The sequence below is a fragment of the Acanthochromis polyacanthus genome, chromosome 11 (genome assembly GCF_021347895.1).
Source record: "Acanthochromis polyacanthus isolate Apoly-LR-REF ecotype Palm Island chromosome 11, KAUST_Apoly_ChrSc, whole genome shotgun sequence".
In the NCBI taxonomy this organism is placed as follows: domain Eukaryota; kingdom Metazoa; phylum Chordata; class Actinopteri; family Pomacentridae; genus Acanthochromis; species Acanthochromis polyacanthus.
The window spans coordinates 2468170-2539857 of NC_067123.1; the positions used below are offsets into that span (position 1 = coordinate 2468170).

At 42.9% G+C, this 71688-nt stretch overlaps 1 protein-coding gene across 1 annotated transcript; it reads left to right on the forward strand.

Annotated features, from left to right (window-relative positions):
- The first annotated feature begins 19624 nt into the window (after positions 1-19624).
- Positions 19625-43561, forward strand: tmem170b (transmembrane protein 170B). Its single transcript, XM_022220248.2, has 3 exons — positions 19625-20107; positions 33880-34050; positions 37143-43561. The coding sequence occupies exons 1-3, from the start codon at positions 19939-19941 to the stop codon at positions 37271-37273; spliced, it is 471 nt and encodes a 156-aa protein (XP_022075940.1). The 5' UTR covers positions 19625-19938; the 3' UTR covers positions 37274-43561.
- The last annotated feature ends 28127 nt before the right edge of the window (positions 43562-71688 follow it).

The following is a 71688-nucleotide window of genomic DNA, read 5'->3' on the forward strand; positions in this document are numbered from 1 at the left end:
TATTCAGGGAAAATAACAGAATGATAACGGTAAGATATCAAACTTTTAAAAATTAAATATTAAATATGTAGTTTTCTTTATATTTTAATTTCATTGTTTTTCATATATATAGTTTTTTACATTTATATTTAATTATTATGTTATTCAAATAAATAATATTAATAAATGCATTTAAAATTAATAGAATTGTTTATGAATTAATTAATTTATTAATTTAAAATCATTCAAAAATATATTTAATTCAAAAAGTTTTCAAAAAGTAAATGGAAATGGCAAAATTTTTAAAGTTTTTACCTTCGGTTGATTTTTTTTCCTTTTTAAATCAGAGTTAATGAGCTTAATGGAAAACACAAACATGTTTTCTGAATCATTTCTGTAACAGTCATCTGATCTGCTGGTTCTTTCACTGGAAATATGTCCAGAAAAAATAAAACTAGCAACAAAATAAGGTATTATTTATTCCACAGCATCGTTCCAGCAGCAAAGAGGAAACATTCAAAGAATATTAGTAGAAAAATAAGCTGAAAACATGCATGAACACTACTGCAGGCTGTTATTGTTCATCTTCTGTTAAAATAAAACATCTTCAACACCTTTAAAAACGGAACCAGGATCCAGGATGAAAACGCTTCATTCATAAACTTTCTGTTCTCCTGTCAGTCTTCTTTTATCTGTTTTTAATTTCCAGCTCAAACTTTCTGGTTTTTCACCACAACAATCATCTGCTGCTGTTCTTCATAATACTAATAATAAAAGTCATCACTGTGAGGCGTTGTTAATGAGGACAGGTAGATTACACCTGCAGCAGTTATTTACTGTCATTCTGACCCAAACACAAAGTCTGCAGCCGGAGGGAGAGTTCTTCAACCTGTCCGCCCACGAGTTCAACAAGAAGCAGCTCGTCCTGGTTGACTCATCAGATAAACTCTTCTAGGGAAGTTTCTCTGTTCCTGCAGCACCTGGACCATCCTGGTTTCACACTCAGCTCTTTATTTGATGTAAACCTTCAAAGACACAGAAAGCCTCTAATCATACAGACCTCATAAATATCAGAGCTGCTGCTGTTTCCCAAGATCAGGAGATCAAACTCATCCTAGTCCAGTCAAAGAAAACAAAAACAAGATGAACAATATTACAAAAACAGACACAAAACAACAAAACTGAGAAACAAAATCACAAAAAAATGAGACAAATGACGACAAAAAAGAGAAAAAAATTAGACAAAAAAGTTAAAGCAGCAAAAAAATGGACAAACAAGACAAAAAATGACGAAGCGAGAAGGAAAACTAAAAAAATGACAAAAAACACAAGAAAAACAAAAAGGAAACACAAAACGACAAAAGCATGAGATCAACGACAAAAGTCGGATACAGAAATAAAAAACAAGACAAAATATTAGAAAAGCGAGATAAACGATGCGACGCACAGCAAAAAAATGGACACAAACAAGACAGAAATGACAAAAAATAGTCAAAAAAAAAAACGACACAAACAATACAGAAAACAACGAATAAAGCAAAAGACAAAATGATAAAATAAGACAAAAAACAGAAGCGAGATAAACTAGAAACACAAAATGACATAAACAAGAGAAAAACAACAAAAGTCAGACAACAAAGAAAAAACAACAAAAACAGACAAAATATTACAAAAATGAGACAAAACTACAAAAGAACAAAGAACAATCTGGTATTTTACTTTCTGATCCAAACAACTTGTCATGGTCTAGAAATGATTTTAAATTTATAGTTTTACTAATTTACAATCTGCAGTTAATGTCTTCTCTGGAATTTTTACACTTTGAGGGCCGGATTGGACCCTCTGGAGGACCACTTTTGGCCCACGGGCCTCGTGTTGGACCCTCTGGAGGACCGCTTTTGGCCCACGGGCCTCATGTTGGACCCTCTGGAGGACCGCTTTTGGTCCACGGGCCTCGTGTTGGACCCTCTGGAGGACCGCTTTTGGTCCACGGGCCTCGTGTTGGACCCTCTGGAGGACCGCTTTTGGTCCACGGGCCTCGTGTTGGACCCTCTGGAGGACCGCTTTTGGACCACGGGCCTCGTGTTGGACCCTCTGGAGGACCGCTTTTGGTCCACGGGCCTCGTGTTGGACCCTCTGGAGGACCGCTTTTGGACCACGGGCCTCATGTCGGACCCTCTGGAGGACCGCTTTTGGACCACGGGCCTCATGTCGGACCCTCTGGAGGACCGCTTTTGGACCAAGGGCCTCGTGTTGGACCCTCTGGAGGACCGCTTTTGGTCCACGGGCCTCGTGTTGGACCCTCTGGAGGACCGCTTTTGGACCACGGGCCTCGTGTTGGACCCTCTGGAGGACCGCTTTTGGTCCACGGGCCTCATGTTGGACCCTCTGGAGGACCGCTTTTGGACCACGGGCCTCATGTCGGACCCTCTGGAGGACCGCTTTTGGACCACGGGCCTCATGTCGGACCCTCTGGAGGACCGCTTTTGGACCAAGGGCCTCGTGTTGGACCCTCTGGAGGACCGCTTTTGGACCACGGGCCTCATGTCGGACCCTCTGGAGGACCGCTTTTGGACCACGGGCCTCATGTCGGACCCTCTGGAGGACCGCTTTTGGACCACGGGCCTCATGTCGGACCCTCTGGAGGACCGCTTTTGGACCACGGGCCTCATGTCGGACCCTCTGGAGGACCGCTTTTGGACCACGGGCCTCATGTCGGACCCTCTGGAGGACCGCTTTTGGTCCACGGGCCTCATGTTGGACCCTCTGGAGGACCGCTTTTGGTCCACGGGCCTCATGTTGGACCCTCTGGAGGACCGCTTTTGGTCCACGGGCCTCATGTCGGACCCTCTGGAGGACCGCTTTTGGTCCACGGGCCTCATGTCGGACCATCCGGAGGACCGCTTTTGGTCCACGGGCCTCATGTCGAACCATCCGGAGGACCGCTTTTGGTCCACGGGCCTCATGTTGAACCATCCGGAGGACCGCTTTTGGTCCACGGGCCTCATGTCGGACCCTTGGAGGACCGCTTTTGGTCCACGGGCCTCATGTTGGACCATCCGGAGGACCTCTTTTGGCCCACGGGCCTCATGTTGGACCCTCTGGAGGACCGCTTTTGGTCCACGGGCCTCATGTTGGACCCTCTGATCCAGAAGAACAGGAGCAGCGTCTGCTCTTCATGAGCTTCTACAGACAGGCTGTGGTCATGTGACTCCTCAGGTGTTTTCAGCTTCAGGTGGAGCTGCCTGCTGGCTCTCTGAGGTGCAGATATTTTCATGTGCAGCCAAACGGAGATCAAACCGACAGAAGCACTTCAAACAGAAGAACACCTGCCTCCACAGGTGAGCTCCAGATCAAACCTGTGATCCTCTGCAGCTGCTTGTTCTCACCACAAAGAGAACAAAACCATGACCTCCGTGTGACTCCTCGTCTGTTTACCAGGTTTACAATAGAGGACCGGGTTTGTTCTGCTCTTTAGATCCATCAGACGGGTGGCAGGTCGAGAACATCAACTACAAATAGGTTTCAACAGAACGTAGAGGGTTCAAAACATCTGGAGCTAAACTGTGATTAATGAAAATACAGACCTGCATCTCTGCTTTCTATATAAAATCCGACAGTACTGAACATTTAATCACTCTTATTTCTCCACCAATAATGCTTATAACTCTGTAGCTGTGAATAATTCCTACAGTTCAAAGAAAGTTTTCATAATTTGAAGAAGTTTTTAGTCATTTTTTTAAAACCTTCTCAGCCATCCCAGACATTAACTCATCGTGGACAGGCTTTGAACAGTTCAGGAAGATTTTTTTTGAGTGACTTCTGGTCTTATTTCAGTCATTTCTAGTCACTTTGCATATATTTCGGGTAATTTTTGACAAATTTTGACAACATTTAGGGAACATACTTATGTTATGAGGTTATATTTGAGTCATTCAGGACGTGTTTTTATTGTTTTTAGTCATTTTTGGAACCGTTCTAAGACATCCTACATGTTTAACTCATTTTGGACAGATTTCAAACAGGAAAAGAGGATTTTTTTGAGCAAGTTCTGGACAAATTTCTAATCATATTGGACGAATGTGGAGAGTTGTTAAAGATTTCTGTATCATTACCAGATAGCGGCACGGTGTCACTGTAACCATGACAACCAGTGAACACTACATCAGCTGATTGTGATCCTACTACAAATCCACCTCTGAGGACTTATCAGGACTTATCCATCAGAAATGATCCAAGGAACAGCTGATTAAACTGTGGGGGTGTTTCTGAGTCCCATCAGTTCCTGCTACATATTTAGGTCACGTGATCCGGTATCCGTACATAACGTACACATGCAGAACACACGCCTGAACTCAGAGGAAGGTCATTGTGTTTGTGGGTACATCTATATTAAATGGTGCCGTGATTTCTGATCATCAATAAATTAACTAATAAATAAATGCTGCATTTCTGACATATGGGGGAATGAGCAGCCTTGGAGGAGGACTGATCTCTCTGAGGGCTTTTCTTGTTGTCCATGGTGCTTCAAAAATGATCCAAAATGACTTGAAATTATTTACACATCCAGAAGATTTTCCACAAATGATGTCAAATGATGAAAATTTGCTCAGAATGACATAAAAATATTATAAAATGACTGGAAAATGATCCAAAATCAGTCAGAATTTGTCTCAAAATGACTGAAAATTTGCAGAATGACACTAAATTTGTCAAAGATGCTGTTAAAACCATCCATGAATGATTTGAAAATGATCCAAAATTGCAGAAAATTCGTCCAGAATTACACAAAAGTTGTCAGAGATGACAAAAATCTTCCCAAAATGACTCAAAATTTGACCAAAATGATTTAAATCTGTTCAGAATAAAGTGAAAATTATTTAAAAATGACAGAAAACTGAATGGACACATTCTATACTGCTGTGATTTCGGTAACTAATAAACAAATTTCTGACATATGCGGGAATGAGCAGCCTTGGAGGAGGACTGATCTCTGAGGGCTTTTATTGTTTGTTTAGTTGAACAACAGGAATCAAACCTTTGAAAGAAAACAGAATGAGCTCCGTTAGAATGAGCCTCAGGGTGTGGATTCAGAGCAAACATGAGCTTTACTTTCTGACACGTGTCGTCGGTTTATTTATTATTCACACATTCAGGACTTTAGCGGATGATGAAACCATGGCTGAGCCTCGACTTGTCAGGATTTCTTCTTCAGAATGAGCCTCTGAATGTCACATAATCATCAGCAGCCCATTTACAGGAAATGCAGACACTGAATCTCTACATTTTCATCATATTTCTCACCGCTTTCTAGTAAATGGAGCTGAAATGATAAACCTTCCTGTTCTGGTCATTCTGTTGGTGGTTTTCCTTTAAACCTCGTTGGGAAGCTGCCAGAATCTGCTCAGAGCAGGAAAACCCCGACATCAGGCCTCAGGGATGATTCAGGGATGAGGTTTAGGAGATATCACACTGCAACAATGCTCCTCTCAAAACAAGAAAGAAAACTTAATACAAAGAACTTTTACCTTGAAATAAGTGAAAAAATCTGCCAATAGAACAAGTGGAAACGGCTTCATAAGATTTCTGGAAATAAGATGTGATATTTAGAATATTGAGATCTTAAAAGAAGACTTATTTTCAGCTCTATTTTACCAGGATTGTCAGGCTTAGGTGTTTTAACCCTCCTGTTGTCCTCATTTATGGCACCAAAAAATATTTTGCCTTGTCTGATAAAAATCCAAAAATCCAGCAAAAAAATTCTCCAAATTTATAAAAATTCGCAAAATCTTCAGGAAGAAGATTCCTTAAAAGTTTCCCCTTTATTTAAAAAAAAATCTTGGCAAGAAATAAAAACTTAATAAATACATATAAAAATGCAAATATTTTCAAAAAATAAATAAAAATCTTCAAAAAAAATCCTAAAAAAATCTGAAGTGATTCCACATATCAGTGAAACTTTAATATTTTCTTTAAGAACATTCGCGAAAAAAATCAACCAAAATCCAGCGAAATTCGCTGGATTTTGGTTGATTTTTTTTCATGAATGTTCATACAGAAACATTTTTTTCGTTTCTTTTTTCATCACAAAAAGCTTCAAAAATTTCCCAAAAAATGTAGAAAATTTAAAAGTGTTCACCGTGAAAATATATTTTTTCTCCACATTTTCAAACTTTAAAACGGGTCAATTTGACCTGCAGGACGACACGAGAGTTAAACAAGATAATCTCAAAATAGTTTGACTTAACGAGATATTTCAGATGCGTTGCCTTAAATCAAGTCCCTCCATCTGCTAGAATGTCTCTTGTTAAGAGAATTTATCTTAAGTCCAGCGGGCTGAGACATTTTGACCAAAAATAAGACAAATATACTTGGTAAGATTTGGAGTTTTTGCAGTGCAGAGACTGAGCGCCAGGTTTGTTCTCCTCCTGGAATACTTTCACATCAGAGCTGCTCGTTCAGTGCCTGACTGAGCGTCACAGCAGCAGACCGGTGCTGCTTTAATGTTTGTGAAGTCAGTCTGAAGCTGATGTTACAGCCAGGAGACGGCGGCTTCAGCATGAAGTCTGGAAACAGCAGAAACAGTAAACCTGGATCTGTCCAAGGACGATAAAAAGTGTTCAAAACATGTGAAATTCATCATTTATGCTTTAATGCTCATCACAGTCTGTTGGTCTCCTTATTCGGCTTCCTGGAGTCTCTGCTGGACGAACTTTCTCATTTTTACCTTTACCTTTAAGAAGATGTTTTAATGAGTGAACTTCAGTCACAGAAGCAGGTTGGTTGTTTTCTTTCTTTTTTAGTTAAACTGAACAAACCAGAAACTCTCTGTAAAATATGTTTATAGACTGAATAAATGAATGTCTTTAACTAATGTAATGTGGGTTTATTTATAATATAATATAATGGAAAAATTACCCAAATTAAGGACAAAATTATGGCGTGCAAGTTACTCAATTTTATAGAAAAAATATGTTTATATTATTTTTATTAAATACATAACTTGCCTTACATAAGTTCATGTAAATGATCTTTTATTTTTGTAACTTGTAGTTTGTTTTTTATGACATCTGACCATAAAATGAAGCTGTCTTCGTTATATTTAAATCCACTGAACACGTTTGCTGTTGTTGTTCATCAGGTTTTCAGCCTCGGCATCTTTCCATCTTTATTTTAATTTGTGTTTTTTATTTTTAGATTGTTTAAAGCCTCAGACTCCTCCTGGAGGAGCTCATTAAGTTTTTATTTGACCTGATTTCTGTGGATGTAAAAACACTGAAGCAGAAACAGCTGGAACAGGGCTGAAGACGTTCCACTCATCGCTGTGACTCGGGTCTGATCCGGATCAGGGACTTTTCCTGGTGACTCACCTGAGCCGAGGCCTTCTGCCCCCGGAGGCAACAAATAAAACCCACAGCGGGGCAGAAAAAGCACAGAGGATGAATAGATTCTCAGCTTCCAGTTTGGGTTTCACAGCGGCACAAATCAGAACAATAGACCTAAAACCTGAATAAAGAGTCCAGAACCCTGCAGGTCTCAACAGAACCCCCAGGATCCGGATCAGGTTGCCCCAAAAAACCCCGTTTCAGACAAAAACATCTGTCAGAGAGTCAGAAGGCCTCCATGCTCAGAGAAACTTAAACATTGATCATGAAGCAGCTCCCTTCATGTCCTTCTGACACACTGACCTCCAGAACATGGAGAGAAGCAGCAGCTCCACAAAGTGGAGGAAGGAATCCACCTGCTGGAGAGCGAAGGAACAGCTTCAGACCAGGAGAACGATGAAATACAGACAAGATAAAATGATCTTAGTCCAGTCTGATCGCCAGTAAAACCAGTAAATAATGACCATAAATAACCACAACTCCTAATGGTTCCTTTGTTTTACTGCAGCAATGTTCACATTTAAGGAATTCTCTTTTTACTAAACATCATGAACAACCTGAAATTTATGGAGAAAAATAAATTCAGTTTCATCAACATTCATCCTCAGTTTATCATTTCCACATTACAACTTCCAGATCACAGAGTGTCTACAAAGGAACACAACATTTAGTCACCTGGAGCTGAACCATGGAGGATTTACTGGAGGATCACAACCACAGAAGAAGACAAAGAAAGGACACAAAACAACAAAAACATGACAAAATATGACAAAAATGAGACACAAAACGACAAATAATGAGACAAACGACACGAAACGAAACAGAAAATCAGACAAAAAAGTTAGAAAGTGCCAAAAAATGTACAAAAAATTACACAAATGACACAAACGAGACAAAATATTGCAAAAATGAAACAAAAAATGAGACAAAAAAGTCACAAAGCGGCAAAAAATGGGCAAGTGACACAAATGAGACAAAAATGGCAAAAGTGATAAACAAAATGACAAAAAATAGACAAACAACACAAACGACACAATAAGGAAACACAAAATTACAAAAACATAAACACATGACAGAAAAGACCAAAATAGACAAAACGAGTCAATAAATGACAAAAATGAGACACAAAATGACAAAATATGAGACCACCGACACAAAACAAAACAAAAAAGAGACAACAAATTTACAAAGCAACAAAAAATAGACAAATGGTGCACAAAACAATGAGTAAAGCAGAACACAACATGACAACACATGAGACAAACCACAAAAATCACACAGAAAAAGACTAAAAACAAAACAAAAGTCAGACAAAAAGACAAAAAAGACAACATATTACAAAAATGAGACACAAAACAACAACAGAACAAAGAACAATCTAGTATTTTACTTTCTGATCCAAACAACTTGTCATGGTCTAGAAATGATTTTAAATTCATAGTTTTACTAATTTACAATCTGCAGTTAATGTCTTCTCTGGAATTTTTACACTTTGAGGGCCGGATTGGACCCTCTGGAGGACCACTTTTGGTCCACGGGCCTCATGTTGGACCCTCTGGAGGACCGCTTTTGGTCCACTGGCCTCATGTTGGACCCTCTGGAGGACCACTTTTGGTCCACGGGCCTCATGTTGGACCCTCTGCAGGACCGCTTTTGGTCCACTGGCCTCATGTTGAACCCTCTGGAGGACCGCTTTTGGTCCACGGGCCTCATGTTGGATCCTCTGGAGGACCGCTTTTGGTCCACGGGCCTCATTTTGGACCCTCTGGAGGACCGCTTTTGGTCCACTGGCCTCATGTCGGACCCTCTGGAGGACCGCTTTTGGTCCACGGGCCTCATTTTGGACCCTCTGGAGGACCGCTTTTGGTCCACTGGCCTCATGTCGGACCCTCTGGAGGACCGCTTTTGGTCCACTGGCCTCATGTTGGACCCTCTGGAGGACCGCTTTTGGTCCACTGGCCTCATGTTGGACCCTCTGGAGGACCGCTTTTGGTCCACTGGCCTCATGTTGGACCCTCTGGAGGACCGCTTTTGGTCCACTGGCCTCATGTTGAACCCTCTGGAGGACCGCTTTTGGTCCACGGGCCTCATTTTGGACCTTCTGGAGGACCGCTTTTGGTCCACTGGCCTCATGTTGAACCCTCTGGAGGACCGCTTTTGGTCCACTGGCCTCATGTTGAACCCTCTGGAGGACCGCTTTTGGTCCACGGGCCTCATGTTGGACCCTCTGGAGGACCGCTTTTGGTCCACTGGCCTCATGTTGGACCCTCTGGAGGACCGCTTTTGGTCCACGGGCCTCATTTTGGACCTTCTGGAGGACCGCTTTTGGTCCACGGGCCTCATGTTGGACCCTCTGGAGGACCGCTTTTGGTCCACGGGCCTCATGTTGAACCCTCTGGAGGACCGCTTTTGGTCCACGGGCCTCATTTTGGACCTTCTGGAGGACCGCTTTTGGTCCACGGGCCTCATGTTGGACCCTCTGGAGGACCGCTTTTGGTCCACGGGCCTCATGTTGGACCCTCTGGAGGACCGCTTTTGGTCCACGGGCCTCATTTTGGACCTTCTGGAGGACCGCTTTTGGTCCACGGGCCTCATGTTGAACCCTCTGGAGGACCGCTTTTGGTCCACGGGCCTCATTTTGGACCTTCTGGAGGACCGCTTTTGGTCCACGGGCCACATGTTGGACCCTCTGGAGGACCGCTTTTGGTCCATGGGCCTCATGTTGGACCCTCTGGAGGACCACTTTTGGCCCACGGGTCTCATGTTGGACCCTCTGGAGGACCACTTTTGGTCCACGGGCCTCATGTTGGACCCTCTGGAGGACCGCTTTTGGTCCACGGGCCTCATGTTGGACCCTCTGGAGGACCGCTTTTGGTCCACTGGCCTCATGTTGGACACTCTGGAGGACCGCTTTTGGTCCACGGGCCTCATGTTGGACCCTCTGGAGGACCGCTTTTGGTCCACGGGCCTCATGTTGGACCCTCTGGAGGACCGCTTTTGGTCCACGGGCCTCATTTTGGACCTTCTGGAGGACCGCTTTTGGTCCACGGGCCTCATGTTGAACCCTCTGGAGGACCGCTTTTGGTCCACGGGCCTCATTTTGGACCTTCTGGAGGACCGCTTTTGGTCCACGGGCCACATGTTGGACCCTCTGGAGGACCGCTTTTGGTCCATGGGCCTCATTTTGGACCTTCTGGAGGACCGCTTTTGGTCCACGGGCCACATGTTGGACCCTCTGGAGGACCGCTTTTGGTCCACTGGCCTCATTTTGGACCTTCTGGAGGACCGCTTTTGGTCCACGGGCCACATGTTGGACCCTCTGGAGGACCGCTTTTGGTCCATGGGCCTCATGTTGGACCCTCTGGAGGACCACTTTTGGCCCACGGGCCTCATGTTGGACCCTCTGGAGGACCACTTTTGGTCCACGGGCCTCATGTTGGACCCTCTGGAGGACCGCTTTTGGTCCACTGGCCTCATGTTGGACACTCTGGAGGACCGCTTTTGGTCCACGGGCCTCATGTTGGACCCTCTGGAGGACCACTTTTGGTCCACGGGCCTCATGTTGGACCCTCTGGAGGACCGCTTTTGGTCCACTGGCCTCATTTTGGACCTTCTGGAGGACCGCTTTTGGTCCACGGGCCACATGTTGGACCCTCTGGAGGACCGCTTTTGGTCCATGGGCCTCATGTTGGACCCTCTGGAGGACCACTTTTGGCCCACGGGCCTCATGTTGGACCCTCTGGAGGACCACTTTTGGTCCACGGGCCTCATGTTGGACCCTCTGGAGGACCGCTTTTGGTCCACTGGCCTCATGTTGGACACTCTGGAGGACCGCTTTTGGTCCACGGGCCTCATGTTGGACCCTCTGGAGGACCACTTTTGGTCCACGGGCCTCATGTTGGACCCTCTGGAGGACCGCTTTTGGTCCACTGGCCTCATGTTGGACCCTCTGGAGGACCACTTTTGGTCCACGGGCCTCATGTTGGACCCTCTGCAGGACCGCTTTTGGTCCACTGGCCTCATGTTGAACCCTCTGGAGGACCGCTTTTGGTCCACGGGCCTCATGTTGGACCCTCTGGAGGACCGCTTTTGGTCCACGGGCCTCATGTTGGACCCTCTGGAGGACCGCTTTTGGTCCATGGGCCTCATGTTGGACCCTCTGCAGGACCGCTTTTGGTCCACTGGCCTCATGTTGAACCCTCTGGAGGACCGCTTTTGGTCCACTGGCCTCATGTTGGACCCTCTGGAGGACCGCTTTTGGTCCACGGGCCTCATGTTGGATCCTCTGGAGGACCGCTTTTGGTCCACGGGCCTCATTTTGGACCTTCTGGAGGACCGCTTTTGGTCCACTGGCCTCATGTCGGACCCTCTGGAGGACCGCTTTTGGTCCACGGGCCTCATTTTGGACCCTCTGGAGGACCGCTTTTGGTCCACTGGCCTCATGTCGGACCCTCTGGAGGACCGCTTTTGGTCCACTGGCCTCATGTTGGACCCTCTGGAGGACCGCTTTTGGTCCACTGGCCTCATGTTGGACCCTCTGGAGGACCGCTTTTGGTCCACTGGCCTCATGTTGAACCCTCTGGAGGACCGCTTTTGGTCCACGGGCCTCATTTTGGACCTTCTGGAGGACCGCTTTTGGCCCACGGGCCTCATGTTGGACCCTCTGGAGGACCGCTTTTGGTCCACGGGCCTCATGTTGGACCCTCTGGAGGACCGCTTTTGGTCCACGGGCCTCATGTTGGACCCTCTGGAGGACCGCTTTTGGTCCACTGGCCTCATGTTGGACCCTCTGGAGGACCGCTTTTGGTCCACGGGCCTCATGTTGGACCCTCTGGAGGACCGCTTTTGGTCCACGGGCCTCATGTTGGACCCTCTGGAGGACCGCTTTTGGTCCACGGGCCTCATTTTGGACCTTCTGGAGGACCGCTTTTGGTCCACGGGCCTCATGTTGAACCCTCTGGAGGACCGCTTTTGGTCCACGGGCCTCATTTTGGACCTTCTGGAGGACCGCTTTTGGTCCACGGGCCTCATTTTGGACCTTCTGGAGGACCGCTTTTGGTCCACGGGCCTCATTTTGGACCTTCTGGAGGACCGCTTTTGGTCCACGGGCCACATGTTGGACCCTCTGGAGGACCGCTTTTGGTCCACGGGCCTCATGTTGGACCCTCTGGAGGACCGCTTTTGGCCCACGGGCCTCATGTTGGACCCTCTGGAGGACCGCTTTTGGTCCACGGGCCTCATGTTGGACCCTCTGGAGGACCGCTTTTGGTCCACGGGCCTCATTTTGGACCTTCTGGAGGACCGCTTTTGGTCCACGGGCCTCATGTTGAACCCTCTGGAGGACCGCTTTTGGTCCACGGGCCTCATTTTGGACCTTCTGGAGGACCGCTTTTGGTCCACGGGCCACATGTTGGACCCTCTGGAGGACCGCTTTTGGTCCACGGGCCTCATGTTGGACCCTCTGGAGGACCACTTTTGGCCCACGGGCCTCATGTTGGACCCTCTGGAGGACCACTTTTGGTCCACGGGCCTCATGTTGGACCCTCTGGAGGACCGCTTTTGGTCCACTGGCCTCATGTTGGACACTCTGGAGGACCGCTTTTGGTCCACGGGCCTCATGTTGGACCCTCTGGAGGACCACTTTTGGTCCACGGGCCTCATGTTGGACCCTCTGGAGGACCGCTTTTGGTCCACGGGCCTCATGTTGGACCCTCTGGAGGACCACTTTTGGCCCACGGGCCTCATGTTGGACCCTCTGGAGGACCACTTTTGGTCCACGGGCCTCATGTTGGACCCTCTGGAGGACCGCTTTTGGTCCACGGGCCTCATATTGGACCCTCTGGAGGACCGCTTTTGGTCCACTGGCCTCATGTTGGACACTCTGGAGGACCGCTTTTGGTCCACGGGCCTCATGTTGGACCCTCTGGAGGACCGCTTTTGGTCCACGGGCCTCATGTTGGACCCTCTGGAGGACCGCTTTTGGTCCACGGGCCTCATTTTGGACCTTCTGGAGGACCGCTTTTGGTCCACGGGCCTCATGTTGAACCCTCTGGAGGACCGCTTTTGGTCCACGGGCCTCATTTTGGACCTTCTGGAGGACCGCTTTTGGTCCACGGGCCTCATGTTGGACCCTCTGGAGGACCGCTTTTGGTCCACGGGCCTCATTTTGGACCTTCTGGAGGACCGCTTTTGGTCCACGGGCCTCATGTTGGACCCTCTGGAGGACCGCTTTTGGTCCACGGGCCACATGTTGGACCCTCTGGAGGACCGCTTTTGGTCCATGGGCCTCATGTTGGACCCTCTGGAGGACCACTTTTGGCCCACGGGCCTCATGTTGGACCCTCTGGAGGACCACTTTTGGTCCACGGGCCTCATGTTGGACCCTCTGGAGGACCGCTTTTGGTCCACTGGCCTCATGTTGGACACTCTGGAGGACCGCTTTTGGTCCACGGGCCTCATGTTGGACCCTCTGGAGGACCACTTTTGGTCCACGGGCCTCATGTTGGACCCTCTGGAGGACCGCTTTTGGTCCACGGGCCTCATGTTGGACCCTCTGGAGGACCACTTTTGGTCCACGGGCCTCATGTTGGACCCTCTGGAGGACCGCTTTTGGTCCACGGGCCTCATGTTGGACCCTCTGGAGGACCACTTTTGGTCCATGGGCCTCATGTTGGACACTCTGGAGGACCGCTTTTGGTCCACGGGCCTCATGTTGGACCCTCTGGAGGACCGCTTTTGGTCCACTGGCCTCATGTTGGACCCTCTGGTTTGATGTGTCTGAAAGCCTCATTGATCCTGATTCTGCTGCTCTGATGTGATTATCAGATAAAGAAGGAGCGACACGTAGAAATCAAAGAGTCTTTAGTCTGACTGTGACCACTGATCCTCCTTCTTTTAACTCCAGATCTCATTTCAAACACCACCTTTAGGGAGATTAACGGACCTAATTAAACTGATTTAATGAATTATTAAGTAGGTTTTAATCCCTCATATGTAAATCACTCTATAAGATCTGAACCCTGATATGTGATCCAGAGGTTAATTTAAAACACCATCATTATCTTTTTACTGGAAGCAGTTTAATACAGCAGCTGGAGATTAAATGTGATCCATAAAAAAATGAACATGACGCTTGTGATACAAATATAAAAGCAATACACTAATATATATATATATATATATATATATATATATATATATATATATATATACACTGCTCAAAAAATTAAAGGAACACTTTTTAATCAAAGTATTGCATCAAATCAGTGAAACATGTGGGATACTGATCTGGTCAGTAAGTAACTGAGGGGCTTTTTAGTCAGTTTCAGCTGCTTTGGTGTTCATGAAATTAACAACAGATGCACTAGAGGGGTAACAATGAGACAACCCCAAAACAGGAATGAGTTTACAGGTGAAGGCCACTGATGTTTTATTCCTTCCTAATGTTTTCTGACTGTTTTTCACTAGTTTTGCATTTGGCTAGGGTCAGAGTCACTTCTGGTAGCATGAGGCGATACCTGGACCCTACAGAGGTTCCACAGACAGTCCAACTCCTCCAGGATGAAACATCAATGCGTGCCATTACCAGAAGGTTTGCTGTGTCTCCCAGCACATTCTCAAGCACATGGAGGAGATTCCAGGAGACAGACAGTTAGTCTGGGAGAGCTGGACAGGACTGTAGAAGGTCCTCAACCCATCAGCAGGACAGGTATCTGCTCCTTTGTGCACGGAGGACCAGGATGAGCACTGCAATAGCTCTACAAAATGAGCTCCAGCAGACCACTGGTGTGAATGTCTCTGATCAAACAATCAGAAAGAGATGGAATGAGAGTGGTCTGAGGGCCCAGCGTCCTCTAGTGCCCGCTGTGCTCGCTGACCGGCACCGTGGAGCTCGGCTGGCATTTGCCATAGAACACAGGAATCTGCAGGTCCACCACTGGTGCCCTGTGCTTTTCACAGATGAGAGCAGGTTCACCCTGAGCGCATGTGACAGACATGAAAGGGTCTGGAGAAGCCGTGGAGAACGTTATGCTGCCTGTAACATTGTTCAGCATGACTGGTTTGGTGGTGGGTCAGTGATGGTGTGGGGAGGCATATCTTTTTTTTTTTTTTTTTTTTGTCTGCAAGTCCGCTCACAAATGACACCAACCAACCATGGAGTCATTGCTTAAGCTTCATGCAATTTTTCTCTTCTTTGTGACTGTGACCATCACCTGTCCTCATGGCAAATTAACCCATCATGTTTATTTCAAGCTGTTTCCTACATTATGCCATTGAGGGCTGTGCACACCCAAGTGAAACATAAAACAAACACAGGACAGACAGAAAGGTGAGGCATAGACAGTGTTCTAAGAGAAAAGGTGCATTTTATTTGTTTGTACTCTTTAATTCACACCATAAAACCATTTACAAATCTAAAACCCTTCACAAACACCAGATACGACAGAATCCCAACTGGATCAATCATGAAGATGTCAGGAGGCCACAAGAAGGATAGATAGAGCAGAGTGAGATCCACAGACACTAACCCAGCAACCTCCACTGACTCAGCGACCGGAGGAACACACTCTATTGAGTTTTGGTAGGTGCCGGTGTGGTGGGTCTGGCATGCAGGAAAACCTCCACCAAAAGGAGGGAGCTGTCCCCTCCAGCCCAAGGAGGTCCACACAGCCCCCCCGCAGGAGCCACCAAGCGGAGACCCAGCCCAGGAGCCCGGAGCGACCCCCCCCGACACAGCCAGAGCCCCAAGGCCCGCGCAGCAGAACGGGCCATCGCGGACCCCCACGGCACCCCACCGGCCCACAGCCCCACTTCCCCCACAACCCGATTTATTTGCATTTTTAAAAATTATTTTATTAAAATGATTTATTTATTTTTAATATATATTAATTATTTATATTAGTTTATTTGACTGTAAACATCCCTAACTATTGTCTAATTTATTTGCTTTTTTAATAAAGTTTAATAAAAAACATGTATTCATTCATTTTATTCATTATTTGTATTAATTTGTTGCACTGTAAAGATCTCCAAATACTATTTAACTTATTTACATTTTTAAAAAATATCTTTTAATGAAAATCATTTATTTATACATTTTAATATATTTTATTCATTATTTGTATTGATTAATTTGACTGTAAACATCCCCAAATATTTTTTGATTTATTTGCAGTTGTAAAATTATTTTAATAAAAAGTGGGAATTTATTAATTTCTATATTTTGTAAAAAATATTAATATTTTGTATTATTTCATTTGACCGTAAACATCCCCAAATATTATTATTTGTATTTTTTGTTATTAATCAAAACATTTATTTATTCTTTTTATATTTATTCATTTTTATTAATCACTTGTATTAATTCATTTGACCGTAAACATCACCAAATATTATTTAATTCATCTGCATTTTTAAAAAAAATTATATTAATTTAAATATTTATTCATGAATTTTTATATATGTATGTATTTTTATAAATTATTTGACCCTAACCCACTTTCTGACATTTTATAAACCGAACAATGAATTGATAAATTACATCATCGGCTGTAGCTCCGTTTACAAGCACCAACTGGTTTTTATTCGGCTTCCATCAGCTACATAAATAACTTAACTGAGCTGTTTAATGATGTGAAGCTGCAAAAACACAATAAAGAAAAAGAAAACATCATAAAACAGAAACTATGGAAGATAACAGCTGCAGGAAAACACATTAAATAATCTCTCGTATTTAAAAACGGTTTCATCGTCTAACATGTTTCTGTGTTTCATCGTCTTCCCTCATAAATCTGTTCACTGTTGTTTCATTTAGAGGAGAAGAACCAGAGACTCCAGAGAAGTGAGAAGTCAGACGTTCCCTCTGAAGTGGGACAGCTCTTCTTAAAATACTGACATCCTCAGAGGAACGATCCAGAACATCCAGCAGGTTCCTCCCAGAAGATCCACTATCACTGTTTTAACTCCCCTTTCTGATGCTGTAACAGAGCTTCACACTGTTTAAAACATCTTACATTATTATCATTATTATTATTATTATTGTTATTATTATTATTATTCCTCCATCTGCTCTCACACTGAATGGCTCTGAGGCTACTTCCTCGTTTTCTGTTTATTTCAGTCCGTCTTAGTTTAACAGTTTGGATTTATGACAACATTTCAGTTTAATCCTCAGATGAGTCATGTTTGTATTTTTACTGCTACTGCTCACATCCATCCCATCATATTCTGTATGATGACATCAGGTGTTTTGGGGGTGAGGGGGCAGGAGCCAATCAGAGCTCCTGCATCCGTCTGTCGTCAGGGGCAACGCAGTGGTAGTAGCTGGCCATTTTAATTTTTTAATGTAAATTTAAAAAATAAATTTAAAGAATGCTTTAAAAAGCCCAAAACAAAACAACGATAACAAAAAAAACATTGCTTGAAATAAAATTTGGGGATTTTTACAGTCAAATGAATTAATACAAATAATTAATAAAAATGAAAAAATATATTAAAAACTTATTAAAATTTATTTTTATTAAAATAATAATAAAAAGCTGCAAATAAGCCAAATAATATTAGGTGATGTTTACGGTCAAATGAATTAATACAAATAATTTCATAAAAACTAAATAAATATTTAAAAATAAATAAATGCTTTTTAAATTAAATTAATTAAAAAACTGCACATCATTTAAACAATATTTGGGAATGTCTACAGTCAAATGAATTATTATAAATAATTGATTAAAATGAATAAATGTATAAAAATAAATTAATTAATTATTTTGTTAAAACATCAAAAAGCTGCAATTAAATGAAATAATATCTGGGGATGTTTACAGTCAAATGAATTAATGCAAATAATGAATAAAAATAAATAAATATATAAAAATGAACAAATTCACATTTTTTATTAAAATAAACAAATGCAAATAAATTAAATACTATTTGGAGATTTTTACAGTCAAATTAATAAATTAATAAAAATCAATCAATAAATAATAAAATTAATCCATCAATATTTTTTTTAATTAAAATGATAAAAATACAAATAATTTAAACAATATTTGATGATTTTTACAGTCAAATGAATTAATACAAATAATTAAGAAAATAAATAGATACAAAAATGAATAAATAAATGTTCCTTTAAAACATGTCAAACCATAACTAAAATTTAAAATATATAATAGATAAAATAAATAGTAGTTTGTTTTAATTTAGAAAAATAAAATATCTTGGCATTGCTGGCTTTTCATATATTTTTATAGGTAAGAAATTTATTGGAAATTAGTCACATTCATCTCGATAATAATTAATGTTTTAGAATTTCGGCCTCATTATGTATTTTTGTCTGGTAAAGCAGTAATTGATATATTTTTGGTATGATTTAAGTCCCGAATGTTTAAATTATTCGGGTAAAATCACACCATAAATAACACAAATGATCTCAAGAGAAATATTATTTTTGCTATGATAATTCATATCGTCGTAAAAGAGCCATTTAAATTCATGTACATTTTTTACAATTTAGAAAATCAAGAAAACTAAACCAAACCTTCACCCATGTTATATAAATACATATATATACATATATATGTTATATAAATACATATATTATATTATAATAATGTCTGTGTTGTCGGTTCTGCTAATTAGCTGCTAGCTAACTACTAGCTAGTTTGTATGTAAAAAAAAAAAAAGGCATTTAAATTTAATGCAGATTTTTTTATTTAGCAAATCAAGAAAACTAAACCAAACCTTCACCCATGTTATATGTTCTATTATATAAATACATATTTTATATTATAATAATGTCTGTGTTGTCTACAGTCGGTTCTGCTAATTAGCTGCTAGCTAAGTACTAGCTAGTTTGTATGTAAAAAAAAAGGCATTTAAATTTAATGTAGATTTATTTTTATTTAGCAAATCAAGAAAATTAAACCAAACCTTTAACATGTTATATGTGATATTATATAAATATACATTATATTATAATAATGTCTACAGTCAGTCCTGCTAGCTAGCTGCTAACTAACTACTAGCCAGCTTGTGTGTCGCTTAGCAACTACTAGTTTATCTAGCTGATAAGTTAATTATCTGCGGTCTTTTTACAGCAGCTAGCAGGTTAAATGTGTTATTTTAATGGTTTATTGTTAAATTAAACTCTGTATTTCTGATTGGTAATTAATTTAAAATAAGTAAATCGGGATTATTTTGCTAAGTGACAGTTTTTTTCCTATTCGAGCTTCTGCGCACATTTTCTGCGCACACGCTATTCCTCATCTTTGTTCCATTCATGAAGCGGCGGAGCTCTCCGGTAACCGGGAGCCTCACGGAGGACTGCGGGCCCTTTAAGGGTTATGTAGCGGGGCAGCCGATGTAGGACGAGCCGACCGTCCGCCTCCTGCGTCCCGCTGCCTCCATCATGGCCTCCACACCGACACCGACGCTGCCGACCATGAAGCGACCAGCCAGCGGCCCTGCCCTTCCCGGAGCGGAGACGGACGTCAAGCCGAAGCAGAGGCACCGGTAGAGGCGAGCCGCGCCGGGGAGAGCCGCCTCACATCCCGCCCCCCCGGTCTGCTCCATGCCTCCGTCTAAAGCCAAGAACAGCGAATCCATAAAGAGGGGCGCGAACCCGGGCGGCGGCGGCGGCGGCGGAGCCATGAGCACGGACCGGGATTATTCCGTTAATCTGTCGGTGCAGCAAGTGCTGAGCCTCTGGGTGCAGGGAACGACGCTGCAGCACTTCACAGGTAGGAAACGTGCCGTTATTCCGTCAGCGGCGCCGTTTAACGGCCGCTCAGCGTCCATTTTACCGTTAAATACACCGGGGATGGGACTGACAGCAGGGATGGACACCGGACCTCTGGGGCTCCTCAGCCCACACACAGAGCCTCTCTGCCGGCAGGGCCACAGCCTAAGAGCCGCTCCTCTGGTCGGAGGATGAATAATGACAGCAGGCGGTTAGTAATGATGGGCAGGGGCAGTTAGTGAAGGACAGCAGTTAGGGGCAGTTAGGGGCAGTAAGGGGCAAATAGTCAGTGGAAGTTAGATGGGGCAGTTAGTCAGGGGCAGTTAGGGGCATCTAGGGGCATCAGTGTGGCTGATGGAGGCTCCAGAGGGTAAAATCTGTTTTTCTGGATGTAGATTCAGTTTTAATGTTGAAGGATTTAACTCCAGGTAACTCATTTTTCTCTGAAGTCCTGCAGCTCAGTGGAAAAAACTTAGACGTGTCCTTCTGCTATACGGTCCAACTTTATTACCATATTTATAAATTTAAATAGTTTAACGTTAAATTTTACAGCCTCAGTGTTTGTATCATCTGTGGATGTTTCACCGTGCTGGATGGATCCACCAGTAGAAAGATGTTTCATTGTGCCTTAATGGATCCACCAGTAGAAAGATGTTTCACCGTGCTGGATGGATCCACCAGTAGAAAGATGTTTCACCGTGCTGGATGGATCCACCAGTAGAAAGATGTTTCACCGTGCTGGATGGATCCACCAGTAGAAAGATGTTTCATTGTGCCTTAATGGATCCACCAGTAGAAAGATGTTTCTCCGTGCTGGATGGATCCACCAGTAGAAAGATGTTTCACCGTGCTGGATGGATCCACCAGTAGAAAGATGTTTCACCGTGCTGGATGGATCCACCAGTAGAAAGATGTTTCACCGTGCTGGATGGATCCATCAGTAGAAAGATGTTTCACCGTGCTGGATGGATCCATCAGTAGAAAGATGTTTCACCGTGCTGGATGGATCTCCAACCTGCTCCTCTGTTCTGTTTCTGAGCCGAGCTGCAGTACGTTTTATTTTCTGCTTTGAGGAAACACTTCCTGCAGTTCAGCTGAATATTCTCTGAATTTTAGTCACGTGACTGTTGATCGCAGCTGAGTCATTCGTGGCTTCACAGTTGCTTGGCAGAACACAGAATTTTTAAATTTTTGTAGCATCATTGTAGTGCAAATGGTCTATTTTTGGTGAATTTTTAAACATGACATGTAGAATAAAGTGATTTAATTTAAATAACATCATTTAGATTTCCTGACGACACACAGTTTGGTTACTGATGATCAGAAAGCTAAAAATATGTTTGTTTTTACGGTTTTGTGGCTCTGATAAATGGTGTCATTTTAGCATTTTTAAAAAAAAAGATAACATGAGGGACGTCACGGTTTACGCATTTGTACTAAAAGTATTAGGTTCATTTTTAATTCAGTACATTTAAAGCAGTTTAATGTTTTGTATTTCTTGTTTTTTTTTACTGAAAGCTCTTAAACTTGCTGACGTGTTTTGGTTTTCAGAGAGTTTTGTGTTGTGTTTTCGTTAACAGTTTTATGCTTTGGGGAATTTTAAGGAACATTAAGGAACATTCAGAGTTAAGTTCTCCTGAAACGACCCAGAGAAGCCACATGGATGTTTAATCTTGCTCTCTGCAGTAAGAATTTGATAAAACATCTCTGACTGTCACTTTGCAGCTAGAAGATCATCTGGCTGAGGAGTTTTCAGCCATTTTTAATCATTTCTGAACAGATTTAAGGAATTTTGGTCTAAATTTGGTTTGATTCATTTTGGGAAGATTTTTGTCCTTTCTCTTATTATTATTATTATTATTATTATTATAGCCTTTATTTAACCAGGTTCGTCTCATTGAGATCCAAGATCTCTTTTACAAGAGAGACCTGGCCAAGATTGGCAGCACATAAAGTTTCAACACATTACAAATACAGTTAAAAAAATATGAGTAACATACAAATTACAATTGGATTTTAAAACTTGGTTAAAAGAGTTCAAAGGATTAGTCTGTTTCTGACAACTTTTGTGTAATTCTGGACAAATTTGGATCATTTTCAAGTAATTTTGAAAGATTTTTTACAGCATATTTTACAAATTTGGTGTCTTCTACAAAGTTTCAGTCATTCTGGATCATTTTTAATCATTTGAGATTTTTGGACTGATTTTGAATCATTTTCCAGTCATTTTAGATTATTTTCATGTCATTCTGAACAAACTTTCAGCATTTTAGATCATTTCTGGAAGATCTGTAATTTTGGATCATTTTTAAGCATTTTGGACAGCAAGAAAAGCCCTCAGAGATCAGTCCTCCTCCAAGGCTGCTCATTCCCCCGTATGTCAGAAATGCAGCATTTGTTTATTAATTATTGATGATCAGAAATCACAGCAACATAGAATGTGTCCATTTAATACAGATGTACCCACAAACACAATGACCTTCCTCTGAGTACAGGCGTGTGTTCTGCATGTGTACGTTATGTACGGATACCGGATCACGTGACCTAAATATGTAGCAGGAATTGATGGGACTCAGAAACACCCCCACAGTTTAATCAGCTGTTCCTTGGATCATTTCTGATGGATAAGTCCTGAGAAGTCCTCAGAGGTGGATTTGTAGTAGGATCACAATCAGCTGATGTAGTGTTCACTGGTTGTCATGGTTACAGTGCTGCTATCTGGCAACGATACAGAAATCTTTAACTAATCCATGGATCCAGACTAAAAGCTGCATCACTGCCAGAATCTGATCACTTGGTCCTTGTGTGACCTTCCCTGGAAATTTCATCCAAATCTGTTGGTCTGTTTTTGAGTGATGTTACAGACAGACAGACAGACAGACAGACAGACACCAATTGTCTCATAAATTTGCCACATTCCTTAATAGAGTAAGAATGTGAATTTTTGAGGGAAGAAAACTGAAGGTTGTGTAGAGAAACAACAGGATTGTTCAACTGGACTTCTCTGGTTGGTTCTTAAAGGCCTTCAAGAACCTACCAGAGAAGTCCAGTCATGTTGGATGAGAGGTGGAACGTCTTCAAGAACCTACAAGAGACGTCCATTGTATCCTCTCATCTAGGATACAAGAGCTTCAACTGGAGGTTCAACTGGACTTCTCTGGTTGGTTCTTGAAGACATTCCACCTCTGATCCTGGATGAGTTGATTTCTACTGAAGCTCCTTGGATCACGGTGACCTGGCTGACTGAGAGTCTGCTCAGATAACATGATTATTCTGCTGTATAAACAGAAGTTTAGAGAAGTTGTTGAGTGCCTACAGAGTGAAGCAGAACCGGACGTGTGGTCGACTTTCGGCAGAGCCTCGTCTTCTGAAGCTTCCTGTGTTAAAACCCATGATGCTGGTTGGTGAGGCTGACTCAGCAGGAAGCCGTAGACGTTAGCGGAAGCCGAGCTGCAGCAGCGACGAGGCGAACATGAGATTAGGAGGAACCTCGAACAACATGAGCTAAACACCGATAGAAACCTTCAGAAACATAATCCCTCCGGTCGTCTCTGAGGCCCTTAAACAAATGGACTTCCTGTTTATGAGACGCTGCAGTTTCACTTCAGCAGACCCAGAATAGAACACCGAATTTAAATATGAGGGACTGCTGTAGAGCAACAGACACTTTTATTGCTCACATTCTGACATTTTAGAGCAAACTCATTTTAGTAAAATAACAGCATAATGACCGATGAATAACCTCAAAATTTTCCTTTTAGTGCAAAAAATACGTTCTGAAAATGTTCACATTTAATGAACTATTTTTTAAAAACATAAATAGTCTGAAATTTCTAAAACAAAACAAATCACAGGCAAAAAAATAGACAGCAAAGTTAGAAAATGCCAAAAAAAAAAGAACAAGCGATAAAAATCGACAAATATCACAAAAACGAGAAACAAAACAACAGAAGTCAGACAAACAAAAGAAACAACAAAAACAAGACAAAATGGGACAAAAATGGGACAAAAGAACAAAGAACAATCCAGTATTTTACTTCAAGATCCAAACAACTTGTCATGGTCTAGAAATGATTTTAAATTTATAGTTTTACTAATTTACAATCTGCAGTTAATGTCTTCTCTGTAATTTTTACACTTTGAGGGTCGGATTGGACCCTCTGGAGGACCACTTTTGGTCCACGGGCCTCATGTTGGACCCTCTGGAGGACCGCTTTTGGTCCACGGGCCTCATGTTGGACCCTCTGGAGGACCGCTTTTGGTCCACGGGCCTCATGTTGGACCCTCTGGAGGACCACTTTTGGTCCATGGGCCTCATGTTGGACCCTCTGGAGGACCACTTTTGGCCCACAGGCCTCATGTTGGACCCTCTGGAGGACCACTTTTGGTCCACGGGCCTCATGTTGGACCCTCTGGAGGACCACTTTTGGCCCACGGGCCTCATGTTGGACCCTCTGGAGGACCACTTTTGGCCCACAGGCCTCATGTTGGACCCTCTGGAGGACCACTTTTGGTCCATGGGCCTCATGTTGGACCCTCTGGAGGACCACTTTTGGCCCACAGGCCTCATGTTGGACCCTCTGGAGGACCACTTTTGGTCCATGGGCCTCATGTTGGACCCTCTGGAGGACCACTTTTGGCCCACAGGCCTCATGTTGGACCCTCTGGAGGACCACTTTTGGTCCATGGGCCTCATGTTGGACCCTCTGGAGGACCACTTTTGGTCCACAGGCCTCATGTTGGACCCTCTGGAGGACCACTTTTGGCCCACAGGCCTCATGTTGGACCTTCTGGAGGACCACTTTTGGCCCACAGGCCTCATGTTGGACCCTCTGGAGGACCACTTTTGGCCCACAGGCCTCATGTTGGACCCTCTGGAGGACCGCTTTTGGTCCATGGGCCTCATGTTGGACCCTCTGGAGGACCACTTTTGGTCCATGGGCCTCATGTTGGACCCTCTGGAGGACCACTTTTGGTCCACAGGCCTCATGTTGGACCCTCTGGAGGACCGCTTTTGGTCCATGGGCCTCATTTTGGACCCTCTGGAGGACCACTTTTGGTCCATGGGCCTCATGTTGGACCCTCTGGAGGACCACTTTTGGTCCATGGGCCTCATGTTGGACCCTCTGGAGGACCACTTTTGGTCCATGGGCCTCATGTTGGACCCTCTGGAGGACCACTTTTGGTCCATGGGCCTCATGTTGGACCCTCTGGAGGACCACTTTTGGCCCACAGGCCTCATGTTGGACCCTCTGGAGGACCACTTTTGGTCCATGGGCCTCATGTTGGACCCTCTGGAGGACCACTTTTGGCCCACAGGCCTCATGTTGGACCCTCTGGAGGACCACTTTTGGTCCATGGGCCTCATGTTGGACCCTCTGGAGGACCACTTTTGGTCCACAGGCCTCATGTTGGACCTTCTGGAGGACCACTTTTGGCCCACAGGCCTCATGTTGGACCCTCTGGAGGACCACTTTTGGCCCACAGGCCTCATGTTGGACCCTCTGGAGGACCGCTTTTGGTCCATGGGCCTCATGTTGGACCCTCTGGAGGACCACTTTTGGTCCACAGGCCTCATGTTGGACCCTCTGGAGGACCGCTTTTGGTCCATGGGCCTCATTTTGGACCCTCTGGAGGACCACTTTTGGTCCATGGGCCTCATGTTGGACCCTCTGGAGGACCACTTTTGGTCCATGGGCCTCATGTTGGACCCTCTGGAGGACCACTTTTGGTCCATGGGCCTCATGTTGGACCCTCTGGAGGACCACTTTTGGTCCATGGGCCTCATGTTGGACCCTCTGGAGGACCACTTTTGGTCCACAGGCCTCATGTTGGACCCTCTGGAGGACCACTTTTGGTCCATGGGCCTCATGTTGGACCCTCTGGAGGACCACTTTTGGCCCACAGGCCTCATGTTGGACCCTCTGGAGGACCACTTTTGGTCCACGGGCCTCATGTTGGACCCTCTGGAGGACCACTTTTGGCCCACAGGCCTCATGTTGGACCCTCTGGAGGACCACTTTTGGTCCATGGGCCTCATTTTGGACCCTCTGGAGGACCACTTTTGGTCCATGGGCCTCATGTTGGACCCTCTGGAGGACCACTTTTGGTCCATGGGCCTCATGTTGGACCCTCTGGAGGACCACTTTTGGTCCACGGGCCTCATGTTGGACCCTCTGGAGGACCACTTTTGGTCCATGGGCCTCATGTTGGACCCTCTGGAGGACCACTTTTGGTCCACAGGCCTCATGTTGGACCCTCTGGAGGACCACTTTTGGTCCATGGGCCTCATGTTGGACCCTCTGGAGGACCACTTTTGGCCCACGGGCCTCATGTTGGACCCTCTGGAGGACCACTTTTGGTCCATGGGCCTCATGTTGGATCCTCTGGAGGACCACTTTTGGTCCACGGGCCTCATGTTGGACCCTCTGGAGGACCACTTTTGGTCCACGGGCCTCATGTTGGACCCTCTGGAGGACCACTTTTGGTCCATGGGCCTCATGTTGGACCCTCTGGAGGACCACTTTTGGCCCACGGGCCTCATGTTGGACCCTCTGGAGGACCACTTTTGGTCCATGGGCCTCATGTTGGACCCTCTGGAGGACCACTTTTGGCCCACGGGCCTCATGTTGGACCCTCTGGAGGACCACTTTTGGTCCACGGGCCTCATGTTGGACCCTCTGGAGGACCGCTTTTGGTCCACGGGCCTCATGTTGGACCCTCTGGAGGACCACTTTTGGCCCACGGGCCTCATGTTGGACCCTCTGGAGGACCACTTTTGGTCCATGGGCCTCATGTTGGACCCTCTGGAGGACCACTTTTGGTCCACGGGCCTCATGTTGGACCCTCTGGAGGACCACTTTTGGCCCACAGGCCTCATGTTGGACCCTCTGGAGGACCACTTTTGGTCCATGGGCCTCATGTTGGATCCTCTGGAGGACCACTTTTGGCCCACGGGCCTCATGTTGGACACTCTGGTTTAGAGGTTGTTCAGACTGACGTTCCTTCACTGGTATCTCAGATGTTTGTTTATAGTCCTGATGGAGAGATGTCTGTCTCCGTGGCGACGCCCAAGACATTTAGCAGCAGCTTGTTTTTGTAGAACTTCTGTGTGTTTTCCTGGATAACCTACAGAACAGTTTCTAAAACAGTTTGACCCATTAATCACTGGCAGTCCTGAAACTCTTCAGTTCTGCTGTGTTTTGCAGGTTCTCATCACCTTGCTCCACCTCAGGCCTTCAGTCCGTCATAAACACTGAGTTTTCTGTTCCCAACATGCAGCAGACTGTCCTTCTCCTTACTGCTTATTGTTTTCTGTCAGTGTCAGTCATGTAGAGTTAGTATGATGTGTGATCTGCCTGCACACAGAACTACAGCAGCTGGTTTATGGTTTTAACAAAATGGTGTTTAAACACAGGGAGGGGCTGTACAGTGGTTTGGTGCTGATGATGGTTCTCAGGCAGGTTGTGGACATTTAAGATGTGTTTTTGTTGGAAATGATGGAGTTATAGATGTTCATCCATGATCAGAAACAATCAAAAAACAGAAATCACTTTATTCTACACACTTCATTTAAAAATCTACTAAAAATAAAGTGTTTGCAGGAGCCAGATTCTGTAAAAAACAAAAGAAATCTGCACTTTTCTGCACAGCTAAGAAGATTTTTTACTCTCAGCTAACTGAGGATTTTCAGCTGAACTGCAGGCAGTGTTTGTCCAGAACAGAGACAAACTGAACACTGAAATAGTGAAACATCTGGAATATGTGGAGTCAGGGTGCTTTTACAGTGTTGGTAACGGCTGTGGACAGTTGGAAAAATGAAGCACGTGTTGATTTCAGTGGTTAGCACCATCGCCTCACAGCTAGAACATCCCCGGTTCTCATCCCGGCCTTCCTGGGATCTTTCTGCATGGAGTCTGCAAGTTCTCCTGCTGGGTTCTCCCGGTTCTCCTGCTGGGTTCTCCGGGTTCTCCCGGTTCTCCTGCTGGGTTCTCCAAGTTCTCCAGCTTCCTCCCACAGTCCAGAAGCATGCTGAGGTTAATTAGTGATTCTAAATGATCTGTAGGTGTGACTGATGGACTGTTACCTGTCCAGGTGAACCTTCAGCCTCAGTCAGCTGGGATAGACTCCGCCCCCAGGACCCTAATGAGGATTAAGTGGTGATAGATGATGGATAAACCCCCGTATGCACAGGGAGAACATGCAGACTCCATGCAGAAAGACTGTGGGAAGGCCGGGACGCGAACCGCGGCATGTTTGACCGTTTCAGGGTAATTTTCGCTCTCTTTGGGGTAATTTTGCAAGTTTCTTTGTGTCGAATTTGAGTTTTTGTCACAATTTCACCTTTTTTGTGGTAATTTTGGTATTTTTTGTGGTGTTTTCCTGGCATATTTAAACATTTTTCATTGCAGATTTGGCTCTTTTTAGGGAGATATCGTGTCTTTTTGGGGTAATTTTCCAGCTTTTCTTTAGTTACTTTAGTTTCAGTTTTTCCCAGAACTCAGATGTTTCTCCTCCTAAATGTCATCGTTCTATCTGCTGGACTGATGAAGTTCTGAGGCTCAGAAATGATAGAAAAAGTTCATTAAAAAGTGATAAATCTGGACCCACCTCTATGGACTTCCAGGACCTGGAACCTTGGTGATTTTCCAGGTTTTTCCTGAAGCTTTCACGATAGTTTTGGCTCTTTTTGGGCTGATTTTTTTGTCTTTTGTTTTAATTTTGGCCATTTTTGTGGACATTTTACATGTCTTTTGTGTTAAATTTGAATTTTTGGCATAATTTCACCTGTTTCATGGTAGCTTTGGCCCTATTTGTGCTACATTTCGCCGTTTTTGTGGTGATTTTCTATATTTTTCTGGCATTTTTCAAGGCAATTTTTGTTTTAGTACCGAATTTGAGTTTTTGTCACAATATTGCCTGTTTTGTGGTCATTCTGGTCCTTATTGTGGTGATTTGGGCTGTTTTTCCTGGCATATTTAAACATTTTTCATTGTCGTTTTGGCTCTTTCTGAGGTGATTTTGTGTCTCTGTGCAGCCTAATTCAGACTTTAGTTCAGTAAATCCAGTTTCTGCTGCAGTCTGAGCTGGAAGCTGCTTCACCAGAGGTTATGATGAGACAAAGCCCCAGCAGCTCCATCTGCAGATCCATCACCTTCCTGCAGAGCTTCTGCTGTTCCTCTCTGATCAGCCACCAGAACGTGATCCTCCGCTTTCTTCTGATTCTTTGCTGTAACGCTGGCAGAGCTGGTGTGGATGAGCAGATTGATGAACACCACCACCACCTGAACCACCGTCTGCTCACATTAGACCTGAGCTTCTTCTTCAGTGGAACGTCTCCACCTTCCTGTAGACGTTCATTTAAAACCCAACACGCTACATGAAGCTTGTAATCCATCTGAAGCTTCTTTAACTCAGCCTTTAAATGTTCATTTATCCTCCGCATGTTTTACTGACGTTTGGTTCTCAGCAGGTTCCTTCAGATGCAGAACCAGATGATTCTTTGTGGTAAATGTACATCTTTTTCTGGTGATTTGTGTCTTTCTGTGGTATATTCACCTATTTTTGTGGTAGTTTGGGGACATTTTGTAATAGTTTCGGCTCTTTCTGTGGTGATTTTGCACCCTTGAGTGCTGATTTTGTTTCATTTTGTGGTAGTTTTAATCTGTGGGGATTTTTGTCTCTTTTTCTCCTGATTGTGTCTTTTTGTTTAATTTTGCATTTTTTGTGCTGATTTTGAATCTTTGTGGTTATTTTGCATCTTTTAGTGGAAATTTTTCCTCTTTTTGTTGTGATTTTTGGGTCTTTTTTGGTAATTCTGGCTGTTTTTGTGGTAATTTTCCAGCTTTTTTAGTTGCTTTAGTTTCAGTTTTTCCCAGAACTCAGATGTGTTTCTCCTCCTAAATGTCCTGGTTCTATCTGCTGGACTGATGAAGTTCTGAGGCTCAGAAATGATGGAAAAAGTCCATTAAAAGTGATGAATCTGGACCCACCTCTATGGACTTGAAGGACCTGGAACTCTGGAGATATTCCCAGGATGAAGGTAGAACTCTGCTTGGCTTCACTCGGTACAGTAAAGTTATTGTAGATAAAGAATGATCTGATTCTGAGGAGCTTTGGTGGAGAAACAGACTCTTTTTTAATGAAGTGACCCTTCCATTTTTCCCCTCAACACTTTCTCGACTTGTGTGATTCTTGAATCAGCTGCTCTGGGATCGATTAGAGGAGACTGGCTGGTCCTCTGAGGACCTGGACCAGCTGAATGTGAACCCTCTGTCCTCTCAGCTCGGTTCGTCTCCGTCCCGTCACACTCGTCTCCTCTGAGATGCTCTGCTGGACGTCCTGCAGTGATCTAACTGTCCAGGACAAAGAGCTGTTGTTCCTCTGAGCCGTCACTCGTCTCTCCGCCGGCCTCCTCCTCCAGTGAATCTGACTGGGTTAACTGGTCGTACTGGGAGCTCCTCTGGGCTCTGAGGTGTTTACACCAGGCAGCAGAGTTTCCTGTTTACGTCCAAACACAGCGGGCCGGTTCTTCTCCCAGCATTCCCAGGCTTTGGATCGCTGCTTCTTCCTCCGTCGCTCTTTTCTTCTCCTGCAGGGTTCTGGAGGCCAGCTGGCTTCATGAAGCCGCCACGCTGCCAGAGGTCCAGAGAAAGACCTTTAAAAGAGCTTTATACAAGCCAGGAGGATTCTCAGAGGAGTTTCCAGTCATTCAGGCAGCAGGAAGAGTTTCTGTTTAGAGGAAACTAATTGGATCATTTGCTGGGAATGAATAAAATTCAGCATTTTTAGTTTTGTAGCAGCTCCTTAATCAAAGCTCCAATCATCAAAGATCTCATGCAGTGAGGTGAAAAAGTGTTTCAGAAATCTTCTCACATATATGTCACCAGATCATCAAATTACCATTAATATTAGACAAAGACAACTCAAAATGCAGTTTTTAAATGATTGTTTCTTTATTGAAGGAAGAATTCTGTCAGCGGGTGTTGAACTCCTCCAGGACTGAACCTGGTCTCTGATCCTGTTCGTGGTCTTCATGAACAGGATCTTAAGGCTCAGCCGGGGTGAGGGTGTCTGGTTTGGAGACCTCAGGATCTCTGCTTTTTGCAGATGATGTGGTTCTGTTGGTTCCTCAGACCTTCAGCAGCACTAGAGAGGTTTGCAGCTGAGTGAGAAGCGGTGGAGATGAAGATCAGAACCTCCAAGTCTGAGGTTCTCTGATGGAAACTAGTGGATTGGTTCCTCTGGGTTGGGGAAAGTTGCTTCCCCCAGTGAAGGGGTTCAAGTATCTCAGGATCTTGTTCACTAGTGATGGAAAATGGAGCTAGAGATGGACAGGAGGATTGGTGCAGCGTTAGCAGTGATGAAGGCGTTGAACCGAATCGTCGTGGTGAAGATACGACTCGATCTACCGTCCATCTGCATTCCAACCCTCACCTATGGTCATGAGCTCTGGGTAGTGACCCAAAGAATGAGATCATGGATGCAAGCGTCTGAATGAGCTTCCTCTGTAGGGTGTCTGGGCTCAGCCTTAGATTTTGTAACTTTTTGTGATGATTTTGGGTCGTTCTGTGGTGATTTTGTCTTTTTCTGCTGATTCTGTATCCAGGTTTTCTATAGATTATCTACATTAATGAACTCTACCTGCAGCCTGATGAGCCTAAATCTTTCATAAATCATCATTAAAGCTTTTATCTACAGCTTATTGAGTGATTTGAAGCTGTTTATTTGCTGCTAGTTTCTCTAATGCTATCTCCACATTTGGTCCAGAGGTTCTTAAACTGACTCTTTAAATGAAAACTTCTGCATCTGATCTGAGACCAGTTCTATCAAAGAGTGAATTTTCCCTCCAAACTTTCCTCCTTAGAGGCCAGGAGAGGAAACGCTTTCTGACATTTCTCAGCACAATAAAGTTCAGAGGAAATATGAACTGATCTCTCTGAGCTTTGGTCCTCAGATGGTAGCAGGACTTCAGCTCTGCCAGTAAATAATAAAACTAAATGTCAGTCAGTTTCCAGAGTGGAGGTGGCATCAGAGAGCTCAGTGACCCGACGGTGTTCGTCCTTCAGATCAATAACAGGGCTCCAGACTAACTTTTTTTCCTAGGAGCACAGTGGCCCCTAACTTAAAGTTTTAGGAGCGCAACCAGAAAATTTAGAAAATTTACACCTAAAATGACTTGCAAAGTAAATATTCACATTTCCTCTCAGTTTCACTGTACTACTGATAAATACTTGCACAATAAAAGCAGAAACCATGTTTTTAATTCACATTTTATAGTGCAGCAGTTGACAAAACAAAACAAGAAAAGCACTCAGAGCGCAGTACTCCACCAAGGATGCTCAGTTGAAGCATAATTTCCGACAGATGAAAACTTTAACAAAAATGACCTTATGTTGAGCACAGGCACGTGTCATGCATGTGCACGTTATGTATTTATATCAAATCATGTGTAAATTATTCTTATAAAGGTCTGTTGATCAGTTCATCACTTTTGTCAAGCCTTTGTTTTGTTTGTTAAAATAACCGTTCCCTCCAGGCTTTTATTTTGAAGGCGGATTTTTAATGCTACAGGCTTTTATTTTGTAACCATTCCAGCGGCACAGGAAGTGCTTCTCTTGACATGATGAAGACGCTGCCGAAAAGTCTGAAAATTCACCTAAAGATGAAAGAACACGGTTCCACTGTGCTGTCTAGTAAAGGATGTGTCTGAACGATGAAGCAGCTGGAATGGAGACAAGAAAGGAGGGAAGGAAAGGAAGGTGAATCTGTGTTCAAAATAAGGCTGAACGTAAATGAAGGCTTTGTGAAACATCAGGAGCTTCACCGTCATTCGTCCCCCGCTCTCACACACATCGGCCCGCCTTCTTCTTCTTTGGTGTTCGACTCCTATCTTCTTCTTTTGGAGTTGATGTCAGTTGGTAAACAGCTGATTTGTGCATCGCTGTCTACTGGGCTGAAGTGTGGAGCAGAAGCTTGTCAGTAACAAAAAATATTCAATAATTTAAAAAGAAATCGGCAAATTTACTGGTCGCACACGCGCGAGTAGATGAAAAATTAACTCGCACTCACTCAAATTTTGGTCGCAAAATGCGACCATTTAGTCGCAGTCTGGAGCCCTGAAAAAAACCGACTAAACTGAACTGTATGATGTTCCTGGAGATGTTTTCTGACCATCCTTCCTGCCTCTCCTTCCAGAGATGTGGTACTGGGTGTTCCTGTAGATGTTTTAAGATGTTTTCTGACTGTCCTTCCTGCCTCTCCTTCCAGAGATGTGGTACTGGGTGTTCCTGTAGATGTTTTAGGATGTTTTCTGACCGTCCTTCCTGCCTCTCCTTCCAGAGATGTGGTACTGGGTGTTCCTGTAGATGTTTTAAGATGTTTTCTGACCGTCCTTCCTGCCTCTCCTTCCAGAGAGGTGGTACTGAGTGTTCCTGTAGATGTTTTGAGATGTTTTCTGATCGTCCTTCCTGCCTCTCCTTCCAGAGATGTGGTACTGGGTGTTCCTGTAGATGTTTTAGGATGTTTTCTGACCATCCTTCCTGCCTCTCCTTCCAGAGAGGTGGTACTGAGTGTTCCTGTAGATGTTTTGAGATGTTTTCTGATCGTCCTTCCTGCCTCTCCTTCCAGAGATGTGGTACTGGGTGTTCCTGTAGATGTTTTGAGATGTTTTCTGACCGTCCTTCCTGCCTCTCCTTCCAGAGATGTGGTACTGGGTGTTCCTGTAGATGTTTTAAGATGTTTTCTGACCGTCCTTCCTGCCTCTCCTTCCAGAGATGTGGTACTGGGTGTTCCTGTGGTGCCTCTTCTCGTCGCTCTTCGTCCACGGGGCCGTCGGCCTGCTGATGCTGGTGATGCTGCAGCGCCACAAACGAGGCCGACTCATCACCCTGGTGCTGGTCAGCGTCGGCTTCCTGGCCTCCCTGTCTGGAGGAGTCATCACCAGTAAGTCCTTCTGGTCTCTCTCTGGTCCTGTTGGTGTTTTCAGACTGAATGAAGGAGACCAGAGATAGTGGACAGACAGGTTTCAGACTAATCTGCTGCTTTGTTTATGTCTAGTTTGTGTTTATGAAGCTCAGAGAGAGCCAGTGGTTCTAAGTCCAATATCACTAAATATATGTGTATTTATACTACCAGTCACTTAGAAATGTCCGTATTTTTGAAAGAAAATCTTTATTTCATTGATAATGACATTAAATGAATGATAAATCCAGTGTAGACATCGTTAATGTGATAAATGACTATCGTAGCTGGAAACGGCTGATTTTTAATGGAATATGGTCATTTTTTTGGACAATTGTTGAGTCTGTTTGAAGAAGTTTCAAGATATTGTGGAGCAGTTTAGAGCCAGAGTACTTTTTTTTGCATGTTTTGTAGTGTGTTTTTATCTGTTTTTGTCATTTTGGACAAACTGAGAGTAATTTTGGATGAGTTTTTAATCCATTTACACAAGTTTGGAGTTGTTCAGGACAAATTATGAGTCATTGTGGATCATTTTGGAGCCATTTTTGACCACTTTTGAGCCAGTTTGTAGATGTTTTAGTCATTTTGGACAAATATTGAATCCTTTAGGACAACATTGGAGTCATTTTAGACAACCTGGACAGGTTTTAAGTTCTTTTGGACCATTTTTGAGATGTTTCAGACAAGTTATTATCATTTTAGACAAACGCTGACTCACTGTGGACAAATTTGAAGCCATTTTGGACCATTTCAAAGTCAGTTTGGGCCGGTTTCAAGGTGATCTGAACCAGTTTTGGGTCATTTCGGACAATTATTGAATCATTTAGGACAGTTCTGACTCATTCTGAGCAAGTCATTTTAGCGCTTTAGAGGAAACCTGGACAGGATTGAAGTTTATTTTGTTATTTTGGAAACTTTATGACTGATTCTAGACAAGTTTTTATCATTTAAATTTTTTATTTTTTGGGAGTTCATTTTAGACCATTTCTGAGGAAACCTAGAGGAGTTTTAATTTACTTTGAAATATTTTTAAGTTATTTCAGACAAGTTTATATCATCTTGAACATATAAAACATGGGAAACATGGAATTGTCTGGGTGACTCCAAACTTTTGAACAGTGGTGCATTTAGGTCACGTGATTCGGTATCCGTACATAAGATGCACATACATAACACACGCCTGTGCTCAGAGAAAGGTCTTTGTGTTTGATTTCAGCCGTCAGAAATGATCCAACGACTGCGCAGCCTTGGAGGAGGACTGCGCTCTCTGAGTGCTTTTCTTGTTTTGTGGATTATGTTGACAAAATGTTGCATCAACTTAATGATTTAAACTCAGATTGGTTTCGTTAGTTCATTTAAAGCTGAATGCAAGTTTAGAAAACTTCATGAAATTGGCTCGAAAATTAGATTTTCTTCACCGAGTTCAGGATTTTAAGTCTCAGGGTTCAAACTGATGATTAAAATACCTTTAACTGTAGAGGAAAAGCTAATTTGACTGGCTCCCGATACAAATAGCTGCATTTGTGTTTTTTTTTTTAACCCAAACCTTCATATTTTGCTGTATAAGTTTTCTATACATCTTAAAAGAAACAGCAGCAGCAAAGAGAAACCCACTAACATGATCAGTGATTCTGGTTCTCGTTTCTAGGGTTGGTTTCCCCACTGACTGTTTGCTCGATTCCACCTTTAATTAGAAACACGGAGACGTTTTCATGTGATCCGGTATCCGTGCATAACGTACACATCCATGACACACGCCTGTGCTCAGACCAAGGTCCTTGTGTTTGAGGGTTCATCTATATTACATGAAGCCGTGGTTTCTGATCATCAATAACTAATAAACATTTCTGACATATGGGGAATGAGCAGCCTTGGAGGAGGACTGATCTCTGAGGGCTTTTCTTGCTGTGTCTGTTTTCTGGTCACTTTTTTTTTCTGAACGTGTTTCTCAGCTGCAGCAGTTGTTATTTCATCTCTTCTTTGTCTTTATTTACTTCCACTGAGTGTGTAAATAAACGTGAACCTGTCGTATTGTCGTTCAGCAGCTCTTCAGACACAAAGCTCTGTATTATTAATGCTCAGTAATCAGACAGCAGACTGGTGACCGTCTGCATGAGTCCCAACGTTTGGCTCAAAGTCAGACTGTTTGCAGAAGTGAAGGAAAGGTCAGAGGAGGAAATGTCGGCTTTAAAGCCCACAAATACTCCGGTTCAAGTGCTTTTCTATAAATATCTGAGGTCAGATTTGTTTAATGTTGAGCAGAGAATCATCCGTTCTAGTTTACAGCGTTTCTGTTCATGTACACTCAGCATTAGATCAGGACTGAGAAAACAAACGTAAAAACATGACGATGGTGCTAAGATTAGATTATAAGATCAGATAAACCTTCATTGCTCTCACTTAAGGGGAGGTTTGGTGTTACAGCAGCAACATCTGTCAAAGCAGCACTAACCACGTGTAACAATAATATATACAATATATAGAAGAATGAGAAATGAACACATTTTTGCATCTTTTTATGTTGATTTTGTCTTAAGTGGTGATTCTGCATCTGCTTTTGTTGATTTTGCATCTTTTAGTGTTGATTTTGTCGTTGTGTGGTGATTCTGCATCTTTTTGTTGTGATTCTGCATTTTTTGTGTTGATTTTGCATCTTTTTGTATTGATTTTGCTTGTTTTTGTGTTGATTTTGCATGTTTTGTTGATTTTGTGTTTATTCTGTTGACTTTGTGTCTTTTGTAGTGATTTTGTCTTTATTGTGATGATTTTGCCTGTTTTTGTGTTGAGTTTGTGTGTTTTTTGGGTTTTTGTGTGTGTGTGTTTTTTCTGTTGACTTTGTGTCTTTGTGTGTTGATTTTGTCTTTGTGTGTTGACTTGTCTTTGTGTTGTGATTCTGCATCTTTTTGTGCTGTTTTTCTGGACGCTCCTCATTTGGATAAACTACGACTTCATCTTTACGGAGGAGGAAACTCTCTCAGTGATTCCAGCAGAATGTTTTGCTGTAAATACTGAAGTGGACCCCCTGAAATGATGCCGTCAGTCTTTTCTTTCTGACCTGTCGTGTTTCCTTGCAGGTGCGGCGGTGGCCGGGGTTTACCGGGTAGCGGGGAAGGACATGGCGCCGCTGGAGGCTCTGGTGTTGGGCGTCGGTCAGACCGCTCTGTCTGTGGTCATTTCATTCTCGCGTATCCTGGCAACGCTGTGAGGAACCAGCCGGAACCGATCAGAGGCTTCCAGCTGTGGAGCTTTGGGGCTGGATGCAGGACAGAGCGCCCCCCAGTGTCTCTGCAGCGTCACTGCTCAGAGGGAACTCCACCAGGACGCTCCTAAAGCCATTCTTCTGTGTCCAGAGTTCAGTTCTTGGTGCCAAAAGCCTTCTCCGGACATCCAGACGCCTTCGTGGCCCTTTGAGACTCCTGAAGGCTTCTGTTGGAGAAAGAAATGTATTTTTTAACCCGTGGAACAAAACACATGATCCTGAGAACAAAGCTGATGTTCGTGGAGCCGACAGCGTTCATGAGCAGGAACAGCAGTGTTAAACATCACCTCCATCCTTTGGAACGGCTTCAGGAGCTGCAGCATCAAACTCCAGAAGAAGCTTGGAGGTTTGCACAAACCAGTAGAGGAGAAAACCAGCAGCAGCGCTACGTTTGCTTTGTCCTGATGAAATATTAAATTTACTGTGTGCCAACAACAAACTGAGTGGAGCTGAAGCAAAGTTTTAGGTAAAATGTCCGGTTGCTTCCTGTCAGAGTTAAAGCTGCAGTCAGTAGGAACCACTGAAGGTTTGTAGGAAGGAGAAGATGTGAGATATTCACACAAATATAAAGACAGTCCAGCTAAAAGTCAACTTTCAGTGTTTTCACCCAGATTCAAAGCACCTGAAGGCTCAGCTGGACTTTCTATTAGAGATGTCCTGATCAGAGATCAATACTGGGGCTGATCAATCTGGTTTTTAACTTCGGCACGAACCTGAGAAATGTTCTTTGTTTACATCAAACATTGTAAACTGAGAACTCAAACTGGACGGACAATAGAGACTCAAACTTTTTTAGATCGATAATCTACAGCATTATTAATCAGTTCCTAATCAATAACACAAAGTGATGATGGCACTGTTTCAGTCATGTACTTTAAAAGGCTGTTAAATGTGTGATTGTGACATAAAAACTAGTTAATTCCAGCTCGAGTAAAACTCACCAGCTCTGGTTGGAGGCCATTAAGTATAACAGAAGTCTTTGTCAATTTCCTCAATATTTACAGCAATATCAATCAATAATTGACCTAAATTCAGCTCAATAATCATATATCATGTTGTTGCCAAAGCAGCTGACTCGCCTTCAGAGCCACAAAGGCAGCCATGATGTTTGTTAATGAGATATATTAAGGTACATATTCCTCGTTGATCCTTTATCAAATGACTATTAACCTCCTCAGAAGTCTTTGTCATGGTGCCCGTTGCCAGCTAAACTCCCATAATGCTCTCTGCTTTAACATGAACTGTAGTCGAATGGTGCGTCTCCTGACGCATCATGAATCTTTCGTCAAACGTCTAAACTCGCTGTCGCTGAACTAAAACCAGGACAGATTCAGCAGCTTATTTCTCACCTTAAATGCTTTCAGAAATACTTTTTGCTGAACTGTTTTCGTAATAAATAACAATAGATAACAGAGATAATAATAATAATAATAATAATAGAGAAAATCTGCGAATGAGTTGCCATGTTGGTCCGACGTTTCTACCAGACTGAAGCTCAAAGCGCTGTCATGTGACCACCTAGAAGCCTGAACATGACCCGCCCATAAAGCAGGAGATATTTGGATGCAATGCGTTTAAATGTGGGAAAATCTTGTGGACATGTAGCCTGAGTGGCGCCTCCTCTGGTCTCTGCAGGATTAAACAGGAAGAGGCTCCACCTGGTGGAACAACCAGGAACTACAGCTGATTATCTGCATTTACTGACATCAAGTAGAGAAATTTTTTTTTTTTTTACATCTGTTGTAGCCTCAGTACAAACTTCATGAACACTTGGAGAACATGGATGCAGAAGTGAATTTCTTTCTTAATGTACTGCAGAACTATAGTCAAACATGTACTCTTAGTAGATTTAATACCTTTATTGTATTTGAAGTATTGTACTCAGTAAATGTTATTGGATTGGGACTCAGCTTATCCTTTGTATTAATGACTCTGATCAGGACGTCCCTAATTATACGATCCCTCCTGTTCTGGGTGAAAAGTCCTGTGATTGACCAAAACTTTACAATTTAATTTAGCAGATGCTTTTATCCAGAGCGACGTACGTCTGAGAGTAGATCCAAGTGCTGCTCCCTGACCGGGGTTTGAACCACAGTCAGGATGCTAATCACTGAGCTAACAGCTGCTAAACCTCACATCACACTTTCTAAAGCCTGAACACTGAGCCAGGAGGAGACGCAGAATTCTAGTTTCCTCTCAGATCACTTGTTTGCTGAAGGTTTAGAAGGAACTTTTACCGTGTGATGCCAAACAATCCTGCCTGCTTCAGCTTTAAACGAGAAGACCTGTGTGAAGTCTGGACTGTGAACATGAAGCTTAGCTTAGCATAAAGACTAGAAACAGGGTGAAACAACCGGCCTGGTTCTGTCTGAAGGTAAAACTGATCCTCTGACCAGCCAGGGTGTGACTGTAGACGAACACTGTTGATGTTTACTCTGGGATGGAGCTGTGTGTGTTTGTTTACCCGCTTACAGAAGCAGGCTTTAAAGCTAGCAGACCATGAAATCACTGAATCTGACACAAAGCTCCTTTCAGACCTGAACTCCCCTCCATTAATCTGACAGCATCCGAACGTGTCGGCTTCGTGTCTGAATAAACGTCCTGCTTCTGAAAGAGTCGGAACTGCAGATTTACCAGGTCAGACTAGAAAAGGTTTCACTTTTTCACAACAAATCGCAGGTCTGAGCTATAGGAGGTCACTTTAACAGATAGACGTAGACGGTCATGCCGCTGCAGTAATCCTGGTAAAATGGAAAGTAATTGTTCTTGTCCTCTGAATAAAACAAATAAGATGTTAATCAGTGAGCTTTAGAGATGCTGCTAGGCAGAGCTAGGCTAGCTGTTTCCACCTGTTTCCAGTCTTTATGCTAAGCTAATCTAACGGTCTCCTGCTTCATTCTCACAGTCCAGATGTCAGACTGCTCCTCAGAAACCTCCTGACAGAAAGCGACGGGGCAGTTTGACGTCAGTGAAGGTTTAGTTTGGTTCAGGTGTGACGATCGCTGCTGTTTTGCTGCTGATGTTTCCAGACTAACTGGTGTTTCTGAGTCCTGAGTGCAGATAATCCTACGACGGAATCATCTCCCTGTGGAAAGCCATCCAACCTCCTCCTGGAGAAGCTCATCCTGCTGCTCTTCTCCTCTCCGTCCTTGTCTCCTTTATCAACCCGTGTTCCTTAAGTTTAACTTTGCACGTTGCACTGACTTTAATCTGCCTTGCTTTAGCACCGATGCTTCTGGTGTGACCCGTAGACGGCCCTTAGCGATGACGGACGCCGATGAGAACAAACTGGACGAGGAATGTGCTCAGAGCTGCTGTGTTTAAACCGTTCACTGGAAGTTTTCATTTGTTGGCCCTTAATTCTTCCCAGAACTGAAGCGAGGTTGAGATGCCAAAGTTTCACTCACATTCTAGCTTTATTCATGCTAATTTCTCCTTTAATTACCAGGATTTAGTGGTTTTATTAAGTTTTAGGAACATTTTGCACTTTGTTTTCGCTCATTTGCTGTGAATTTGACTAAAAAAATGATGTGTTTGTGTCATTCGGTGCGTCTCTAAAGGTGAATGATGTGTCAGTACCGGCTCAGCACACAGGGGGGCGCTGCTGCACCGAGCTGGAGCAGCAGCAGGAGCCAGGAGGATGCTTGTGGGTTTGCAGATATGAACATTTGACAAGAAGATGTTTTAGTGAAACGGAGGAGTCGTCCGCACATCGTCTGCTCCTCCTGATCGAATGTTTAAACCTTCAGGGACCAAACGTGACTCCGTGATGATGTCACGGCGGTGAATCTGTCAAGACGTGAGCGTTGATGTTGATGATGTTGTTGTAGTTGTGTTGCTCTGGTTGGTTGTGCATGTGAGTAGTGTAACAGGATGTTCATTTTATCGTTGGGGATCTTAGTGTCAGAAAGACGAGGACCTGACCGTAGACGACAGACAAAACTGAACAACTGGACTGAGATCAGTTCATCCAGAGCTGGACAGACGTCACCAGGACGGGTACGGCAAGCTGTTTGAGCGTTTAATAGCTGAAGCTGTAGAAGATTCCCTCTTACAGAACATTTTAGAAATCCTCCACAACAAATGAAGTCTGTGATGAGTGGAATCTGAAACTATCATTCAGACTGGTTCAAACTGAATTCCAGAGACCTCAAAGTGTTGTTTTTACTGGTCAGAATGATGCTGTTGGTCCCCAAACTTGGCTGTTAAATGTTAAAATGCTCCAAAGCTGTCTGTTAAAGGATGTCAACTACATTCTAAGTGTCTGATAGGTGGAATCTGAATTTATTATTCTGACAGTTCAAACCACCGATACAGATCTGTGTTTTTCACTTTAGATTAGTCTTAATAATGTTATTTATATCTGTTAGTGTGAAACTGTCTCAGGACTGCATTCTAAATGTAAGTGGCATCAGCAAATATTCTGATTAATTCTAACGAGATGACAGAGATCTCTAACTGTTCTGTTTTTACTGGTCAGAATGATGTTGTTGGTCGTCAAACTCAGCTGTTAAATGTTAAACTGGTCTTAAACTGTCTGGGAAAAGACATCAGGACTGCATTATAAGTGTGTGATAAGTGGAATCTGAAACTATTATTCTGACTAGCTCAAACTGAATTACTGATTTCTCTAACGGTTGTTTTTACTAGTCTAGTCTACTAGTTTTACTAATAGTTAAATGTTAAAAGGTTGTTAAATTGCATGAGGAAGGATGTCAGGACTGCATTATAAGTGTCCGATAAGTGGAATTTGTGGATATCCTGATTAGTTCAAACTAGATAACAGAGATCTGTAACTGTTTGTTTTTACTGGTCAGAATAATGTTGATCGTCAAACTCAGCCGTTAAATGTTAAACTGGTCTTAAACTGTCTGGAAAAAGATGTCAGGACTGCATTATAAGTGTCCGATAAGTGGAATTTGTGGATATCCTGATTAGTTCAAACTAGATAACAGAGATCTGTAACTGTTTGTTTTTACTGGTCAGAATAATGTTGATCGTCAAACTCAGCCGTTAAATGTTAAACTGGTCTTAAACTGTCTGGAAAAAGATGTCAGGACTGCATTATAAGTGTGTGATAAGTGGAATCTGGAACTATCATTGAGAACAGTTGAAACCACTGTCAGATCTGTCTAATTCATTTTGGACTGGTCTGAATAATGTCGTTTATGTCTGTAAAGTTAGTGTGAAACTGTGTGGGAAAGACGTCAGGACTGCATTCTAAAAGTGTCTGATAGGTGGTGTCTGGAACTATTATTCTGACGAGCTCCCACAGAATTAATGATTACGGTTGTTTTTACCAGTCTAGTCTACTGGTTTTACTTGTAGTTAAATGTTTAAAGGTGGTTAAACTGTTTGAGGAAGGATGTCAGGACTGCATTGTAAGTGTCTGATAACTATTATTCTATTTCAAACTAATTTAAAGATATCTCTACTGTTTTACTATTCAGAATGATATTGGACCTCAAACAATCACCTGTTCAATGTTAAAAATGGTAAAAACTGTCAGGTCAGGACTGCATTCTAAGTGTCTGAAACTATCATTATAATAGTTCAAACCACTGTTATAAATCTGTGTGTTTCACTTTAGGCCAGTCTGAGCAATGTTTATATGTGTAATGTTGGTGTGAAACTGTCTCAGGACTGCATTATAAGTGTCTGATAAGTGGAATCTGAAACCATCATTCTGATTGGTGCAGACTCTCTCACTGATCAGAGTGGTTACAGATATCTGGATTAAAGGTTCTGACTCGTCCTCGATGATATCTTCAGTACTTCTGGTTAAATGTTTGAACAACTTCCCCTGAACAGCTGACAGGAACAAACTAACCTCTGGATATCAAACAGCTGAAGATCAGTCGTGATGTTTTTTTTCTGCTCCAGGTCCGTTGGTGTTTATAAGGAGATGCCCGGTGACCAATAATCCTCCGTAGACTTTTAAAAATGCCGTCAATAATCTCTCTGACTGAGAACTGAGTCTTCTGTCGTCCAAATGCCACAGATTTCCCCAGGACTGTGTTCCAGATGATGTGTGAATGGACTAAACGGACAATCCAACCAGAGACAATGATGTACAAACCCAAAGTGGCGCCTGTAGATAATGTACCATATGTTCTTTTTTAATTTTCTACCAGCCAAACCGCTGATATTTATAACTATTGCCTATTTATGTACAAACTGTTCTCCTGTAAATACCCGGCAGTCGGTTGAAATAAAACTCTTTTGCAGTATAAATCCTCAGGATTGTTGTTTCCAGTCTTTATAAATCTGATTTATCTCCTGGAACCAGCAGCAGCGACTCGACTCGGGCTCTGGAGGAATCTGAAGGGTTCATCCATCCTCATCCTGCCTCCTCGCTGCTCCTAACGATCATCTCCATCCTGGTTTATGGCTGTTCTGCTGCTTCTCCTCCTCCCTCGCCTCATATTTACAGTCTTTACCATTAAATGTTCACCTGCTTCAGTCTGAGTAGAACTTTTTCAGATGTTTTTATGGAAACACTGTAGGAGCTCTTTAAAATCGGTAAAATCTGCCCTGTGGTGAGAAATGCTGCAGATTTTTAACTGTATATTAAAGTCTGTCTTAATGGTTTTGTTGACTTTAAAGTTTAAAAAGCTGCAGAGTTTTAGCTATTAATTAGAGATGATTTATTAAAAGTTGACCGGCGTCGATTTTGGAGCATCTATACTTTTGTGGACCACAACTGATTATTTTTATTCATGTTTTTGTATTTTTACTCTAATTTAGCCACTTGGGGCACAGCAAAAACACAATGTGAACACAACAATGTTAAATTATCACTTTATTTAGACATCTAACAGCTTTGGAGCAACATTACCAGTCATTCAGGATTATGATTTCAGTATGTGTATGAATGTAATTCCAACATTTAGCCTCTTTCTACATTCTTGGTCTCTCCAGCTTTCTTTAGCCGCTAAACGCTCCACAGTGTTCACCAGTTGGATTTTAACTCTGTTTCCTCCTGATCAGATTGTGTATTTCTAGTTTTTATAACATAATCAGCCAAGCAGAGTTGTGCTTTTGGCTAGTGTATAGCACAATGAGCTGATATGCTAGCTAGCTAGTTAGCGTATAAGCAAAACGAATTAATACGCTAGCTAGCTGTTTAGCATATTAGCATAATGAGCGAACACGCTAGCTAGTTAGTATATTAACATAACTGGCTAATATGCTAGCTAGCTATTTGGCGTATTAGCATAATGAGCTTATATGCTAGCTAGCTAGTTAGCACATGAACATAACGAGCAGATACGATAGCTAGCGATTTAGCGAGCTAAGACGTATTGGTATAATTCGGTAATATGTGAACCAGTCTTAATTAGCCAGCTAGCTTAGTGTATTGTAGTACTAATATGGTAATGTGAACCTGTTTCAGATAACTGACAAATTACTTAGCTCCCGTATTAGCATAACGTAGTAAAAACTGACATGTAATAGCTTAATGCGCCGCTACATACAAGTTAGCATAAAGTGGTAATACTGGAACCAGTGGCCCTATTTACATTTTCTAATATGCTTGCTGATGAGCTAACAAACAGGCAGCTACAAGACAGAAGCTTTCTCCTAAAAGAACAGATTTCTGCATAGACAAGAATGTGAAACTTTATGACAGAAACATCAAACAAGCATATTTTTTTACATCATTAGTTTAATTTGATGTTGACTTGTGTTTTGTCTTTGATTCAAGTATTAATTTTGCATCTTTCAGTGGAAATTTTGTGTCTTTTTGTGGTGATTTTCCACTTTTGTAGTTATTTTAGTTAATTTTTCCCCCCAGAATTCAGATGTGTTTCTCCTCCTAAATGTCATTGTTCTATCTGCTGGACTGATGAAGTTCTGAGGCTCAGAAATGATGGAAAAGGTTCATTAAAAAGTGATCAATCTGGACCCCGAGGAGGTCAGGGGGAGGAACTGATTGATTTTTAGAGGAATGATGCAGCAGGCAGTATGTAATAATTGATAACAATCAATGCAATAATGTGTTTCTAATGTTTTTAGAATGATTTTGTGTTCATGTCAAATATTTTCCAGTAGTTTATGATTTAAAGTTTAGCGCTACAACAGGTGAATTTTCAGTTCATTGTTTTACTTGACTGTCAGTGTGTTTCCATACTATTTTCTCTCTTCTGTGGAAACACTGCCTGCAGTTCAACCTGATTGCTGGTTGAAGTTGAGTCAGTTTTGGCTTCTTGGTTACACGGAATGTTTTGTATCAGAATCTGGTTCAATTTTCATGAAGTAAAATTGATGAATGTCATGATTTTCAGCTGAGATTTGGCTTTTTTTCGACAGAACCGAATGTAACCCACGATGCGTTCAAGGAACGCCCGTTAGAAAGTTAAAAACCTGATGACTCTTTGTTTTCGTTTGTTTCTGGCTCTGATAAATGGTGTAAATTAGGCAACTTATTTGTTTTAAAAGGGAAAAGATGTCTTTTAAACTTATGGGCAGGTTTTGTGATTCAGGGATTACTAAGTTTCCAACAAACGGAAAAAAACACGAAAACTCAGCTTTTAGTTAGTAGCAAATTACACTTTTTTTCATTGGAAAATTCGCAAGAAATTGTTTTGAAATTATGTTAAATTCTGGTAAATGGTTTAAAATCGTTGCTTTTCCCTCAACTATTTTCATAATTGATTCTTAAAAGTTACGATTTTAAGTGAAGAATCGTCTTTGTTCAGCTGCTTAAATGTGAACATTTTCATATTTTTTCCTCCTCTATGACTGCAAAGTAAATGTCTTTGGTCTGTGGATTAAACAAGACATTTTTACAGCACAAACAACTAATCAATTCGTTGAGAAAAGCATTAATTGAAAATGAAAACATCAGATGTGTTTGTTTGTATGAGTGTCTTCATAATTTATCTGGCTCTGTGATGCTTATGGATTCGAACTGAAGGCGATGTGTGTCTGTAAATGATTTATTATGTTGTATCGTCTCGGTTGAAGGCTTCCTGGCATCGTGGTGATGAATCCTCTGGCCGTACGTGTCCTCCTGCAGAAACCCTTTCAGAGGAGGTGTGTTTCGTCTGCCCTGGTGGCCCGAGGAAGTCGACTGTTTTCATCTGGAGGTTTAAAACCAGAAACAGCTTCCAGTACGTCGTCATGGTGAAGACCTCCTGAAACAGTCTGATTGTCGCCGAGACTCCGACACACAATCGCTGGTCTCCTATCTGATCCGACATTTGGTGTGATGTGCTTTTCCTCTGAGGACAGCAGCTGAGGTATTTATAAAGGAGGCCCTGAATAACTGAGGAGGAATTTAATCAGCGCTCCAGTGGGCTCAGAAGGACAAAGGTCCCGGCTTGTTATCACCTTGTTTTTTGTTGTTTTATTCTTTAATGGCGGAGGACGGCAGCTCTGGTTTCCACTCATCAGCAGCTCTGAGGACGCTGGTTTTATAACCAATCAGAGCCAGAGGCTGAGGAGAGCTGATAAGAGGTCAGGAAGTGTTTCATAAGAGCAGAGGGAACGTTTGATGGATGTTTGGTGAACGGAACAATGAAGTTTACGCTTTTAACTGACCTCAGATCTCAGAGGAACGCTGCAGTATGTCAGACCTGTTATATATACTGGAGTGTTTTCTTTCCATGCTGCTTTGTACTTGTTCTTTAACTAATCCATGGATCCAGACTATAAGCTGCATCACGGAAAAATCTGATCACTTGGTCCTTGAGTCATTTCTGACCTTCACTGAAAATTTCATCCAAATTCGTTTGTCTGTTTTAGAGTGATGATGCAGACAGACAGACGAATCAATGCTGATCATCACGAAACTCCAGCGTTGTTTGGTGGATTGATAATGCAAATGAATCGGCAACTATTGCAGCAACCTGTCGCTTTAGCAGCTTACCTTTCTAGGTAGAACCCTGACTAGACAAAGATTGCTTCTTATTTATTACTTCACTAAGGAACACGGTGGGGTTATATGACGATCAGCATCTGTCTGTCTGGATCCATGGATTAGTTAAAGATTTCTGTATCGTTGCCAGATAGCGGCACAGCGTCACTGTAACCATGACAACCAGTGAACACTACATCAGCTGACTGTGATCCTACTACAAATCCACCTCTGAGGACTTATCAGGACTAATCCATCAGAAATGATTCAAGGAACAGCTGATTAAACTGTGGGGGTGTTTCTGAGTCCCATCAGTTCCTGCTACATATTTAGGTCACGTGATCCGGTATCTGTACATAACGTACACATGCAGAACACACGCCTGTACTCAGGGGAAGGTCATGTTTTAATAAAGATTTCATCCATCGGAAATGACATGACTGAGCAGCCTTGGAGGAGGACTGAGCTCTCTGAGGGCTTCTTGTGTTTATAATGGGACATGATTGAGTTTAATTGTGGTGAATGAAGATCACGTTGATCAAGTGTTATAAAGATCATCCAGGTGGAACATCTCGGCGGCTTTAAGTATTGACTGAGCCTCTGAAATCATGTTTTCTTCTCTTGGAATGTGAGATGGAGGTGTGTGATGGATTATTCCAGAGCTGGTCATTTTGTCCATAAATATACCTGCAGCTTGTTGACTGTTTGCTGCAGCTCCTTTCCACATCAGATTATCCTCTGAACCAACCTGACTGGGCCCTGCATCGACCACTGGGCCGCTCACTGCTATTGTCTTATTGTTTCCTACTCAGGAAATACTCAAGAGTTGAGCGTGAGTGCAGACAAGGGGATCGCATACTTTCTCTGAAAAGAAGTCCCGTTCCACAATGACTGGCTGCAGGCCAAGGCTGTGGACCCGGAGGATCGCTGCTCATTATTGACCTGCCTTTGTGCTGCCGACTCCACTCCAGCTGCTCATAATGTTCAGTATATAAAGCTCAGACAAACAGAGGCCGTCTCCATCCGTCTGGACCCAGCTGGGAACTGACGGATCCTCCTGGACTCTAACGTCCTAAACGGGGAAGGCTTTCTCCTGCAGCGTCACACAATGAAGCCTGAGTCAGGATGGAGGCTGTTTACAGTCCAGAGAATGCAGAAAATGTTCCTTCATTCTTTACAGTTCTCCAGTTATTCCAGATATAGTCGTGTTCAAAGAGACTGTTCACAGTTTTTAGCCTTTAATGATCCTTTTGATGCATTTATCAAAGAGAAACGGCAGCTGATGTAATAAAAGTTTCCTCCGTCATCAGTTTAAGTTAACTAAAGGTCAGACAGGATGCAGATTATAGTCTGGATCCACGGATTGGTCCATGTACTTAGAATTATAAAAGTTAACACCCAAGAATGCTACTTTGTTTTCAAGTAATTATAATTTAAAAGTTTTTAAACTTTATTCCACCCAAAATACTCGTGTTTTTTCCAAGTATTTATAGTTTTAAGAGTTTTCTCTACTGAAAATACTACTTTCTTCCCAAGTACCCGTAGTTACTCTGCCAAGGAGGTGAGCCTCGGAGGAGTTATGTGACGGTCAGCGTCTGTCTGTCCGTCTGTTCCAAAATTACTTAAAAACAGACTAATCCACCACTGCGGACCACAATTCTTGAAAGACTTCATCCGTCGTAAACATATAAGGATGAGCAGCCTTGGCGGAGTACTGGCGCTCTCTGAGTGCTCTTCTTGTTTTCATGTCTTACTTGTGGAGTTAATCAAGGTCAATATTTCAGACCCCAAACAACAACAAATTCCAAGATGGACATTTTTACCCCTTGGATTTATTTATTTTGGTTCCTACCCGAGAAGCCATTGTAAAGGTTGAGTATTTTCAGTTCACGGCCATGACGTTTGGTGAAAACGTAGATGGAACTTCTGAGTTTGCAGCAGATCCAGATGTTCTGTAAAATGAAAGCAGTGAAAGAGACAGTTATTCATTTTATAGTCATTTGTTTTAGCAGATGATTTTTAATTATCAGCTTATCATCCGACCTTATGGACAGGTAATCCTAACGGGGATAAAAGTAATCCGATACTGGATAATATTCTCCCCTTTGCTAAAAATGACTTGTGGACGTCCTCCTCCCTCCTCTGGTTTTAGACTTAATCAGTGATGATGAGTCTCGTTCTTTTGTTGTCCGGAGCGTCGTCTCGGTTCGAACAATGACGACCTCCACCCTCCACCCTCCACCTCCAGGCTTCTCCTCTGATGATGACTTTCTGATGGTTTCTATTGTCCACACCAACAGTGGTGGCGTGCGACGGACCAGACTGATGAATATACAGCATCTCTGGCTCCAGCGGCAGACGGGAAACCATCCAGGGAAGCAAATATTCTAAATATGGGATGTATGAACTGAATAATACTGCAGGGACTCCATGTACCCAAACTCTCCACTGCAACGCTGACCTTTGGGCTTTTCTGATCATTTCCTTCATATTTCTGAGGACAGCATGCTCCAAACTTCCACCTTCATGGCTTTGTGTTTGTATGTCCTCATTAGTAAAGACGTCTTAAAATAACCCCCGAAACTCACCCAGAATGATCAGAAACGTCTCCTAAATTATTACATTTTGCCCAAAAATGACAAAAGCTTCTCTAAAATGACCCAAGATTGGCAAAAATGATCAAAATGTACAAAATATGTTTTATTTTGAACAAATTTTGGAAAATTTATAAATAATTTGGACATTTTTTCAAGTTGTTTTGACCATTCTGAGTAATTCTAGCCTATTCTGTGTCATTCTGGACAAATGTTGGCTCCTTTTGGACCAATTTGTCACATTAGACACATTTTCAGTCATTTAGGACGACTTTTATGTCATTAGGACGACTTTTATATCATTAGGACGACTTTTATGTCATAGAATGACTTTAGGACCATTTTGAACAGGCTTCTGTCAAACTGTACAATCAAAATGTGTGTAAAATGATCCTTCCATCGTCTCTAATAGTTCTGACCAAACACCTATCAACATTAAAGTTCACCCAGAATCACCTTTTAAACCAGTGTGTTGTTCTCCCTCAGATCCAGCAGAGGGCAGCATCCCACAGCTCTGAATTGCTCCAGTCCAGTTCACCCACTGGGCTCCCACAGTATCATGCTGAGTGTCAGAACCATCACCCATTCATTCCACCCAGTGTCTGATGCTCCTTTAAAGCCATGATTCAGCCTTTAATCATCACCTCTGGAGCGCTGGAGGAGCACCGATGGAGGAATAACAATCAGAAAAAGAGGCTCCCTCTATTATTATTACCTCTGCCAGGAGGTTATGTGATCACCGGAGTTTGTTTGTCAGTCTGTCCGTCTGTGTGTGTCTGTGTGTGTGTCTGTCTGTTGTCTGTCTGTCTGTGTGTTTGTTAACAGCATAACTCAAAAAGTCATGGACGGATTTTCACCAGATTTTTACAGGATGTCCGGAAGAGCAAAGTAAGAATCGATTAGATTTTGGAGGTGATCCGGATCACCGTCTGGATCCAGGATTCTTTTGAAGGTCGAAGGACAATTGAGAGATGGCCGCAGGCCATCTCTCAATTGTACGACAGAGGTCGCTGCAGCGATCCCGGCACCGCCGAATCCCCGCGGCAAGGTTCGCCTTCCGGGCGAGTCGGGACCGACGAAACGAAGCGGCGGCGACGCATGCGGTACCGTCACACGCGCGCGCAACGGTACCTTCACGTGCGTGCGGCAGCGCCGCGTGCGTCGCTGCAACAATCCCGGGCGACGGCCGAATCCCCGCGGCCGCTTCGGGCTGCCCGGGCGAGTCGGGACCGACGAAACGAAGCGGCGGCGATGCGTACGGTACCGTCACCACGCGCGCGCAAACGGTACGCCGCGTGCAAAAACACTGTGCTGTTACACTGTACATCGCATGTTATCGCTTTCTGCACAAACTGTTGAAACTCAATACAATCCGTCCATGACTTTTTGAGTTATGCTGTTAACAGACAGACAGACAGACACATGGCCTGGCGGAGGTCTGCGCTCTCCGAGTGCTCTTCTAGTTATTATTATTATTATATTATTATTATTATTATTATTATTATTATTATTATGACAAACAGCGTTAGTTTTTACCCTTTGACTGCAATTATCGTCTCCATCTGTCTCTTCAGCCCTCCTGAGGTTCATCCTGAAGGTGGATCACTGGACAGGTCACCTGTCTGTCACACTGATCAACCATTCACTGTTAGACCAGGGGTGTCCAACATGAGGCCCGTGGTCCCAAAAGCGGTCCTCCAGAGGTCCAACATGAGGCCCGTGGACCAAAAGTGGTCCTCCAGAGGGTCCAACATGAGGCCCGTGGACGCAAAAGCGGTCTCCAGAAGTCCAACATGAGGGCCGTGTCCAAAAGCGGTCCTCCAGAGGGTCAACATGAGGCCCGTGTCCAAGTGGTCCTCCAGAGGTCCAATCCGGCCCTCAAGTGTAAAAATTACAGAGAAGACATTAACTGGCAGATTGTAAATAGTAAAACTATAAATTTAAAATCATTTCTAGGCCATGACAAGTTGTTTGGATCAGAAAGTAAAATACTAGATTGTTCTTTGTTCTGTTGTTGCTTGTGTCTCATTTGTGTAATATTTTGTTCTGTTTTGTTGTTTTTGTCTGACTTTTGTCATTTGTTTCATGTTTTTTTGTTTTGTGTTTTACTTTTAGTTTGCTGTCGTTTGTCCATTTTTTTGTTGCGTTGTGTCTATTTATTTATAGGCTCATTGCATTTTTCTGTGGTCAATTTGTAGTTTTTTTTGCGTTTTTGTGTCGTTTGTGGTCTAATCGAGTGCCTTTGTCGTCATTTGCATTCTAATTGTCGTCCTTTTGTGTCTCTTTGTGGTTACTTTATATTTATCTGATGCCTTTTTGCGTCTCTTTCTGGTCATTTTGCATCGTTTCCGTGGTCACGTTGTAGTTATTTACCGTTGTTTTGTGACTTTTGTTGTTTTCCTTACACATCTTTGTGGGTCACTGTTGCATGTTTTGTAGTCATTTTGGTATTATTTGTTTGGTTTCCTTTGTGGTCCATCGAGTGTCTTTGTGGTCAATTGCACTGTTTGTGGTTATTATGTGTAATTTTATATTTTATTTGTAGGTTTATTGTATCTGTGTGTGGTCATTTTGTAGTTATTTCTACTGCTTTGTGTCTTTGCTGTCATTTCACTCTCTGTGTTTGTTTTTACATTTTTTGGTAACTGCATCTGTTTGTAGTCATTTTGTGAGTCTTTGTTGTGTTTCATACATCTTTGTGGTCACTGTGTTGTTTTGTAGTCATTTGGTATTATTGTTGTTTCTTTTGTGGTCATATGAGTCTCTTTCTTTCATTTGAATCTTTTTTTGGTCATTTTGTCGTTATTTACAGCTGTTTTTGTGTTTCCTTTTTTGCATGTCTTTTTTGTATTTTTAGCACATCTTGTGGGCACTCTGCATGTTTTTTAGGTGTACACAGTTACATCTGTTTTGTGGTCATTTTATGTCTCTTTCTGGTCATATTTGTATTATATCATCACTCTTTTTGCATCTCTTGGTTGGTCGTTATTTTTTTGCATCTTGTCTGTGGCATTTGTAGTTATTTTCTCACTGTTTTTTCTGTCTCTTTGGTTGTCATTTGCATCTCTTTCTGGTCATTTTTCCATGTTTTTGTGGTTATTTTTCTAATTTATTTATGGCTTCTTTTTCCATCTGTAGGCGGTGGTTGTGTGTCTCCCATCTTGTCCAGCATCTCTCTGGTTTCTGCCTCTTTTGACCAAACATCTCCAAAGCATCTTCAGAATAAAACCTGCTTTCTTTCCTGTTTCAGAATCAGAAGAAGATGCTGCAATGTCTTCCAGCTGATAACCTCTGGCTGCACACTGAGCGACTGTCAGAAGCTCTTCAGATCTCCTCGTCTCTGCGTTACGTAAGCAGTTGTCCTCTCTGCTTCTCTCATCCTGATGGTTGTGTCTAAACAGCTCCGTCCTCATCAATAATGGATTCCTGGCTGTACAAACGTTTGTCGTGTCTTCAGGAGTAGGACGGTTACGTAAGAGCAGCAGGAGCTTCAGTAACAGAGTTAAACGCTCCAACATGACATCATATCAATTACCAGCAGTTTGTAAAACCACTTCATGTCTGTGGTTTATGTCTCCTTGTATCTGCTCCATTTCTGGCTCTTGTCGTCTTCCATCTGTTTGAATTTCTATAAAATCATTTCTCATTTCTTTGTGCTGGTTCTTTGCATCCTATCGTTATTTTTCATCTTTTTCTGCTGGTTTCCATTTGCTTATTCTCGTTTTGCATCTCTTGGTTGTTTCTGTGTTGTTGTTGTATTTTTGCTTCTTGTTGTGTTTGTTTACTGTCTGCAGCCGTTTTATGTCTCTGTGGTCATTTTGCACCTTTTTCTGATCATTTTTATATATTTGTGGTCATTTTGTGTCTCTTTGTGGTCATTTGTGTCTCCTTGTGGTCATGCTGTGTCTTTTTGTGGTCGTTCTGTGTCTCTGGGTCGTTCTGTGTCTCTTGTGGATCATTTTGTGTCTCTTGTGTGTCGTTCTGTGTCTCTTTGTGGTCATTCTGTGTCTTTTTGTGGTCATTCTGTGTCTCTTTGTGGTCATTCTGTGTCTCTGTGATCATTGTGTCTTTTGTGGTCATTCTGTGTCTCTGTGGTCGTTCTGTTCTCTGTGGTCATTCTGTGTCTTTTGTGGTTTGTTCTGTGTCTTTTTTTGGTCGTTCTGTGTCTCTGTGGTCATTCTGTGTCTTTTTTGTGGTTGTTCTGTGTCTTTTTTGTGTCGTTCTGTGTCTCTCTGTGGTCATTCGTGTCTCTGTGGTCCGTTCTGTGTCTCTGTGATCATTTGTGTCTCTCTGTGTCATTCTGTGTCTTTTTGTGGTCGTTCTGTGTCTCTGTGGTCGTTCTGTGTCTTTGTGGTCGTTCTGTGTCTCTGTGGTCATTTTGTGTCTCTGTGGTTCGTTCTGTGTCTCTTTGTGGTCGTTCTGTGTCTCTGTGATCATTTTGTGTCTCTCTGTGGTCATTCTGTTGTCTTTTTGTGGTCGTTCTGTGTCTCTGTGGTCGTTCTGTGTCTCTGTGGTCGTTCTGTGTCTCTTTGTGGTCATTCTGTGTCTCTGTGGTCGTTCTTGTGTCCTCTGTGGTCGTTCTGTGTCTCTTTGTGGTCATTCTGTGTCTCTGTGGTCGTTCTGTGTTCTCTTTGTGGTCGTTCTGTGTCTCTGTGATCATTTTGGTGTCTCTCTGTGGTCATTCTGTGTCCTCTTTGTGTCGTTCTGTGTCTTGTGGTCGTTCTGTGTCTCTGTTGATCATTTTGTGTCTCTCTTGTGGTCATTCTGTGTCTCTGTGGTCGTTCTGTGTCTTTGTGGTCGTTCTGTGTCTCTGTGATCGATTTTGTGTCTCTTTGTGGTCATTCTGTGTCTTTTGTGGTCGTTCTGTGTCTCTGTGGTCGTTCTGTGTCTCTTTGTGTCGTTCTGTGTCTTGTGGTCGTTCTGTGTCTCGTGGTCATTTTGTGTCTCTGTGGGTCATTTCGTGTCTTTTTGTGGGTCGTTCTGTGTCTCTGTGGTCGTCTGTGTCTCTTTGTGGTCGTTCTGTGTCTTTGTGGTCGTTCTGTTCTCTGTGGTCATTCTGTGTCTTTTTGTGGTCGTTCTGTGTCTCTGTGATCATTTTGTGTCTCTCTGTGGTCGTTCTGTGTCTCTTGTGGTCGTTCTGTGTTCTGTGATCATTTTGTGTCTCTCTGTGGTCGTTCTTGTGTCTCTTTGTGGGTCGTTCTGTGTCTCTGTGAATCATTTGTGTCTCTCTGTGGTCATCTGTGTCTTTTGTGGTCTGTCTGTTCTCTGGGTCGTTCTTGTGTCTCTTTGTGGTCGTTCGTTGTCTTTGTGGTCGTTCGTGTCTCTGTGGTCATTTTGTGTCTCTGTGGTCATTCTGTGTCTCTTTGTGGTCGTTCTGTGTCTCTGTGATCATTTTGTGTCTCTCTGTGGTCCATTCTGTGTCTTTTGTGGTCGTTCTGTGTCTCTGTGGTCGTTCTGTGTCTTTGTGGGTCGTTCTGTGTCGTCTGTGGTCGTTCTGTGGTCTTCTGTGGCTGCATTCTGTGTCTCTGTGGTCGTTTCTGTGTCTCTCTGTGGTCATTCTGTGTCTCTTGTGGTCGTTCTGTGTTCTCTGTGGTCGTTCTGTGTCTTTGTGGTCGTTCTGTGTCTCTTTGTGGTCGTTCTGTGTCTCTGTGATCATTTTGTGTCTTTTTGTGGTCATTCTGTGTCTCTGTGGTCGTTCTGTGTCTCTGTGGTCGTTCTGTGTCTTTTTGTGGTCATTCTGTGTCTCTGTGGTCGTTCTGTGTCTCTGTGGTCATTCTGTGTCTCTTTGTGGTCGTTCTGTGTCTTGTGGTGTTCTGTGTCTCTTTGTGGTCGTTCTGTGTCTCTGTGGTCGTTCTGTGTATCTGCGGTCATTCTGTGTCTCTTTGTGGTCATTCTGTGTCTCTTTGTGGTCATTTTGTGTCTCTGTGGTCGTTCTGTGTCTCTGTGGTCGTTCTGTGTCTCTGTGGTCATTTTGTGTCTCTGTGGTCGTTCTGTTGTCTCTGTGGTCGTTCTGTGTCTCTGTGGTCATTCTGTGTCTCTGTGGTCGTTCTGTGTCTCTGTGGTCGTTCTGTGTCTCTGTGGTCATTCTGTGTCTCTGTGGTCGTTCTGTGTCTCTGTGGTCGTTCTGTGTCTCTCTGTGGTCATTCTGTGTCTCTGTGGTCGTTCTGTGTCTCTTTGTGGTCGTTCTGTGTCTCTGTGGTCGTTCTGTGTCTCTGTGATCATTTTGTGTCTCTGTGGTCGTTCTGTGTCTCTGTGGTTCATTCTGTGTCTCTGTGGTCGTTCTGTGTCTCTGTGGTCATTCTGTGTCTCTGTGGTCGTTCTGTGTCTCTGTGGTCGTTCTGTGTCTCTGTGATCATTTTGTGTCTCTGTGGTCGCATTTGTGTCTCTGTGGTCATTCTGTGTCTCTGTGGTCGTTTTGTGTTCTTGTGATCAATTCTGTGTCTCTTGTGGGTCGTTCTGTGTCTCTGTGGTCGTTCTGTGTCTCTGTGATCATTCTTGTTGTGTCTGCTGTGGTCCGTTTCTGGTGTCTCTGTGGTCATTGTGTCCTGTGGGTCGTTCTGTGGTCATTTGGTCGTTGTGTCTCTGTGGTCAATTTCCTGTGGTCATTCTGTCCTGTGGTCGTTCTGTGTCTCTGTGATCATTTGTGTCTCCTGTGGTCGTTCTGTGTCTCTGTGGTCGTTCTGTGTCTCTGTGGTTCGTTCTTGCTGTCCTCTGTGGTTCGTTCTGTGTCTCCTGATGATCATTTTGTGTCTCTGCGGTCGTTCTGTGGTCTTCTGTGGTCGTTCTGATGTCTCTGTGGTCGTTCTGTGTCCTCTGTGGTCGTTCTGTGTCTCTGTGGTCCATTCTGTGTCTCTGTGGTCGTTCTGTGTCTCTCTGTGGTCGTTCTGTGTCTCTGTGGTCATTCTGTGTCTCTGTGGTCGTTTCTGTGTCTCTGTGGTCGTTCTGTGTCTCTCTGTGGTCATTCTGTGTCTCTGTGGTCGTTCTGTGTCTCTTTGTGGTCGTTCTGTGTCTCTGTGGTCGTTCTGTGTCTCTGTGGTCGTTCTGTGTCTCTGTGGTCGTTCTGTGTCTCTTGTGGTCGTTCTGTGTCTCTGTGGTCGTTCTGTGTCTCTGTGGTCATTCTGTGTCTCTGTGGTCGTTCTGTGTCTCTCTGTGGTCATTCTGTGTCTCTGTGGTCGTTCTGTGTCTCTTTGTGGTCATTCTGTGTCTCTGTGGTCGTTCTGTGTCTTCTGTGGTCATTCTGTGTCTCTCTGTGGTCATTCTGTGGTCTCTGTGGTCGTTCTGTGTCTCTGTGGTCGTTCTGTGTCTCTGCGGTCGTTCTGTGTCTCTGCGGTCGTTCTGTGTCCCTCTCTGTGGTCGTTCTGTGTCTCTGTGGTCGTTCTGTGTCTCTTTGTGGTCGTTCTGTGTCTCTGTGGTCGTTCTGTGTCTCTGTGGTCGTTCTGTGTCTCTTTGTGGTCGTTCTGTGTCTCTTTGTGGTCGTTCTGTGTCTCTGTGGTCGTTCTGTGTCTCTGTGGTCGTTCTGTGTCTCTGTGTGTCGTTCTGTGTCTCTTGTGGTCGTTCTGTGTCTCTGTGGTCGTTCTGTGTCTCTGTGGTCGTTCTGTGTCTCTGTGGTCGTTCTGTGTCTCTGTGGTCGTTCTGTGTCTCTTGTGGTCATTCTGTGTCTCTGTGGTCGTTCTGTGTCTCTGTGGTCGTTTTGTGTCTCTTTGTGGTCGTTCTGTGTCTCTGTGGTCGTTCTGTCTCTTTGTGGTCGTTCTGTGTCTCTGTGGTCGTTCTGTGTCTCTGTGGTCGTTCTGTGTCTCTGTGGTCGTTCTGTGTCTCTTGTGGTCGTTCTGTGTCTCTGTGGTCGTTCTGTGTCTCTGTGGTCGTTCTGTGTCTCCTCTGTGGTCGTTCTGTGTCTCTTTGTGGTCGTTCTGTGTCTCTGTGGTCGTTCTGTGTCTCTGTGGTCGTTCTGTCTCTCTGTGGTCGTTCTGTGTCTCTGTGTCGTTCTGTTCTCTGTGGTCGTTCTGTGTCTCTGTGTCGTTCTGTGTCTCTGTGGTCATTCTGTGTCTCTGTGGTCGTTCTGTGTCTCTGTGGTCATTCTGTGTCTCTGTGGTCGTTCTGTCTCTCTGTGGTCGTTCTGTGTCTCTTGTGGTCGTTCTGTGTCTCTGTGGTCGTTCTGTGTCCTCTGTGGTCATTCTGTGTCTCTGTGGTCGTTCTGTGTCCTCTCTGTGGTCATTCTGTGTCTCTGTGGTCGTTCTGTGTCTCTTTGTGGTCATTCTGTGTCTCTGTGGTCGTTCTGTGTCTCTGTGGTCATTCTGTGTCTCTGTGGTCGTTCTGTGTCTCTTGCGGTCGTTCTGTGTCTCTGCGGTCGTTCTGTGTCTCTCTGTGGTCGTTCTGTGTTCTGTGGTCGTTCTGTGTCTCTTTGTGGTCGTGTCTCTGTGGTCGTTCTGTGTCTCTGTGGTCGTTCTGTGTCTCTGTGGTCGTTCTGTGTCTCTTTGTGGTCGTTCTGTGTCTCTGTGGTCGTTCTGTGTCTCTGTGGTCGTTCTGTGTCTCTTTGTGGTCGTTCTGTGTCTCTGTGGTCGTTCTGTGTCTTGTGGTCGTTCTGTGTCTCTGTGGTCATTCTGTGTCTCTGTGGTCGTTCTGTGTCTCTGTGGTCGTTTGTGTCTCTTTGTGGTCGTTCTGTGTCTCTGTGGTCATTCTGTGTCTCTGTGGTCATTCTGTGTCTCTGTGGTCGTTCTGTGTCTCTTTGTGGTCGTTCTGTGTCTCTGTGGTCGTTCTGTGTCTCTGTGGTCGTTCTGTGTCTCTCTGTGGTCGTTCTGTGTCTCTGTGGTCGTTCTGTGTCTCTGTGGTCGTTCTGTGTCTCTGTGGTCGTTCTGTGTCTCTCTGTGGTCGTTCTGTGTCTCTTTGGTCGTTCTGTGTCTCTGTGGTCGTTCTGTGTCTCTGTGGTCGTTCTGTGTCTCTGTGGTCGTTCTGTGTCTCTCTGTGGTCGTTCTGTGTCTTTGTGGTCGTTCTGTGTCTCTGTGGTCATTCTGTGTCTCTGTGGTCGTTCTGTGTCTCTGTGGTCGTTCTGTGTCTCTTTGTGGTCATTCTGTGTCTCTGTGGTCATTCTGTGTCTCTGTGGTCGTTCTGTGTCTCTTTGTGGTCGTTCTGTGTCTCTGCGGTCGTTCTGTGTCTCTGTGGTCGTTCTGTGTCTCTTTGTGGTCGTTCTGTGTCTCTGCGGTCGTTCTGTGTCTCTTTGTGGTCATTTTGTGTCTCTGTGGGTCGTTCTGTGTCTCTGTGGTCGTTCTGTGTCTCTGTGGTCGTTCTGTGTCTCTGTGGTCGTTCTGTGTCTCTGTGGTCGTTCTGTGTCTCTGCGGTCGTTCTGTGTCTCTGTGGTCGTTCTGTGTCTCTTTGTGGTCGTTCTGTGTCTCTGTGGTCGTTCTGTGTCTCTGTGGTCGTTCTGTGTCTCTTTGTGGTCGTTCTGTGTCTCTGCGGTCGTTCTGTGTCTCTGTGGTCGTTCTGTGTCTCTTTGTGGTCATTCTGTGTCTCTGCGGTCGTTCTGTGTCTCTGTGGTCGTTCTGTGTCTCTTTGTGGTCGTTCTGTCTCTCTGCGGTCGTTCTGTGTCTCTGTGGTCGTTCTGTGTCTCTGTGGTCGTTCTGTGTCTCTGTGGTCATTCTGTGTCTTTGTGGTCGTTCTGTGTCTCTTTGTGGTCGTTCTGTGTCTCTGTGGTCATTCTGTGTCTTTGTGGTCGTTCTGTGTCTTTGTGGTCGTTCTGTGTCTCTGTGGTCGTTCTGTGTCTCTGTGATCATTTTGTGTCTCTTTGTGGTCGTTCTGTGTCTCTGTGGTCGTTCTGTCTCTTTGTGGTCGTTCTGTGTCTCTGTGGTCGTTCTGTGTCTCTTTGTGGTCGTTCTGTGTCTCTGTGGTCGTTCTGTCTCTCTGTGGTCGTTCTGTGTCTCTTTGTGGTCGTTCTGTGTCTCTGTGGTCGTTCTGTGTCTCTGTGGTCATTCTGTGTCTCTGTGGTCGTTCTGTGTCTCTCTGTGGTCATTCTGTGTCTCTGTGGTCATTCTGTGTCTCTGTGGTCGTTCTGTGTCTCTGTGGTCATTCTGTGTCTTTGTGGTCGTTCTGTGTCTCTTTGTGGTCGTTCTGTGTCTCTGTGGTCATTCTGTGTCTTTGTGGTCGTTCTGTGTCTTTGGTGGTCGTTCTGTGTCTCTGTGGTCGTTCTGTGTCTCTGTGATCATTTTGTGTCTCTTTGTGGTCGTTCTGTGTCTCTGTGGTCGTTCTGTCTCTTTGTGGTCGTTCTGTGTCTCTGTGGTCGTTCTGTGTCTCTGTGGTCGTTCTGTGTCTCTGTGGTCGTTCTGTGTCTCTTTGTGGTCGTTCTGTGTCTCTGTGGTCGTTCTGTCTCTCTGTGGTCGTTCTGTGTCTCTTTGTGGTCGTTCTGTGTCTCTGGGTCGTTCTGTGTCTCTGTGGTCATTCTGTGTCTTGTGGTCGTTCTGTGTCTCTGCGGTCGTTCTGTGTCTCTCTGTGGTCGTTCTGTGTCTCTGTGGTCGTTCTGTGTCTCTTTGTGGTCGTTCTGTGTCTCTGTGGTCGTTCTGTGTCTCTTTGTGGTCGTTCTGTGTCTCTTTGTGGTCGTTCTGTGTCTCTGTGGTCATTCTGTGTCTCTGTGGTCATTCTGTGTCTCTGTGGTCGTTCTGTGTCTCTGTGGTCGTTCTGTGTCTCTGTGGTCATTCTGTGTCTCTGTGGTCGTTCTGTGTCTCTTTGTGGTCATTCTGTGTCTCTGTGGTCGTTCTGTGTCTCTGTGGTCATTCTGTGTCTCTGTGGTCGTTCTGTGTCTCTGCGGTCGTTCTGTGTCTCTCTGTGGTCGTTCTGTGTCTCTGTGGTCGTTCTGTGTCTCTTTGTGGTCGTTCTGTGTCTCTGTGGTCGTTCTGTGTCTCTTTGTGGTCGTTCTGTGTCTCTTGTGGTCGTTCTGTGTCTCTGTGGTCATTCTGTGTCTCTGTGGTCATTCTGTGTCTCTGTGGTCGTTCTGTGTCTCTTTGTGGTCGTTCTGTGTCTCTGTGGTCATTCTGTGTCTTGTGGTCGTTCTGTGTCTCTGTGGTCGTTCTGTGTCTCTGTGGTCGTTCTGTGTCTCTGTGGTCGTTCTGTGTCTCTGTGGTCGTTCTGTGTCTCTGTGGTCATTTGTGTCTCTTTGTGGTCGTTCTGTGTCTCTGTGGTCGTTCTGTGTCTCTGTGGTCGTTCTGTGTCTCTGTGGTCGTTCTGTGTCTCTTTGTGGTCGTTCTGTGTCTCTGTGGTCATTCTGTGTCTTTGTGGTCGTTCTGGTGTCTCTGTGGTCATTCTGTGTCTCTGTGGTCGTTCTGTGTCTCTTGTGGTCGTTCTGTGTCTCTGTGGTCGTTCTGTGTCTCTGTGGTCGTTCTGTGTCTCTTGTGGTCGTTCTGTGTCTCTCTGTGGTCGTTCTGTGTCTCTTGTGGTCGTTCTGTGTCTCTGTGGTCGTTCTGTGTCTCTTGGTCGTTCTGTGTCTCTGTGGTCGTTCTGTGTCTCTGTGGTCGTTCTGTGTCTCTGTGGTCGTTCTGTGTCTCTGTGGTCGTTCTGTGTCTCTGTGGTCGTTCTGTGTCTCTGTGGTCGTTCTGTGTCTCTGTGGTCGTTCTGTGTCTCTGTGGTCGTTCTGTGTCTCTGTGGTCGTTCTGTGTCTCTGTGGTCGTTCTGTGTCTCTTGTGGTCGTTCTGTGTCTCTGTGGTCGTTCTGTGTCTCTGTGGTCGTTCTGTGTCTCTTTGTGGTCGTTCTGTGTCTCTGTGGTCGTTCTGTGTTCTGTGGTCGTTCTGTGTCTCTGTGGTCGTTCTGTGTCTCTGTGGTCGTTCTGTGTCTCTGTGGTCGTTCTGTGTCTCTGTGGTCGTTCTGTGTCTCTGTGGTCGTTCTGTGTCTCTTTGGTCGTTCTGTGTCTCTGTGGTCGTTCTGTGTCTCTGTGGTCGTTCGTGTTCTGTGGTCGTTCTGTGTCTCTTGTGGTCGTTCTGTGTCTCTTTGTGGTCGTTCTGTGTCTCTGTGGTCGTTCTGTGTCTCTGTGGTCGTTCTGTGTCTCTTTGTGGTCGTTCTGTGTCCTCTTTGTGGTCGTTCTGTGTCTCTTGTGGTCGTTCTGTGTCTCTTTGTGGTCGTTCTGTGTCTCTGTGGTCGTCTGTGTCTCTGTGGTCGTTCCTGTGTCTCTCTGTGGTCGTTCTGTGTCTCTCTCTGTGGTCGTTACTGTGTCTCTTTGTGGTCGGTTCTGTGTCTCTGTGGCGTTCTGTGTCTCTGTGGTCGTTCTGTGTCCTCTCCTGTGGTCGTTCTGTGTCTCCTGTGGTCGTTCTGTCTCTCTGTGGTCGTTCTGTGTCTCTGTGGTCATTTTGTGTCTCTGGGTGGTCATTCTGTGTCTCTGGTGGTCGTTCTGTGTCCCTCCTGTGGTCATTTTGTGTCTCTGTGGTCATTTGTGTCTCTGTGGTAGCCTTCTGTGTGGTCTTTGTGGTCCATTTGGTGTCTCTGTGGTCGTTCTGTGTCTCTTTGTGGTCATTTTGTGTCTCTGTGGTCGTTCTGTGTCTCTGCGGTCGTTCTGTGTCTCTGTGGTCGTTCTGTGTCCTCTTTGTGGTCATTTTGTGTCTCTGTGGTCGTTCTGTGTCTCTGCGGTCGTTCTGTGTCCTCTTTGTGGTCATTTTGTGTCTCTGTGGTCCGTTCTGTGTCTCTGCGGTCGTTTGGTGTCCTCTTTGTGGTCATTTATGTGTCTCTGTGGTCGTTCTGTGTCTCTGTGGTCGTTCTGTGTCTCTTTGTGGTCGTTCTGTGTCTCTTTGGTGGTGTTCTGTGCTCTTTGTGGTCGTTCTGTGTCTCTGTGGTCGTTCTGTGTCTCTGTGGTCGTTCTGTGTCTCTCTTTGTGGTCGTTCTGTGTCTCTGTGGTCGTTCTGTGTCTCTTGTGGTCATTTTGTGTCTCTGCGGTCGTTCTGTGCTCTGTGGTCGTTCTGTGTCTCTTTGTGGTCATTTGTGTCTCTGTGGTCATTTTGTGTCTCTGCGGTCGTTCTGTGTCTCTTGTGGTCATTTTGTGTCTCTGTGGTCATTTTGTGTCTCTCGGTCATTTTGTGTCTCTGCGGTCATTTTGTGTCTCTGTGGTCGTTCTGTGTCTCTTTGTGGTCATTTTGTGTCTCTGTGGTCATTTTGTGTCTCTTTGTGGTCGTTCTGTGTCTCTTTGTGGTCGTTCTGTGTCTCTTGTGGTCGTTCTGTGTCTCTTTGTGGTCGTTCTGTGTCTCTGTGGTCGTTCTGTGTCTCTGTGGTCGTTCTGTGTCTCTTGTGGTCATTTTGTGTCTCTGCGGTCGTTCTGTGTCTCTTTGTGGTCATTTTGTGTCTCTGTGGTCATTCTGTGTCTCTGCCGGTCGTTCTGTGTCTCTGTGGTCATTTTGTGTCTCTGTGGTCATTTTGTGTCTCTGTGGTCGTTCTGTGTGTCTTTGTGGTCATTTTGTGTCTCTGTGGTCGTTCTGTGTCTCTTGTGGTCATTTTGTGTCTCTGCGGTCGTTCTGTGTTCTCTGTGGTCGTTTTGTGTCTCTTTGTGGTCGTTTTGTGTCTCTGTGGTCGTTCTGTCTGTGGTGTTGTGTCTCTGCGGTCGTTCTGTGTCTCTGTGGTCGTTCCTGTTTGTGGTCGTTCTGTGTCTCTGTGGTCTTTGTGTCTTGTGTCTTCTGTGTCTTTTGTGGTCATTTTGTGTCTCTGTGGTCATTCTGTGTTCTTTGTGGTTCATTTTGGGTGTTCTTGGTCGTTCTGTGTCCCTTTGTGGTCTTTTGTTCTCTGGCGGTCGTTCTGGTTCTCTTTGTGGTCTTCTGTGTCTTTGTGGTCATTCTGTGTCTTTGTGGTCATTCTGTGTCTCTGTGGTCATTTTGTGTCTCTGTGGTCGTTCTGTGTCTTTGTGGTCGTTCCTGTGTCTCTTTGTGGTCATTTTGTGTCTCTGTGGTCATTCTCTGTCTCTTTGTGGTCATTTGTGTCTCTGTGGTCATTCTCTGTCTCTTTGTGGTCATTTTGTGTCTCTGTGGTCGTTCTGTGTCTTTGTGGTCGTTCTGTGTCTTTGTGGTCGTTCTGTGTCTCTTTGTGGTCATTTTGTGTCTCTTGTGGTCGTTCTGTGTCTCTTTGTGGTCGTTCTGTGTCTCTTTGTGGTCATTTTGTGTCTCTTGTGGTCGTTCTGTGTCTCTTTGTGGTCGTTCTGTGTCTCTTTGTGGTCGTTCTGTGTCTTTGTGGTCGTTCTGTGTCTCTTTGTGGTCATTTTGTGTCTCTTTGTGGTCATTTTGTGTCTCTTTGTGATCGTTTTGTGTGTCTGTCACATTTTTTGTCTGTTTTTTGTTTTGTTTCGTGCCGTTTGTATCTCATTTTGTAATACTTTATCTTGCTTTTTGTCAGACTTTTGTCGTTTTGATCATAAAGTGAAATAACAGATTGTTCTTTTGTCGTCCTGTGTCTCATTGTTTTTATTATTTTGCAGACTGTTACCTGTTCAGGTGAACCCTCAGTCAGCTGGGACAGACTCGGTTTGTAGATAATGACTGGATTTTTGTAGCATCTTGTCCTGTTTTATCATTTTTTGTCTGACTTTTGTCGTTTGTCTCGTGTTTTTCTTGTGTTTTGTCTTTTTTTAGTCTCACTTGTATTGTTTTGTGTCTCATTTTCTCATATTTTGTCTTGTTTTATCAGTTTTTGTCTTGTTTTGTTGTTTTTTGTCTTGTCTTTTTGTCAAACACCTGAAGAAGTTTTTTATGAAGCTGTTCAATAAGTTTTAGCTCTGATGTTGAAAGGAGCAGATAGAATACGACACGCTGCAGTTATGTTTTTGCTCTGTGTGAAAGCTCCAGTTCCTCTTTTGTGTCTTTAATTCAAACACGTTTTGGTGTAAAAATGAACTGATGATTTCCACGGCTTTACTTTCTGCACCGCTCTGACCGACTTCCTGGTGAAACAGGAGAACAGTCACTGAGAAGAGCAGAGAGTCTGTAAAATAAAATACATTTCAGGATAAATTTCTGCACTATTTGTAGCGTTTACTGACTTCCAGCAGTTGTTGTAAGAAATAAAAGATTTTTCCATCCCTGGATGTCAGATATGTTCCTGTTTGTTGCTGCAGGAATCCTTAACTCTGTCATCTCTGGTTATATAAAGTTTATTTCTCAGTAGAATCCGTCAGTTGTTCCTCGTCCTGCTGTTGACAGAACAGTTTCCCTACAGGATCCAGTAAAAGCTTTTCTGGAGCTGAAGTTCACCTCGTTCATTAATTTATGCCTTATGTAACCTGCTGAGGGGTTTTCCTGCTCCAAACAGAGAGAAGCTGGAAGTCCAGGCTGCAGATTGACAGGAGAACGGTGTTAATAATCAGTTAACGTCTTAACTTCACTTTATTTCTGCTCAGGAGGACAGAAAATGGTGATTTTAGCTCCTCATGTTCAGACGTTCAGCTGAAGTCTGGATGTTTGTGGTAAAGAGCAGCGTTTCTCTTTAAGTTTTTATTATTTTACGCTGCAGAAGTCGTGTAGGAGGATTAATTATTATTATTAATGTTTATTTTCAGCTTCATTCCAGGGAGAAAAACGTCCACTTTCAGTGTCTCTGTGGTCGTTTTTATATAGTTTTGTGTTCATTTTCCATCCTTATGTGTTTATTTTGTGTTCATTTTTAGGCTTTTGCATCTCTTTGTGCTCATTTTGTGTCTCTCTGTGATGATTTTTGTGTCTCTTTATGTTTTTGCATCTTTTTATAGTCATCTTATTTTAATTTACAGCCTTTTTGCATCTCTTTTTGTGTTTTTTTTGTGTGTCTCTGGGGACATTTTGTGTCTCTGTGCCAACATTTTGCATCTCTGTGTTTAATTTGTGCATCTTTGTGGTCATTTTGCATCTGTTTGTGTTTATTTTGTGTCTCTTTATGGTGATTTAGTGTGTCTTTGTGGTCATTTTGCATCATTTTGTTTTTAATTGAATCTATTTGTTTTCGTTTCGCATCTCTTTGTGTTTATTTTGTGTCTCTTTATGGTCATTTAGTGTGTCTTTGTGGTGATTTTGCATCTTTTTGTTTTCATTTTGCAAATTTTTATGTTTATTTTGTATTCATATATAGACTTTTGCATCTTTTTGTGGTCATTTTGTGCATCTTTGTGATTATTTTTGTTTCTCTTTCTCTTTTTGCATCTTTTTATAATCATCTTATTTTAATTTACAGCCTTTTCTCATCTCTGTATGGTCAGTTTTTGTCATTTTGTGCTCATTTTGCATCTTTTTATGGTCCTTTTGTATCTTTTTGTATCTTTTGTACTAATTTTGTATCATTTTGTGCTCATTTTGTCTCTTTTTGTGCTCATTTTGTATCTTTTTGTGCTCATTTTGCATCTTTTTATGGTCCTTTTGCATCTTTTTGTGGTCATTGTGTATCTTTTTGTGCTCATTTTGTATCTTTTTGTGCTTATTTTGTATCTTTTTGTGCTCATTTTGTATCTTTTTGTGCTCATTTTGTATCTTTTTCTGCTTATTTTGTATCTTTTGTACTCATTTTGTGTCTTTTTGTGCTCATTTTGTATCTTTTTGTGCTCATTTTGCATCTTTTTATGGTCCTTTTATATCTTTTTGTGCTTATTTTGTATCTTTTTGTGCTCATTTTGCATCTTTTTGTGCTTATTTTGTATCTTTTTGTGCTCATTTTGCATCTTTTTGTGCTCATTTTGTATCTTTTTGTGCTCCTTTTGCATCTTTTTGTGCTCATTTTGTATCTTTTTCTGCTCATTTTGTATCTTTTTCTGCTCATTTTGTGTCTCCTTACCAACATTTTGTAGCTTTGTGTTTCTTTTGTGCATCTTTGTGCTCATTTTTCATATTTTTGTGTTTATTTTGTATTTCCTGCACTTGTATCGTAACAGCGGCATACAGTTGGGAAGCGTCTGAACTGTTTTCATTCTGCTGAGGGATGGGAGGTGGTGGGTGGGCAGATTGTGGGGTAAAAATAAAGAGAATGAGTCACCGCTCCCTCCATCTATAAATACGTGCACATACGCTGCTCCACGCGTGGCTGACGTTACGTAAGCCACAGCGTGGGAGGCGTGATGCCGATGTTTCATTCATCCATGTGGGACCGACACTTCAGAATGATGCTGGATTCAGGTGGACCAAGCCCAGAGTTAAACCAGCAGAGAAGTGAGATAAAAGTGAACTTTATCAGGTTCTCTACATGCACAGAACCTGAAATACCCACAGTGTGCACAGAAGAAAAAGATAAACAGATACTCTCAATCAAAAGTTAAGAGCAGTGGAAAAGATGTAAGAATTTACATTTTGCACTTTTGGATTTTAAGAGGGTTCTCAGTAGAGCTTCAAAATGCAAAAACAAGGCAAGAAGGGTCAAAATAACCACAAAAAATGGTAGATATAACACCAAAAGACACACAATTACCACGAAAAGGGCCAAAATCACCACAAAAATAAGTGAATATACCACAAGAAAAAAAACAAGATTTCAACAAAAACAGACAAAATCAGCAAAAAGGGTGAAAACAACCCCAAAAAGTGGTAAATATACCACAAAAGCACACAACATTTCGACAAAAAGAGACAAATTCTGCAAAAGTGGTTAAAATAACCACAAAAAGTGGTGAAAAACAACAAAAAAGACACAAAAATTCCACTGAAAGATGCAAAATTACCACAAAAAAGCCAAAATGATCCCCAAAGTCACCACGAAAGTAGCAAAATCACCACAAAAGGGCCAAAACTGCCACAAAATCGCCACAAAAATAAGTGAATACACCACAAAAAGATAAAATTTCACCAAAAAAAGCACAAAATAACCACAAAAGTAGTAAATATACCACAAAAACACCACTGAAAGATGAAAACTACCACATAAAAGGCCAAAATTATCCCAAAAAGACACAAAATCATTACAAAAACAGGTGAATACACAACAAAATGACACAAAATTTCAACTAAAAGAGACAAAATTGGCATAAAGCGTCCAAAATACCACAAAAAGGAACAAAAATACCACAAAAGGAACAAAATACCACAAAAAGACACAAAATTCCACCGAAAGACACAAAATTATCACAAAAATACACAAGATCACCATAAAAATAAATGACGACACCACAAAAAGACACAAAACCTCCTGAAAAAGAACCAAATAAAGAACGTGTGGTTCCAGTTTCAGCGTTGCAGGTTTTAATAAGAACAGAATGAAGCAGGTCAGTCCTACGTTTCTGCCTCATATTCCTCTATAAGTGGGTTTAAAAGTGGAAATAAAACAACAATAAGAACAATAAATGGAAAATCTGCAACACAACAAGGTTCAGACTGATCACATTCATTTAAACACTAAGAAGCTTCATTTATTTATCTGCATTTCATTCTATTTTTTCACAGCTTGTCAGAAGTAAAGAAGCGTTTCAGATTCAAATTCAGATTAACTTTATTGTCCTTTAAGGAAATTTGTCTCAGACGAAGCGTCACATCAGATCACTGCGATGTCAGCAGCCACACAATCAATTCTTACTTCTATAATTTCATTTCTTTTTCTCAAAATCTGGTGTCTTTTTATGGTTGTTCACTTATTTGTGTGATTTGCTGTGTCTTTTTGTGGGTTTTTTTGCATCTTTCAGTGGATTTTTTGTCTCTTCTTTGGGATATTTTTACCGCTTTTGTGGTTATTTTGACCCTTTTTGCCAATTTTGCCTCTTTTTGTTGAAATTTTGTGTCTTTTTATTGTGTTGTCACTCATGTTTGTGGTGATTTTGTGTCTTTTTGGGGTCATTTTGGCATTTTTTGAGATAATTTTGCATCTTTCAGTGGAATTTTTGTGTCTTTTTGTGACATATTTACCACCTTTTTTGGTTATTTTGACCCTTTTTGCTGATTTTGTGAACATTTTGTGTCTTTTTGTGGTGTATTCACCTGTTTTTGTGGTGATTTTGTGGCATTTTTGGCTATTTTTGTGGTGATTTTGCTTCTTTTTGGGGTCATTTTGGCATTTTCTGTGATAACTGTGCATCTTTCAGTGGAATTTTTGTGTCTTTTTGTGGTATATTTACCACTTTTTGTGGTAATTTTGGCCCTTTTTTGTCAATTTAGTCTCTTTTTGTTTAAATTGTGTGTACTTTGTGGTGTATTCACCTGTTTTTGTGGTTATTTGTGTCTTTTTGTGGTAGTTTTGGACTTTTTTGCTGTGTTTTTGCATGTGTCAGTGGAATTCTTGTGTCTTTTTGTGGTACATTTACCATTTTTTGTTGTTATTTTGACCTTTTTTGTCAATTTTGTCTCTTTTTCTTGAAGTTTTGTACATTTTGTGGTGTATTCATTTGTTTCTGTGCTGATTTTGTTTCTTTCTGTGATAATTTATCATCTTTTTGTGAATCTGTTTGTGATAATTTTGCATCTTTCAGAGGAAATTTTACACATACAACGGGTGAGGATTTTTTTTTTGAGAATGTGAAAATAACAGCTGCTCAGTTTTTCTCTGTAGATGGAATTCTGCTTTTTATTCTGGAGGGAAGCGAATCCTCTTTTTAAGCACTACAGCAGGACTGTTGCTGATGCTCTTCATTCTTTAAATGAACTCAGACAGAAAACTTCTGGATCAGTCGTAGAAAGTGTTGGAGTTCCGTCCACAGGGGGCGTCAGAGAGCTTCAGTCCTGTTAGCTGCTGTTCAGTAAAACCAGAGTTCTGTTCACTTTCTGTCATTCAGGATGCAGCAGATCCAGGAAAGGACTGTTTTTAAAAGAAGCAGCAGAAAGCAGAGCAGCTCCAGGGAAAAGGTTTAGATCACAGATAAAACACTAAACCTGAATAAAACCTCGTGTTTTCTGTCAAACCTGAAGGATTCACGACCACAGAACAAGTGCAGGGAGCGGTTTATGTTTAGATTTCACTGAGGAAACAAAAGAAAAAGAAAAAACTGTTTTAATTTAATGGAAATATTTAAATCTTAAATCTTAAAGGACGCAAACATTTTATAAAACTGCAGAAAGGGTTAAAAAAACACAAAAGATAGTAAATATATCACAAAAAGACTCAAGAACTCCATAGAAAGATGCAAAATGACCTAATAAGAGGCCAAAATTACCACAAAAAGACACAAAAACTCCTAAAAAAAATAAGTGAAGTATTTCCTAAAACACCAAACAGTCTGAATACTAGAGTGTCATGAAAATACAGAGATAATATCGCCTTATTTTAATGAGAAAATGATGTTAAAGTGTAGATTATTTCCATCTTCTACCTGCCATACCAGCCCTGACTTAAAAAAAAAATTGAATTTTAATAGAAAATTTAATTTTGGTGAAGATATTTGTGTCTAGCTGCTTTTATTTTGAAATCAACCATTTATCCACCTGCTTTAATCAGATGAGATATTATTTAAAATGTAAAAACACGCACAAAAAAAATCCAGAGGGAATACAGTCCTTTATGTGCAACTTTAAATCAACATTAGAAATAAAATATTACACATTAAGGATGTGATGTGAAGACAGATGAGAATAAATCCTATAATTCTCTAATAAACAGTGAAATATCCAGTACGAAGGGAAGTGGAACCCTGACCTACTTTCTGACTCTCTGGTCTTTCAGGGGAAATACTTAATTTCATGTGTTCACAACTGCAGCCAGGATACTTTCACTTCCTTCTCAGAATGATGAAGAAAGAAACCGAAAGAATCTGAACCGGTTAATCCAGAAATGAAGCCTTCAGCCTGTTAAAACTAAAGAAGACAGGATGGAGAGAGAAAGTTAAGACGAGCATAAAGATTTAAAATAGAGGAAACAAGCTAAAAATCATCATCTTATTTGGTTTATCTGGGAATAAAGTGAGTTTTCTCTGTGAGACTGTTGTTGTATTTTGGTTTTTGGAGCATTTAAACACAACTATGATGTGCTACTGTTAGCTAATAGCATAGATAAACAGTTTTGCTAATAGTACAGATGAAAAGCTGAAACTGTTAGCTAATAGCGTAGATAAATAGATTTGCTAATAGTACAGATGAAAAGCTGAAACTGTTAGCCAATAGCATGATAAACAGTTTTTGCTAATAGGATAGATAAAACAGCTGAAATTGCTAGCCAATAGCGTAGATAACAGATTTGCTAGTAGTGTGGATAAATAGCTGAAACTGTTAGCTAATAGCGCAGATACACAGATTTGCTAATAGTGTGGATAAATAGCTGAAATTTCTAGCTAATAGCATACATAAACAGATTTGCTAGTAGTGTGGATACATAGCTGAAATTGTTAGCTAATAGCGCAGATACACAGATTTGCTAATAGTGTGGATAAATAGCTGAAATTTCTAGCTAATAGCATACATAAACAGATTTGCTAGTAGTGTGGATACATAGCTGAAATTGTTAGCTAATAGCACAGATACACAGATTTGCTAATAGTGTGGATAAATAGCTGAAACTGTTAGCTAATAGCATAGATAAACAGATTTGCTAATAGTGTGGATAAATAGCTGAAATTTCTAGCTAATAGTGTAGATAAACAGTTTTTGCTAATAGTGTGGATCGTTCTGGATTTTCTCCTAACTTTAGCTGTTTTCTCACCCAAACATATTCAGTTTTTGAGTTAATTAATGTCATGAAAAGCAGAAATAACAGGTAAACTCTCAAAATGTTATTGGAATTATCTTCTATTTTGAAATAAACGTCAAATGCGCTGCAGATCTTTGGGAATCTGTGAAGAAACGTGCATCAAACTAAACTTTCAAAGCAGAAAATCTCGTGTGTTGCTCTCAGACAGTAATTAGTGGATGAATAAATGCTGGAGGTTTCCTGACACACTGACCTTATGCTGTCACACTCTGATTTTCAGGCTCATTATTCACACAGAGTGACCCATAAATCGTCCTCCTCTAATGCAGCTCGCTGGCTTTGTTTTCCACAGAGGAGCTAAAAGTAGCAAACAGCTGTCAGGACTTTTTTTAATCTGCTTTTCCCCA

Coding starts and splice junctions, on each gene's coding strand:
- tmem170b (XM_022220248.2), top strand. CDS start 19,939: ATGCCTCCGTCTAAAGCCAAGAACAGCGAATCCATAAAGAGGGGCGCG. Junction 20,108..33,879: donor GACGCTGCAGCACTTCACAG/GTAGGAAACGTG, acceptor CTCTCCTTCCAG/AGATGTGGTACTGGGTGTTC. Junction 34,051..37,142: donor GTCTGGAGGAGTCATCACCA/GTAAGTCCTTCT, acceptor GTTTCCTTGCAG/GTGCGGCGGTGGCCGGGGTT.